Consider the following 69,059-nt stretch of genomic DNA (forward strand, 5'->3'; position numbering starts at 1 on the left):
AAAAGATCATTACACCCAATGAACAAGAGTTTTGCTCATTCATTGGATGATCGGTTACTTGTTTACATGGCAAGATAATCGTGATAAGAGAATTTTGACAACACTTGTTCACAATTTTCTTGCAGTGTAACTATTCATTGCATTCATGTTACATTTTTGTTTTGCTATTTTCTGAAAATTAGGTAAAAGTACGACAATTTAACTGCATTTTTGGAAAATCATAGAAAAAAATGCTTTTGGAACTCATTGTAGGATTTTGTCCAAAACACAAAAATACAATGGAGCTATAATGTGTATACAGGTGCTTCTCACAAAATTAGGATATCATCAAAAAGTTCATGTATTTCAGTTCTTCAATACAAAAAGTGAAGCTCATATATTACAAACAGAGTGATATATTTCAAGTGTTTATTTCTGTTAATGTTGATGATTATGGATTACAGCCAATGAAAACCCAAAAGTCATTATCTCAGTAAATTAGAATAATTAACAAAAAAAAATCTGCAAATGCTTGCTAAGCGCTTAAAAGGTCCCTTAGTCTGTTTCAATAGGCTCCACAATCATGGGGAAGACTGCTGATTTGATAGATGTCCAGAAGGCAGTCATTGACACACTCCACAAGGAGGGTAAGCAACAAAAGGTCATTGCTAAAGAAGCTAGCTATTCACAGAGTGCTTTATCCAAGCATATTAATGGAAGTCGAGAGGAAGGAAAAAATGTGGTAGAAAGAAGGTGCACAAGCTACCTGGATAACCGCAGCCTTGAAAGAATTGTTAAGAAAAGGCCATTCAAAAATTTGGGGGGAGATTCACAAGGACTGGACTGCTGCTGGAGTCATTGCTTCAAGAGCCACCACACACAGACGTATCCAGGACGTGTCACATTCCTTGTGTCAAGCCACTCATAACCAATAGACAACACTGGAAGCGTCTTACCTGGACAAAGGAGAAAAAGAACTGGACTGTTGCTCAGTGGGCCAAGGTGTTGTTTTCAGATGAAAGTAAATTTTGTATTTCATTTGGAAATCAGGGTCCCAGAGTCTGGAGGAAGAGTGGAGAGGCACACAATCCAATTTTTTTTAAATAAGCAAAAAAGTACACATACAGCTCTGGCGAAATTTAAGAGACCACTGCACAGTTTTATTAAAATCAGCTTCTCTACATGTCTGACAGTCATTCCATTCCAGTGTCAGTTGAATACCAACCAGAGTACACCTCATTCTACTTAATGTGCTTCTGATTAGGTGATCACCTGAACCAAATCTTATTTAATGAAGGAAAGTATAAAAAACACTGCTGTGGTGTTCACAATCCTCTTACAATAGGACAAGCTGGATGGCAAAACAAGTGCTAGTAATATCCCAAAAGTAATAGGAATGAAAAAATAACTTTTAACCATGCCAAAGGAGTTGAAAAGAAAAGACTTGAGTGAGGAAAAGAAGGGTGCAATTCTGGATTTACTACCAGAGGGACACAGTGAGCATCATGTTGCCTTCATCCATAAAATTTCTAAGATAGCAGTCCATTACAACTAGGTCAAGCAGCAGAAATTGGGGACAACAAAGCTACAGACCGGCATTGGGCGAAAACGACTGTCCACTGACAGGGATGGCCATCATCTTATTCGAATGTCACTCAGCAACTGCAGGATGCCATCAAGTGACCTACAAAAGGAATGGCAAATGGCAGCTGGGGTGAAGTGCACGGCAGGAACAGTTCATAACAGGCTCCTAGAGGCAGGGCTCAAGTCATGTAAAGGTAGAAAAAAGCCTTTCATCAATGAGAAGCAAAGGAGAGCCAGGCTGAAGTTTGCCAAAGACCATAAGGATTGGACCATAGAGGACTGGAGTAAGATAATCTTCTCTGATAAGTCTAATTTTCAGCTTTCCCAACACCTGGTCATCTAATGCTTAGACGGAGACCTGGAGAGGCGTACAAGCCACAGTGTCTTGCACCCACTGTGAAATTTGGTGGAGGATCGGTGATGATCTGGGGATGCTTCAGCAAGGCTGGAATTGGGCAGGTTAATCTTTGCGAAGGACATATGAATCAAGCTGCATGCAAGGTTATCCTGGATAAACAGTTGATTCCTTCTGCTCAGGCAATGTTCCCCAACTCTGAGGACTGTTTTTTCCAGCAGGACAATGCGCCATGCCACACAGCTAGGTCAATCAAGGTGTGGATGAAGGACCACCACATCAAATCCCTGTCATGGTCAGCCCAATTTCCAGACCTAAACCCCATTGAAAACCTCTGGAATGTAATAGAGAGGAAGATAGATAGTCACAAGCCATCAGACAACGAAAAACTGCTCAAATTTTTGTACCAGGAGTGGCATAAGGTCACCCAAAAGCAGTGTGAAAGACTGGTGGAAAGCATGCCAAGACGCATGAAGGCTGTGATTAAAAAACATGGTTATTCCCCAAAATATTGATTCCTGAGTTAAAACATTAGTATTGTTGTTTCTAAATGATAATGAACTTGTTTTGTTTTTGTTTTTTTGCATTATTTGAGGTCTGCAAGTAATGAATTTTTTTTGTTATTTTGACCATTTCTCATTTTCAGAAAATAAACACAAAATTTATTGCTTGGAACTTCGGAGACATGTTGTCAGTACTTTATAGAATAAAAGAACATTTTACATTTTACTGAAAAATATACCTATGAAGAGAAAAATCATACAAAATGAAAATTTTGCAGTGGTCTCTTAATTTTTGCCAGAGCTGTATTTGGTATCACGATTACAGAAAAACACATCTGTAAAAATGTCACACTCGTTAACCTCTTCAGTGAATGCTGTAAAAAAAAATGTAGCAAACTATGCTTTATCATCATACCGATGGAAAAAGTGGAATTAAACATGATTAAAAAGACAAATATAAATAAGAATGGTACCGCTTAAAACATCATCTTGTCCCACAAAAAACAAGCCACCACACAGCTCCATCAGCAGAAAAATAAAAAAGTTATAACTTTCAGAATAAAGCAATGCAAAAATAATTATTTTTTCTATAAATTTGTATTGTGTAAAAGTGCCAAAACAAAAAGCTTTATAAATGTGGTATCACTGTAATCGTACTGACCCGAAGAATAAAACTGCGTTATCAATTTTACTTCACGGTAAATGGTATAAAAAAACACAAAAAACTATTCCTGAATTGCTGTTTTTTGCTCTTTCTGTCTCGACAAAAATCGGAAGAGAAAGTGATAAAAAAAGTCATGTAACCGAAAATAGTAAAAATAAAAACGTCATCTCGTCAAACAAAAAAACAAACCCTCACATGACTGAAATATGGAAAATAATAGCTCTCAAAATATGGCGGTGCAAAAACTACCTTATGCAATAAAAAGTGTTTTTTTTAGTGTGTGCCAGCAACCAAAGAGAAAAACCTGATAACTCAAGGATCGCTGTAATCGCACCGACCTGAAGAATAAAGTCGTCTAATCACGTATACCGCACGAGGAATGGCGTAAAAAAATAAATAAAACCAATTCTCCAACTGCTGTTGATTTGTTCATTCTACCTCACAAAGATCGCATCTGGTGTCCTATAATTTGATGATGTCCGTCTTTTAGGCGTGCATAAAAGAGCGGTCCGCCACAATTTTATGTACTTTTGAAAAGAAGAACTCTGCTGAACAGAGGCCAGAAGGAGGCAAGAGTAAATCTGCTGCCCCATTATAGTGAATGGGGGTTTCATCTGAATCAAGCCACTCAGAGATTTAGATGGAAACCCCGATGTTAGTGCTCAGCCTGGAGCACATGATAAATGTGATCCAAAATGTTATGTCAAATATTCTGGATAAAGGCTTCAACTCAATCCACAAAAAGAGTCCACACTCAGGTCTGTCATCTGTTAACAGAAATATAGGGGGCTTCCATGTTGGTAGCACAATGGATCTGGAAAAGCTAAATGGCTCCTTGCCTCCCAAAAGAAATTCATTGAATTCTGCTCTCCGAAATCCAAATGCCCCCTTCCCTTCTGAGCCCCAGTGTGCATAAGCCACCTTTAGTGTTCACATGTTTGGCAGGGGTATAATATTCAAAAGGGAGTCACTTGAAGGGGTATTCTGCTCTTCTAGTACTTAGGGGATCTGTGTATGGAGTCCGCAAACTATTTAAAATCAAGGAAACTAGGAAAATCTGCGCTCCAGTAGGGAAATAGCGCTCCGTCCCTCCCCGAGTCTCGCCATGTGGCTAAGCAGTACTGTATAGCCACATGTGGGATATTTCTACATTCAGAAGTTATGACAAATTTTGGTGTTCTTTTTATCAATTTCCCCTAGCGAAAATGTAAAATCTGGGGCTAAAACAACATTTTGGTGGTAAAAAATGTAATTACATTTTCTTGCCCATTGGTATAAAATTCTGTAACACACCAGTGGTGTCAATATGATAACTGCACAATTAGATTAATTCATTGAGATCTGTAGTTTGTAAAATGGGGTCACTTATGGGGAATTCTGTTGTTCTGGCACCTTAGGCACTCTCCCAGTGGGTCATGGCACATGCAAACCATAACAGTAAAATCTGTACAATAATATGGTGCTTCTTCCATCCTGAGCCTTGGCACTGTGCCTCAAAAGTAGATCCCGAATACATTATATTTATTTATTTATTTTACTCACTTATATAGCGCCATTAATTCCACAGCCCTTTACAAACATTATTGAAACTGTCCCTATTGTGACAATCTAGAATCACTATCAGTATGTCTTTGGAAACTGGGAGGAAATTGGAGTACCCGGAGGAAACCCACTCAAGCACGAGGAGAACAAACAAACTCCTTGCAGATGTTGTCCTTGGTGGGATTTGAACCCAAGATCCCAGCGCTGCATGGTTGCAGTACTAACCACTGAGCCACCATGCAGGATATTGGCACACTCATGAGACATTGCACAACAAATTTTGGAGTCCATTTTCTCCTGTTATCCTTTTTTAAATTAAAAAAATTGAGGTTAGAAGATGATTTTTCTGGAAAATATGTTATTTTTTATTTTCATGGCGCCATGTTATAAACTTATGTGAAAGACTTGTGGTTTAAGGTGATCACCACACATGTGGTTCTGGGCTTTTTGCTCACTGTTCTTGAGATCATTTTGAACCCACAGGGTGAGATCTTGCGTGGAGCCCCAGATCAAGAGAGATTATCAGTGGTCTTGTATGTCTTCCATTTTCTCATTATTGCTCCCACTGTTGATTTCATCACACCAAGCTGCTTGCCTATTGCAGATTCAGTCTTCCCAGCTTGGTGCAGGGCTACAATTTTGTTTCTGATGTCCTTCGACAGCTCTTTGGTCTTCACCATAGTAGAGTTTATAGTGTGACTGTTTGTGGTTGTGGACAGGTGTCTTTTATACTGATAACAAGTTCAAACAGGTGCTATTACTAGAGGTAATGAGTGGAGGACAGAGGAGCCTCTTAAAGAAGAAGTTACAGATCTGTGAGAGCCAGAAATCTTGCATGTTTTTAGATGACCAAATACTTCTTTTCTACCATAATTTTCAAAATAATTCTGTCATATCAGACAAGGTGATTTTCTGGATTTGTTTTCTCAATTTTGACACTCATCATAGGTCCACCTATGTTGTCAATTACAGGCCTCTCTCATTTTAATCTCATCTTTTTTCTCAATTTTGACACTCATCATAGGTCCACCTATGTTGTCAATTACAGGCCTCTCTCATTTTAATCTCATCTTTTTAAGTGGGAGCACTTGTACAATTGGTGGCTTACTAAATACTTTCCCCCCCCCCGCTGGATATTTGCCCAAATTCTTATATTTATTTAATGCCTCCCAAGTTATGAATACTACAAGAACATTTTGCCTCTTGGAAAGTTTGTTGCGGACCCTCTAACAGGCAAGGTGGGTCCCCTTGAATTAGCTTATCTAGTTTGAAAGCACCTAAACATCATGGAGGATGTACCTTTTCTGGGGTAACTGGGGGCAATGTTTTTAGCCAGTGGGGGAGGGGGGAAAAACCATGGACCCTCTCCAGGCTATTAATATTTGCCCTCAGTCACTGGCTTTACCATTCTGGCGGAGAAAATTGCGCGGGAGCCCACGCCAATTTTTTCCACGATTTAACCCTTTAATTTAATAGCTAGAGCGCCCATATTTTGCACATACACACTACTAACATTAGTAGTGTGGAATATGCAAAAAAAAAAGGGATATGAGATGGTTTACTGTATGTAAACTGTTATGAACTGGTGATTCAGAACCACAATGGACCTGATGGTCAAGAGCACTGAAAATGACCTGATAGCTAATAATAACATAGGACGAGCTCTGAGACGTGGGAACTCTGCTGACCGCAATCCCTAATCCTATCACACCACACTAGAGGTAGCCGTGGAGCACTCCTGACCAGATCTAGGCGCCTCGGGCACAGCCTGAGAAACTAGCTAGCCCTGAAGATAGAAAAATAAGCCTACCTTGCCTCAGAGAAATTCCCCAAAGGAAAAGGCAGCCCCCCACATATAATGACTGTGAGTAAAGATGAAAATACAAACACAGAGATGAAATAGATTTTTAGCAAAGTGAGGCCCGACTTACTGAATAGACCGAGGATAGGAAAGATAGCTTTGCGGTCAGCACAAAAACCTACAAACAACCACGCAGAGGGCGCAAAAAGACCCTCCGCACCGACTAACGGTACGGAGGTGCTCCCTCTGCGTCCCAGAGCTTCCAGCAAGCAAGACAAACCAATATAGCAAGCTGGACAGAAAAAATAGCAAACAAAAGTAACACAAGCAGAACTTAGCTTATGCAGGGCAGACGGCCACAAGAACGATCCAGGAGAGAGCAAGACCAATACTGGAACATTGACTGGAGGCTAGGAACAAAGAACTAGGTGGAGTTAAATAGAGCAGCACCTAACGACTTAACCTCGTCACCTGAGGAAGGAAACTCAGAAGCCGCAGCCCCACTCACATCCACCAGAGGAAGCTCATGGACAGAACCAGCCGAAGTACCACTCATGACCACAAGAGGGAGCCTGACCACAGAATTCACAACAGTACCCCCCCCTTGAGGAGGGGTCACCGAACCCTCACCAGAGCCCCCAGGCCGACCAAGATGAGCCAAATGAAAGGCACGAACCAGATCGGCAGCATGAACATCAGAGGCAAAGACCCAGGAATTATCTTCCTGACCATAACCCTTCCACTTAACCAGGTACTTGAGTTTCCGTCTCGAAATACGAGAATCCAAAATCTTCTCCACTATATACTCCAACTCCCCCTCAACCAAAACCGAGGCAGGAGGATCAATGGATGGAACCACAGGTTCCACGTATCTCCGCAACAATGACCTATGGAATACATTATGGATGGAAAAAGAAGCAGGAAGGGTCAAACGAAAAGACACAGGATAAAGAACCTCAGAAATCCTATACGGACCAATAAAATGAGGCTTAAACTTAGGAGAGGAAACTTTCATAGGAATATAACGAGACGACAACCAAACCAAATCCCCAACACGAAGTCGGGGACCCACACAGTGCCTGCGGTTAGCGAAACGTTGAGCCTTCTCCTGGGACAATGTCAAATTGTCCACTACGTGAGTCCAAATCTGCTGCAACCTATCCACCACAGTATCCACACCAGGACAGTCCGAAGACTCAACCTGCCCTGAAGAGAAACGAGGATGGAAACCAGAATTGCAGAAAAACGGAGAAACCAAAGTAGCCGAGCTGGCCCGATTATTAAGGGCGAACTCAGCCAAAGGCAAAAAGGACACCCAATCATCCTGATCAGCAGAAACAAAACATCTCAGATATGTTTCCAAGGTCTGATTGGTTCGTTCAGTTTGGCCATTTGTCTGAGGATGGAAAGCCGAGGAAAAAGACAAATCAATGCCCATCCTAGCACAAAAGGCTCGCCAAAACCTCGAAACAAACTGGGAACCTCTGTCCGAAACGATGTTCTCCGGAATGCCATGTAAACGAACCACATGCTGGAAAAACAATGGTACCAAATCAGAGGAGGAAGGCAATTTAGACAAGGGTACCAAATAGACCATCTTAGAGAAGCGATCACAAACCACCCAAATGACCGACATCTTTTGCGAGACAGGGAGATCCGAAATAAAATCCATAGAGATATGTGTCCAGGGCCTCTTCGGGACCGGCAAGGGCAAAAGCAACCCACTGGCACGAGAACAGCAGGGCTTAGCCCGAGCACAAGTCCCACAGGACTGCACAAACGAATGCACATCCCGCGACAGAGATGGCCACCAAAAGGATCTAGCGACCAAATCTCTGGTACCAAAGATTCCAGGATGACCAGCCAACACCGAACAATGAACCTCAGAGATAACTCTACTCGTCCATTTATCAGGGACAAACAGTTTCTCCGCTGGGCAACGGTCAGGTCTATTAGCCTGAAATTATTGCAGCACCCGCTGCAAATCAGGAGAGATGGCAGACAAAATTACCCCCTCTTTGAGAATACCCGCCGGCTCAGGCAAACCCGGAGAGTCGGGCACAAAACTCCTAGACAGGGCATCCGCCTTCACATTCTTGGAGCCCGGAAGGTACGAAACCACAAAGTCAAAACAGGAGAAAAACAGCGACCAACGAGCCTGTCTAGGATTCAACCGTTTGGCAGACTCGAGATAAGTCAAGTTCTTGTGATCAGTCAAGACCACCACGCGATGCTTAGCTCCTTCAAGCCAATGACGCCACTCCTCGAATGCCCACTTCATGGCCAGCAACTCTCGATTGCCAACATCATAATTACGCTCAGCGGGCGAAAACTTCCTGGAAAAGAAGGTCACATGGTTTCATCACCGAGCCATCAGAACTTCTTTGCGACAAAACAGCCCCTGCTCCAATCTCAGAAGCATCAACCTCGACCTGGAATGGGAGCGAAACATCTGGCTGGCACAATACAGGGGCAGAAGAAAAACGACGCTTCAACTCCTGAAAAGCTTACACAGCAGCAGAAGACCAATTGACCACATCAGCACCCTTCTTGGTTAAATCGGTCAACGGTTTAGCAATACTAGAAAAGTTATTGATGAAGCGACGATAAAAATTAGCAAAGCCCAGGAACTTTTGTAGACTCTTCAGAGATGTCGGCTGAGTCCAATCATAAATGGCCTGAACTTTAACAGGATCCATCTCGATAGTAGAAGGGGAAAAAATGAACCCCAAAAATGAAACCTTCTGAACACCAAAGAGACACTTTGACCCCTTCACAAACAAAGAATTCGTACGCAGGACCTGGAACACCATTCTGACCTGCTTCACATGAGACTCCCAATCATCCGAGAAGACCAAAATATCATCCAAGTATACAATCAGGAATTTATCCAGGTACTCTCGGAAGATGTCATGCATAAAGGACTGAAATACTGATGGAGCATTGGAAAGCCCGAATGGCATAACCAGGTACTCAAAATGGCCCTAGGGCGTATTAAATGCTGTTTTCCATTCATCGCCCTGTTTAATACGCACAAGATTATACGCACCACGAAGATCTATCTTGGTGAACCAACTAGCCCCCTTAATCCGAGCAAACAAATCAGACAGCAGCGGCAAGGGGTACTGAAATTTGACAGTGATTTTATTTAGAAGGCGGTAATCAATACAAGGTCTCAACGAACCATCCTTCTTGGCCACAAAAAAGAACCCTGCTCCCAATGGCGACGACGACGGGTGAATATGACCCTTCTCCAAGGATTCCTTTACGTAACTCCGCATAGCGGCGTGTTCAGGCACAGACAAATTAAACAGTCGACCCCTAGGAAACTTACTACCAGGAATCAAATCGATAGCACAATCGCAATCCCTATGCGGAGGTAGGGCATTGGACTTGGGCTCATCAAATACATCCCGGTAATCTGACAAGAACTCTGGGACCTCAGAAGGGGTGGATGATGAAATAGACAGAAATGGAACATCACCATGTACCCCCTGACAACCCCAGCTGAACACAGACATAGATTTCCAATCCAATACTGGGTTATGGACTTGTAGCCATGGCAACCCCAACACGACCACATCATGCAGATTATGCAACACCAAAAAGCGAATATCCTCCTGATGCGCAGGAGCCATGCACATGGTCAATTGGGTCCAGTACTGGGGCTTATTCTTGGCCAAAGGCGTAGCATCAATTCCTCTCAATGGAATAGGATACTGCAAGGGCTCCAAGAAAAACCCACAGCGCCTAGCAAACTCCAAGTCCATCAAATTCAGGGCAGCGCCTGAATCCACAAATGCCATGACAGAATAGGATGACAAAGAGCAGATCAAAGTAACGGACAAAAGAAATTTCGACTGTACCGTACCAATGGTGGCAGACCTAGCGAACCGCTTAGTGCGCTTAGGACAATCGGAGATAGCATGAGTGGAATCACCACAGTAAAAACACAGCCCATTCCGACGTCTGTGTTCTTGCCGTTCAGCTCTGGTCAAAGTCCTATCACATTGCATAGGTTCAGGTTTATGCTCAGATAATACCGCCAAATGGTGCACAGTTTTACGCTCACGTAAGCGTCGATCGATCTGAATGGCCAAAGACATAGACTCATTCAGACCAGCAGGCATAGGAAATCCAACCATGACATCCTTAACCCCTTCATGACCGGGGGATTTTTCGTTTTTCCGTGTTCGTTTTTCGCTCCCCTCCTTCCCAGAGCCATAACTTTTTTATTTTTCTGTCAATTTGGCCATGTGAGGGCTTATCTTTTTGCGGGACGAGTTGTACTTTTGAACGACATCATTGGTTTTAGCATGTCGTGTACTAGAAAACGGGAAAAAAATTCCAAGTGCGGTGAAATTGCAAAAAAAGTGCAATCCCACATTGGTTTTTTGTTTGGCTTTTTTGCTAGGTTCATTAAATGTTAAAACTGACCTGCCATTATGATTCTCCAGGTCAGTACGAGTTCATAGACACCTAACATGACTAGGTTATTTTTTATCTAAGTGGTGAAAAAAAATTCCAAACTTTGCTAAAAAAAAAAAAAAAAAATTGTGCCATTTTCCGATACTCGTAGCATCTCCATTTTTCATCATCTGGGGTCGGTTGAGGGCTTATTTTTTGCGTGCCGAGATGACGTTTTTAATGATAGCATTTCGGTGCAGATACGTTCTTTTGATCGCCCGTTATTGCATTTTAATGCAATGTCGCGGCGACCAAAAAAAGTAATTCTGGCGTTTCGAATTTTTTTCCTGCTACGCTGTTTAGCGATGAGGTTAATACTTTTTTTTAATTGATAGATCGGGCGATTCTGAGCGCGGCGATACCAAATATGCGTAGATTTGATATTTTTTTTATTGATTTATTTTGATTGGGGCGAAAGGGGGGTGATTTAAACTTTTATGTTTTTTTTATTTTTTTCACATTTTTTTTAACTTTTTTTTTTAACTTTTGCCATGCTTCAATAGCCTCCATGAGAGGCTAGAAGCAGGCATAGCACGATCGGCTCTGCTACATAGCAGCGATCTGCTGATCGCTGCTATGTAGCAGAATTGCACGTGTGCTCTGAGCGCCGACCACAGGGTGGCGCTCACAGCGACGGGCAATCAGTAACCATAGAGGTCTCAAGGACCTCTATGGTTACCATTCACAAGCATCGCCGACCCCCGATCATGTGACGGGGGTCGGCGATGACGTCATTTCCGGCCGCCCGGCCGGAAGCGGTAGTTAAATGCCGCTGTCTGCGTTTGACAGCGGCATTTAACTAGTTAATAGGTGCGGGCAGATCGCGATTCTGCCCGCGCCTATTACGGGCACATGTCAGCTGTTCAAAACAGCTGACATGTCCCGGCTTTGGTGCGGGCTCACCGCGGAGCTCTGCATCAAAGCAGGGGAGCCGGCATCGGACGGTATAGTACGTCCGATGCCGGTAAGGGGTTAAGGGCTTCAGAGAGACCCTTTCTGAAAATTGCTGCCAGCGCACATTCATTCCATTGAGTGGGCACAGACCACTTCCTAAACTTCTGACAATATATCTCTACCTCATCCTGACCCTGACACAGAGCCAGTAATTTTTTCTCTGCCTGATCCACTGAATTAGGTTCATCATAAAGCAATCCGAGCGCCAGAAAAAACGCATCAATATCACATAATGCAGGATCTCCTGGCGCAAGGGAAAATGCCCAGTCTTGAGGGTCGCCACGTAATAAAGAAATAATGATCTTAACTTGTTGAACTGGGTCACCAGAGGAGCGGGGTTTCAAGGCCAGAAACAGTTTGCAATTATTTTTGAAATTCAGAAACTTAGCTCTATCTCCAGAAAATAAATCAGGAATAGGAATTCTAGGTTCTAACATAGATTTCTGAACCACAAAGTATTGAATTTGTTGTACTCTTGCAGTGAGATGATCCACACAAGAAGACAGACCTTTAATGTCCATCACTACACCTGTGTCCTGAACCACCCAAATGTCTAGGGGAAAGGAAAGACAAAACACAGTGCAGAGAAAAAAAAATGGTCTCAGAACTTCTCCTTTCCCTCTATTGAGAAGCATTAGTACTTTTGGCCTCCAGTACTGTTATGAACTGGTGATTCAGAACCACAATGGACCTGGTGGTCAAGAACACTGAAAATGACCTGTTAGGCTACGTTCACATTGGCGTTCCGCCAATGTGCGTCGCTGTTGCGCCGGCGACGCGCCGGCGACGCAGCGGCGACGCAGCGGCGACGCGCCCCTATGTTTAACATAGGGGACGCGTGCGTCGTTTTGGTGGCGTTTTTCGCCACGTGCGTCGTTTCCGACGCTAGCGTCGGACGCAAGAAAACGCTACATTGTAGCATTTTCTGTGCGTCCGATTTTCGTCAAAAACGACGCACGCGTCGCAAAACGCGTGCGTTTTTGCGCGCGTTTGCGTGCGTTTTTACGTGCGTCGCGCGTTGCGTCGCCGACGCAGGGCGGCGCAACGCTAGTGTGAACCTAGCCATAGTTACTAATAACATAGAACGAGCTCTGAGACGTGGGAACTCTGCTGACCGCAATCCCTAATCCTATCACACCACACTAGAGGTAGCCGTGGAGCGCTCCTGACCAGACCTAGGCGCCTCGGGCACAGCCTGAGAAACTAGCTAGCCCTGAAGATAGAAAAATAAGCCTACCTTGCCTCAGAGAAATTCCCCAAAGGAAAAGGCAGCCCCCCACATATAATGACTGTGAGTAAAGATGAAAATACAAACACAGAGATGAAATAGATTTTTAGCAAAGTGAGGCCCGACTTACTGAATAGACCGAGGATAGGAAAGATAGCTTTGCGGTCAGCACAAAAACCTACAAACAACCACGCAGAGGGCGCAAAAAGACCCTCCGCACCGACTAACGGTACGGAGGTGCTCCCTCTGCGTTCCAGAGCTTCCAGCAAGCAAGACAAACCAATATAGCAAGCTGGACAGAAAAAATAGCAAACAAAAGTAACACAAGCAGAACTTAGCTTATACAGGGCAGACGGCCACAAGAACGATCCAGGAGAGAGCAAGACCAATACTGGAACATTGACTGGAGGCTAGGAACAAAGAACTAGGTGGAGTTAAATAGAGCAGCACCTAACGACTTAACCTCGTCACCTGAGGAAGGAAACTCAGAAGCCGCAGCCCCACTCACATCCACCAGAGGAAGCTCATGGACAGAACCAGCCGAAGTACCACTCATGACCACAAGAGGGAGCCTGACCACAGAATTCACAACAGTAAACCATGTCTCATATCATGTCGGGTTTGAGAAGGAGATAGGAAAAGCCGGCAATTGAATTACCGGCTTTTAAGCTATCTAGCGCTGTATGAAATATAAATATATATACATATATGTGTCTCACTGACATATATATATATATATATATATATACATACATATATATATATATATATATATATATATATATATATACCCCTATACTATGTGTAGATATTTATCTTAGCTATTCTATTCTAACCTGTCAGTGTGATTTTACTGTACACCGCACTGAATTGCCGGCTTCTCTATAGAACACCGCTGCGTATGTCTCGCAAGTCACACTGTTAGTCCGTGTGTAATCCGTATTTTTCTCGCCCCCATAGACTTTCATTGGTGGATTTTTTGCGCAATACGGTGACAAACACAGCATGCTGCGATTTTCTACGGCCGTAGAAGACCGTATAATACAGATCAGTAAAATACGGCTGATAGGAGCTGGGGCATAGAGAAGCATTGTACCGTATGCAATCTGTATTTTCTGCACCTCTCATACGTCCGTAAAACTCGCTAGTGTGAGGCCGGCCTTACAGTCATCACTGATCACAAAAACTTGATGTACCTTGAAACTGCTAAACATTTTAATCACAGGCAAGCTAGATGGTCTTTGTTTTTCATCAGGTTTAATATTATGGTCACTTACCATCCTGGGATTAAAAACATCAAGGCGAATGCATTGTCTTGGGAGTTTCCCTGGGGTGAAAGTACTGATGATGCTGTTTACAAGAGGTAGTCATCTCCGCAGCGTGTTCTGAAAATGGGGATGAGGTATTGAAGGGATGCGCCTGCTGGTCCTTCAAGGAAACTGTTTGTACCTGTACATCTTCGTCTCAAAATCTTGCAGGCACATAATCACTCGGCTCTGGCTGGTCACCCAGATAGTAAGGCAACCTTGCACCACCTTTCTCATAGTTTTTGAGGGCCAAAGTTACGTAAGGATGCAATTGACTTTGTGTCCTCCTATTGTGTCTGTGTGCATTCCAAGACCCCGCATGCTCATCTGTCTGGGGCACTTTTACCATTAACCATTCCCGACCGACCATGAACTCATTTATTGATGTATTTCATTACAGATCCTCCTTCCAGGTAAATGGCGCACTTTATTGCTTTAGTTGCTCTCCCTAAAGCCAAGAGATTGGCTCAGGTGTTTGTCACTGAGATCATGAAGCTTCAAGGAGTTCCTTCCGATGTGGTGGCAGATCGGGGGACTCAATTTCTATCTAAATTTTGGAGGGCGTTTGTTCAGCGGTCTATCCTCAAACTAATGGCCAGACTGAACGCCTAAACCACAGTTTTGTGTGAGATAACCAGAAGGATTGGTCTTCTTTTCTACCACTGGCTGAGTTTGCATTAAAGAATCGTCGTAGTGAGTCCACTGGGAAGTCAAACATTTTTGGCGCTTGTCTTCCATACACAATTCTGTACCTTCAATAAAGATGAGGGACAATTTTCTTCTTCGCTCTCATCGGTATGGCAAGGGGTTCAAAATCATGGGGGACAAATCCAAACGTATGACTGATCAACGATTGTCAGGTCTGGACCTGGGGAGTTAATGATTTGTCCACCAAAAATATTAAATTACAAGTTCCTTCTTGTAAATTAGGTCCTAGGTTTATTGGTCCTTATAAGGTGGTCGCCGTAATCAACCATGTAATAATAATAATCTTTATTTTTATATAGCACTAACATATTCCACAGCGCTTTACAGTTTACAGTTTGCACACATTATCATCGCTGTCCCCAATGGGGCACACTATCTAAATATCTAAATTCCCTATTAGTATGTCTTTGGAATGTGGGAGGAAACCCACGCAAACACGGTGGGAACATACAAACTCTTTGCAGATGCTGTCCTTGGTGGGGTTTGAACCCAGGACTCGTGCTATCCACTGAGCCACCGTGCCACCCGTGTAGCATTTTGTCTCAAGCTTCCATCGTCTTTCAAGATCTATAATGTTTATCACAGGTCTTTGCTCCAAAAATTTGTTGCGCCTGTGGAACCATCACCTTTACCACCACCACCACCACCATTTATGGTTAATGGCAATTTAGAATTTCAGGTACCGAAAATTATTGATTCCCATATGGTCCGCAACCCTGTTCACTACCTGGTACATTGGAAGCCCGGAGTCACAACTAGAGAGGAATACGTACGAGTGCTATGCGAGAAAAAAATCGCATAGCACTCGGACCAATGTTAATCTATGGGGCAGCACCCATCATCAGTTTTTTTTCTCGGCTGTATTATACAGTTAAGTCCATATATATTTCGACAGAGACAATATTTTTCTAATTTTGGTTATAGACATTACCACAATGAATTTCAAACAAAACAATTCAGATGCAGTTGAAGTTCAGACTTTCATTTGAGGGTATCCACATTAAAATTGGATGAAGGGTTTAGGAGTTTCAGCTCCTTAACATGTGCCACCCTGTTTTTAAAGGGACCAAAAGTAATTGGACATATTAAATAATTTTAAATAAAATGTTCATTTCTAGTACTTGGTTGAAAACCCTTTGTTGGCAATGACTGCCTGAAGTCTTGAACTCATGGACATCACCAGAGGCTGTGTTTCCTCCTTTCTGATGCTCTGCCAGGCCTTCACTGCAGTGGTTTTCAGTTGCTGTTTGTTTGTGGGCCTTTCTGTCTGAAGTTTAGTCTTTAACAAGTGAAATGCATGCTCAATTGGGTTGAGATCAGGTGACTGACTTGGCCATTCAAGAATATTCCACTTCTGTGCTTTAACAAACTCCTGGGTTGCTTTGGCTTTATGTTTTGGGTCATTGTCCATCTGTAGTATGAAACGACGACCAATCAGTTTGGCTGCATTTGTCTGGATCTGAGCACACAGTATGTCTCTGAATACCTCAGAATTCATTCGGCTGCTTCTGTCCTGTGTCACATCATCAATAAACACTAGTGACCCAGTGCCACTGGCAGCCATGCATGCCCAAGCCATCACACTGCCTCCGCCGTGTTTTACAGATGATGTGGTATGCTTTGGATCATGAGCTGTACCACGCCTTCGCCATACTTTTCTCTTTCCATCATTCTGGTATAGGTTGATCTTGGTTTCATCTGTCCAAAGAATGTTCTTCCAGAACTGTGCTGGCTTTTTTAGATTTTTTTTAGCAAAGTCCAGTCTAGCCTTTTTATTCTTGATGCTTATGAGTGGCTTGCACCGTGCAGTGAACCCTCTGTATTTACTTTCATGCAGTCTTCTCTTTATGGTAGACATGGATATTGATACGCCTACCTTCTGGAGAGTGTTGTTCACTTGGTTGGCTGTTGTGAAGGGGTTTCTCTTCACCATGGAGATTATTCTGCGATCATCCACCACTGTTGTCTTCCGTGGGCACCCAGGTCTTTTTGCATTGATGAGTTCACCAGTGCTTTCTTTCTTTCTCAGGATGTACCAAACTGTACATTTTGCCACTCCTAATATTGTAGCAATTTTTCGGATGGGTTTTTTCTGTTTTCGCAGTTTAAGGATGACTTGCTTCACCTGCATGGAGAGCTCCTTTGACCACATGTTTACTTCACAGCAAAACCTTCCAAATGCAAGCACCACACCTCAAATCACCTCCAGGCCTTTTATCTGCTTAATTGAGAATGAAATAATGAAGGAATTGCCCACACCTGACCATAAAATAGCCTTGGAGTCAGGTATGGGACATTTTTATTTTTGATTTTTTTTAAACAGAAGAACGAGGGTTTCGCTTGCATTGAGAGTGAAATAAAGATGTTAAACCTGTGTGTTTCATTAAAAGACTTTATTCTTAATGTGTGTGTTTTTAACCCTTTCATACTATTGGATTAAGAATGGATAGGTGTCTTATTGACACCTCTCCCTTATTAACCAGGCTTAATGTCACCTTTCAATAGCAAGGTGACATTAACTCCTTATTACCCCATATGCCACTGCCAGAGGGCAATGGGAAGAGATAGGCTAAAGGTACCGTCACACTAAGCGACGCTGCAACGATACCGACAACGATGTCGATCGCTGCAGCGTCGCCGTTTGGTCGCTGGAGAGCTGTCACACAGACAGCTCTCCAGCGACCAACGATCCCAAGGTCCCCGGTAACCAGGGTAAACATCGGGTTACTAAGCGCAGGGCCGCGCTTAGTAACCCGATGTTTACCTTGGTTACCAGCGTAAACGTTAAAAAAACAAACACTACATACTTACCTTAGCTGTCTGTCCTCCGGCGCTCTGCTTTCCTCTGCACTGTAAGCGCCGTTCAGCCGGAAAGCAGAGCGGTGACGTCACCGATCTGCTTTCCGGCTGGCCGGCGCTGACACAGGATGCAGGAGGAGTGCAGAGAAGCAGAGCGCCGGGGACAGACAGCTGAAGGTAAGTATGTAGTGTTTGTTTTTTTAACGTTTACGCTCGTAACCAGGGTAAACATCGGGTTACTAAGCGTGGCCCTGCGCTTAGTAACCCGATGTTTACCAGTGAAGACATCGCTGGATCGGCGTCACACACGCCGATCCAGCGATGTCAGCGGGAGATCCAGCGACGAAATAAAGTTCTGGACTTTCCTCAGCGACCAACGATCTCCCAGCAGGGGCCTGATCGTTGGTCGCTGTCACACATAACGATTTCCTTAACGATATCGTTGCTACGTCACAAAAAGCAACTATATCGTTAACGATATCGTTCAGTGTGACGGTGCCTTAAGTGCCGGAATAGGCGCTTCCTACAGATGCGCATTTTCTGGGGTGACTGGGGGCAGATTTTAGATTTTTTTCAGCCAGGAAGCAGGGGGGGGGATGGGAAGGCAATAACCATGGTCCCGCTCTAGGCTATTAATATCTGCCCTCAGTCACTGGCTTTCCCTCTCTTGCAGAGAAAATTTTTTCCATGAATTAATCCTTTAATTTAACACCTTCGGCTCAAAAATTTTACACACACTACCAACATTATTAGTGAAAATCTAACTGATATGCAATGGCTTACTGTATGTAAACCATGTCTCATATCCTGTCGGGTTTTGTAATGATTTAGCAAAAGGTGACAAATGAATTACTGGCTATCTAGTTCTGCATGAAAAAAAAAAAAACACACACACACACACACACACACACACATACATACTGCTCAAAAATAAGGGGAACACTAAAATCCCACATCCTAGATGTCACAGAATGAAATATTCCAGTTGTCAATCTTTATTCATTACATAGTGGAATGTATTGAGAACAATAAAACCTAAAAATGGTCAACGTAAATCACAAGTAATATCCCATGGATGTCTGGAGTTGGAATGATGCTCAAAATCAAAGTGGAAAATGAAGTTACAGGCTGATCCAACTTCAGTGGAAATGCGTCAAGACAAGGAAATGATGCTCAGTAGTGTGTGTGGCCTCCACATGTCTGTATGACCTCCATACAATGCCTGGGCATGTTCCTAATGAGGCAGCGGATGGTCTGCTGAGAGATCTCCTCCCAGACCTGGACTAAAGCATCTGCCAACTTTTGGATAGTATGTGGTGCAACATGATGTTGGTGGATGGTGCGAGACATGTCCCAGATGTGTTCAAACGGATTCAGGTCTGGGGAACGGGCGGGCCAGTCCATAGCTTCAATGCCTTCATCTTGCAGGAACTGCTGAAACATTCCAGCCACATGAGGTCTGGCACTGTCCTGCTTTAGAAGGAACCCAGGGCCAACCTCACCAGCATATGGTCTCACAAGTGGTCTGAGGATCTCATCTCTGTACCTAATGACAGTCAGGCTACCTCTGGCGAGCACATGGAGGGCTGTGCGGCCCTCCAAAGAAATGCCACCCCACACCATTACTGACCCACTGCCAAAGTGCTCAGTGTGAACCTGCTTTCATCTGTGAAGAGCACAGGGCGCCAGTGGCGAATTTACAATCCTGGTGTTCTGTGGCAAATGCCAAGCATCCTGCAAGGTGTTGGGCTGTGAGCACAACCCCCATCTGTGGACATCAGGCACTCAGACCATCCTCATGGAGTCGGTTTCTAACCGTTTGTGCAGACACATACACATTTGTGGCCTGTTAAAGGTTATTTTGTAGGGCTCTGGCAGTGCTCATCCTGTTCCTCCTTGCACAAAGGCTGAGGTAGTAGTCCTGCTGCTGGGTTGTTGTCCTCCTATGGCCCCCTCCACATCTCTTGGTGTACTGGCCCGTTTCCTGGTAGCGCCTTCAGACTCTGACCACTACACTGACAGACACAGCAAACCTTGACACAGCTCGCATTGATGTGCCATCCTGGATGAGCTGCACTACCTGAGCTACTTGTGTGGGTGGTAGAGTCCATCTCATGCTACCACGAGTGTGAAAGCACAGCCAACGTTCAAAAGTGACCAAAACATCAGCTAGAAAGCATTGCTACTGAGATGTGGTCTGTGGTCCGCACCTGCAGAAACACTCCTTTATTGACTGTCTTGATAATTGCCAATAATTTCCATCTGTTGTCTATTCCATTTGCACAACAGCATGTGAAATTGATTGTCAAACAGTGTTGCTTCCTAAGTGGACAGTTTGATTTACTTGGGAGTTAAACTCTGTCGTTTAAGTGTTCCTTTTATTTTTTTTTTGAGCAGAGTGTGTATTATACACATACTGTACACTCTGTATATGTTTTCACGAATATTTGAGGCCATGAATCCATTATATGTCCATTTTGGAAGCCGACCAGAAAATCTCGCCATACGGATGTCACACGGATGCTTAGATGCGAAAAAAATCGTATCCTCGCATTGCACACTGATGACATACGAATCACTGTTCAGGGAACATTTGTGCAATTGTCAGCCGTGAAAAACGGACCGATTTTTGCATACGTTGTGTGTGATGCCGGCCGAGTGGGTATAATCTTAAGGAGAGGAAGTCAGCATCTAAGGTTAATGGCAGTAGATTGATTTGAAAGATTGTCCTTTCATTTGTTTCATCTGGATAAACCCGTCCCTAAGGGTCCTGTGGCCCCTTGTAGACAGGGGGGCGGAGGGACTGTTACGAGTGCGTCATGTCCTCTTGGGAGATCTGAGTGTTAGACGATTACTACATGTTGTGAATCAGATATTCCATTTAGCCTATGTGTTTATGTCCCATATTAATTGGATTTGGTTTCCTTTATTACTGAAGAGGCCAACGACCCCTTCTATGCTGGTCAGAAAAATGCAGCTCAATTTCAGCTGCTTTTGGTCTGGTCATTACCTTTCCCTATAAAACTTGGCCAGATCCTTCTTTTCCTTGCTAGTGAAAGCTTTGCTTCCTAGCTCATTGGAGCAGCTGTGCTGAATCGGAGATCATTGTTGCTGCTAGAGATTGTTGCTTGCATGCTTTCCTCTGTCCTATTCCCATTTGGTTGGTACATTCCTATCCTTCCCTATATACCTTTCTTCCTTTGGTGAGTGTTTGTTGCATCCTATTATTCCTGTCTTATGTGTTGATACACTAGCATTTCTGTCCTGGGTCTCCTGGGGGAGGGGACAGTTTAGCGGAGAACAGTAAGGGTGGTGGCCAAACCATCCTCACCTTTACAGGTACCTTTGGGAAAAGGGATAGCTAGGGCCCCAGTTTTAGGGACGATTCAGGGCCACTTTTCATAATCATGAACAATCACAGTGTGACACTGATGCTCCCGATTCATGAAAAGGCATACGCCTCTTCATGAATCAGGAGCATGCGACTCCAGCACACCCCGTTATCAAGGCAGGTGAGAACAAAGCATGTCTGCCCTTGTTCCAGTCCAGAGTGTATGTATATGTGTATGTGTGATGTTCGTCAAGTGGCAGGAGGACTGATTACAGCATACTCACTGTCTAAGGGTGGTTTCACACTTGCGTTTTTGTCTGCAGCGTTTTTTTCTTCAAAAAAACGCATGCGTTTTTTTCCTATATTTAACATTGAAAACGCATGCTTTTTTTGTGTACGCGTTTGGTCGCGTTTTTTGACGCATGCGTTCATTTTCTGAAATGCTACTTGTAGTATTTTTAGAAGCGTTTTTTGGACCAAAAAAAAAAAACGCATGCGTTTTCATGCTTTTTTTTGGGTCAAAAAATACATTGGAGTCAATGGGGACGCATGCGTTTTTTGGTGCATGCGTTTTTTGCGGTAAAAAACGCATGCGTTTTTTTTTATTAAAAAACCAGAAAACACACTGATATGCCACCCCCCAACATAAAGGTGATAAAGGGAACCTAACCCTACCCCTAACGGATCCTAACCCTAAGGGATCCTAACCCTAACCCTACCCCTAACCATAAAGGGATTAGGGTTAGGATCCCTTAGGGTTAGGGGTAGGGTTAGGGGTAGGATCCCTTTAGGGTTAGGATCCCTTTAGGGTTAGGGTTATGATCCCTAACCCTAACTATTTCTGTTTATAGTGGGTTTTTTACTTTATTTTGATGATTGGCAGCTGTCACACATTTCTCAGCATGCGTTTAAAAAACGCAAACGCATGTAAAAACGCATGTAAACGCGTCAAAACACCGCGTTTTTTTCACCACATGCAAAAACGCATGCGTCAAAAAAATGCAGCGTTTACATGCGTTTTTTCACCATGCGTTTTTTACCGCAAAAACGCCAATGTGAAACCAGCCTAAGCGATGACTTGTTACTTCCAGTATCCACATCAGCACTGGGGGATGTGAGAGGGTGCAGGGAATCTAGAACATTTTCTCTCTGTAGCCATAATTCCCATTAGAAAGTCACACATTTAGATTGGGGTCACACTTGTGAGTGTGGTGCGAGTTTCTCACATCACAGTCGCAAGTGTGACCCCAGCCTTAAACTGATATAGTTACCTGCCTAATACCACTATGGGCATATTGGCTACTTTTTTACTGGCAGGTTCCCTTTAAATAGATGGGTTACCTTTACCAACATGCAGATATTGGTGTTTTTCATAAAGTAGCTCTAGGGCATTTTCATTATAACCCTGCTTTAGGTGATTATTTTCCTAGAATTTGTGAAAAACAAGGGTAGGATTAATACTGAAGCTAACAAACACTCTTGCAGGCAAGTGGCAATTCCAAATATTAGTATGTTCCTTTTCTATCAGAAGTAACAACGCAACACCGATTTCCAAGAAGAAATGCTATAAAATTATTATATGATAGAGAACACAAGTGTCTACTAGAAACAACCTTGTCTGGAAAGGCGATTGAGGTCTCCCTTGAACTTGCCAGCTAGGATTGTATATAGAGAATAAATAAGACATTATGTATATATCTATGTATAGTATTGGCCATAAAATGAAGAGACAAATGAAAAGGACACAAAATTACATCTTTATATAGATAAATCAACATCTGGTACAGCTAAAGATTATACAACTTCAACCCAAACGTGAATACCCTGTAACTGCTGGCTGACAAGCCTTCATACTTGTATCTTAGGATTTCCTTAAGCATCTTACAGATGTCAAGTGCAAACAAAGGCATCTAGCCCAAACCTTGTTAAGTAGACACCATAAGCAAGTGCTCTTATTTTATGCATGGACGAGGTACAGAAAGTGTTCCCAGACTATCCATGCTGATCAAAAAATGTAACAAAGACAAGACTGATCCCACTGAACTGTAGAAGGAAAACCCAAAGTGCCACCTTTTTTTATTCTTAACTCAAACAATTTTTAGTTACTTTGTTGAACACAATTCCTGGATGACATCAATCCATATGCTTTCACAGTTCATCATGTCTGCCTGCACCAGGAGAAAGGCCTGGTTTGATGAACACACCTTCCATTGTTTTCCAGTAGTTATGGGCATTGGCACTTGTTATACCATGCACTTCTCTCTGCCCTCGGATTGGGTGGCTGTACTGCTCACCAGTAACAGTCAGGTAAACACTGGTCCCAACATGCTTGAAGCGCACTGTGTCTTCACGCTCCCACAGTGAGTCACTGCACTGCACGGTCCATGTGTCTAGGTCATCTCCTTCACCGTTGTCCCCAAAGGCACTCACTTCCTGTAGAATGATAAAATTATGTTCAATTGGATCACACTTCCAGAAGATCGTCATGTGCCCACTAATATGGCAATCATTACAACCCAAGAGGTAACATTTTCTTTAGCTCTGAGCAGCATGTCATTACAAATATACCATGGCGTAATTTTTTCTCTATCTTAAAATTACACTACAGACATCTGCTTAACAGCTTAAAGAGCATGTGATTTGTGTGCTTTTGTTCACCTCCTTTATTCCATGAGCTATAACTTTCCTTTTTTTTTCCCCCCATCGACAACTATTTGTGTTCTTTTATGATAGAAAGACCATGAATCATGATTATTCATATCAGTGTGATTACAGAGATACGAAGCTTGTAAAGATTCTCATTTAAAAGTGGAAAGAAAAAAAAAATATTGGACAATGGTAAACACAGATTAAAGAAAATTGTTAAAAAACTTTGCAGGTCTTACAAGAATTTCTAATTTTTCCATCGATTGAGCTGTGCGACTGCTTGTTTTTTGTGAGGCAAGCTGTCAGTTTTATTGATACTTACTTTGCCTTCATTTGACTTTTGCTCTGTTTAAATCGAAAAAAAATTTGGGGTGATGAGGGGGTCCTCCCTCTCGTTATGTCTTCTTATCAGGTTTATTATATCTTGATAGAACTGACTTTTACAGATGCAGCAATACGAATACATATTTTTACAGGGGATAAGGGTGGGAAATTTGATCCCCCCACTTTCTTTTAACATGCATGACTTGAACATGCAATCATACGATCGCTTATACTACATAAAGGCAATACTGCGGTACTGCAGAGTATGAGGCCCCCGGCTGACTTTGTAACTAGTAATGAGCGAACACGTTATCATAGCACGTTTGCTCATCACTATTTGGAGCCCATCACTTCCCAGCGATTGAGTCACAGGCTGATGGAAGCCAGTGCACATGAGCACCACTATGCCTCCCATTTAAACACCACTGTCAAGAGAGCGGTGTTTAAATGGTTAATAGCCACAGTTCAACTCTGAGCACAGATGATAGAGACCGATGCTGGTTATGTAATACAACCAGCATCTACATGTGGAGCCCCCTTGCTGAGCCCCCTCCACACCCAGGAACACCCACAATCTTGCACATGCATGTCATTTCCCAGGAAAGGTTAAGAAACTCAATTCAAGCTATAGTCTTTTGATGCATATTCATACCTGATTGCTTGATAGAGGGGAGGAGAAATGATGCGAGTGGAGGTTCTTCCCTGTGTTCACATGGGTAAGGCGAATCGTTTCACCACATTTTATAGGTTCCCCACGGGTACAGTCTCCATCTTTTTTGCCTCTTATCCTCCAGTAGCTGTTGGCATCATCAGATGTCTCCACACCAGTGACAGACTGTTGGCCACTTCCTAAGAGAAAAGTGACAATGCTGTAAATATCCCATGTCACATTTTATTCTTAACACTAAAAGGGATTTGAACATTTCTGGAAACATTTTATTACTTTAATAAAAGTTAGAATTAGTCTTTATTAAAAAGCATACTAAAGTATTGTATATATGTAAATCAATATATCTCCATGGTTACAGACTCTTCCCTTTGTGGATGTGGCTGTAGTCTGTAGCCATGGAGACACATTTGCATAAGATCGGTATAACCAAACTAGTAGGATTATTGACATCTAGATTATTCTGAAAGTATGTTCACGGTTTACTTTATATTCTGATGAAGAGACCTGAGTAATCTGGAAAGCTTGCCATTTGTAACCATCTTTTCAGTTACATCATTAAAAAGGTACCAACTGGCTTGAGCTAATAAGGGGGATTCTTAGGCATTGGTTCTACGCATATTTCAGGTGTAATACCTTTTAATATATTGCAATGACATCCAAAGAGACGCTTGTTAGGCTTTATCAGCAAGGTGACGACTTTTTTTTTTTATTGTTCTTTTCCCTTTCCTTTGCCCCTTCCCTCTGCTTTCTCCCATCCCCTCCTATATTATTTTTTCGTATCCAATACAGTTTTGATAATTATGCATGTCTAAAAACTATATTGAAAAATGTCAATTTTGAAGTTTTTTTTTTTTCTTATTGAGAACTCAATAGTTGTTACCTTTTTTTTTTTTTTGATACATTAGAGGAATAAAAAAAAAATTGTTTTCAAAAAGTAACATAGATGGCAGAGCTCGAGGTCACCTACACCCAGCACGTTGCAGCAGGCCTTGATGTTTTGGACAGAGTGTGCCCTCCCTGAAATATATTCACAGATTTTTTTCTAGCTGAAACAGCTACAGAAAATTCTCTTTTTTTAAAATGTCTCTTTTCCAGGAATGCTTTCGGAAGCATATTTTCTCTGATGCGATTTTGTAATATTTCGAATTGACAGCATAGTTTGGAATGGATAAAGTGGGCAAAGGAATGCTTTTTTTTTTTTTTAAAAAAAAGCTCATGGGGAGGGGGTTGGTTTGGGGAGAAGAGGTGGGTAACCCACCCACAAACTCCTTATGCTAACACCAAAATGGATTTCCCAAAGAAAAATATAGTTCTTACCGATAACGGTATTTCTCTGAGCCCATGACGGCACCACGGAGAGAGGGGATCCGCCCACCAAGGACAGGAAACCTACGGATAAGAAGGCGGTACCACTCTCCTGCATCAGTTGTTTACATAGAGAACGATGGGAGACTACTAAGGCATTTGTAAATTTTAACTGTTTAGCCTAATAAGATACCGCGTGACTTTAAACTATAAATAGATTATGAATAGACTATGGCACTCTTTTAATGTGCGCACCCATAAGTGAAGGGAGGGAATGTACGGGTGCTGTCATGGGCTCAGAGAAATACCGTTATCGGTAAGAACTATATTTTTCTCTGATCGCCCATGACGGCACCACGGAGAGAATTGCATAGATAGTACATTCAGGGAGGGACCACCGCCTCTAGAACCCTTTTACCGAAAGTAAGGTCTGAAGAGGAGATTAGGTCCAATCTATAGTGCCTATAAAATGTGGATGGTGAGGACCAGGTAGCAGCTCTACATATCTGGTCAAGGGAAGCTCCGGCCTTCTCCGCCCAGGAAGTTGCTACTGCCCTTGTTGAGTGAGCCTTAACCTCCCCGGGAGCGGACATCCCACTTGCCGTGTATGAGAGACTGATGGCGTCTGTGATCCATCTTGCTATGGTGGCTTTAGATGCTTTTTTCCCCTTCCGGGGACCCTGAAAACACACAAACAGAGAGGAATCCTCCCTACTCTCTCTAGTGACTTCTAGGTAATGTAAGAGACACCTTCTTACATCTAGTGTATGTAATGTTTGTTCCTCCTTGTTTTTAGGGTTGGGACAGAAGGAGGGGAGAGATATCTCTTGAGACCTGTGAAATTTTGAAGCCACTTTCAGGAGATATGCTGGGTCTGTTTTTAAAACGACCCTATCCTCTAGAAATTGTGTGTGAGGAGGGTTGGCTGAGAGGGCCTGTAAGTCGCTAACCCTACGGGCCGAAGTGAGGGCGACTAATAGAGCTGTTTTGAGAGATAGCGTTTTTATTGTAGATTCGTGTAATGGTTCGAATGGAGGATTAATCAGGGCTTTAAGGACCAAGTTTAAGTCCCATTGGGGAACCACTTTTACTGGCAGAGGCCTCGATCTTCCTGCCGCTCTGATGAATCTAGAGACCCACCTATTTGAAGCTAAGTCAAAATTGAATAATGCTCCCAATGCCGCCACGTGAACTTTTAGGGTACTAGTGGCTAAACCCATCTCCAAACAAACCTTTTTGTAGGAACTCTAATATGGAATTAAGGGGAATCTCTTTCCCTATTTTTGCACCTGAAGAAGACAGAAACTTTCCATATTTTGCCGTACTGTTTTGTTGTAACCGGCTTCCTACTCTTTAACAGAGTTGAGATTAACCCCGAAGAGAACCCTCTGCTTTCTAATATTTTCCTCTCAAGAGCCAAGCTGTCAAGTGCAAGTTCTTGACTCGTGGATGACAGACTGGGCCCTGTGACAACAGATCCTGGAGGTCTGGTAATACCCAAGGGTCGGATATTGACATCTTCCTCATCCATGAGAACCAAGGTCTCTTCGGCCAGAACGGGGCAATTAAGATGACCAACGCCCCGTCCTCCCGAATCTTCCTCAGCACTGCTGGAATCAGAATGAGAGGAGGAAAGGCATAGACCAGATGGTGACCCCAAGAAATCAGGAAAGCGTCCACAGCTACTGGGTTCCCCAGGGGAGATAGGGAGCAAAAGGAGGCTACTTTTTTGTTCAAATGGCTCGCAAAGAGATCTATTTTGGGAACACCCCATTTTTGTGTGATCTGGGTAAATATTACTGGATTTAGTTCCCATTCCCCCTGTTTTAGGCTGGACCGGCTGAGGAAGTCTGCCTTGTAATTGTCTACTCCCTTTATGTGCAGGCTTGTTAGGGATAGAAGGTTGCTCTCGGCTATTTGAAGGATCGAGTTGGTCACTTCCATTAGATTTTTGGAACGGGTACCCCCCTGGTGATTTAGGTAAGATACTACCACCCGATTGTCTGACATCACCCTTACATGGTGAGATTGAAGGACTCCCAAGAATTCCTGAAGGGCAAATTTTACTGCCAGGAGTTCCTTCATATTGGAGGAATTGTTTGCAAGGGACGGAGACCAAATGCCCTGGGCTACTAGGTCGCCCAGATGAGCCCCCCACCCTGAGGGGCTTGCGTCCGTAGTTAGGACCTTCGAGATCGGGATTACCCATGGGACTCCCTGGGAAAGATTTTCCTGCAACGTCCACCAAGTCAGAGAGTGATTGGTGCGAGGAGACAATGTTAACTGCCCGTCTAAATGCCCTCCTAGAAGGATTTGCTCTGACAGTAGCTGCCATTGGAGATCTCTTGAATGTAGTTGGGCCCACTGGACCGCAAGATGTCATAGAGCCTAATAGGGACATGCCCTGACGAAGTGTTATGGAGGGGAGAGATTGTACTCTTAACACTAAACCTTTTATCTTTTGTATTTTGCTCTCTGGGAGCAGACATTCCATTTTTTTGGAGTCTAGAGTGAGACCTAGGTACTCCTGAACCTGAGAAGGCACCAGTTTGGATTTTTCTAGGTTTATTAGCCAGCCCAGATCCTTTAGAGAATGAATCACTAAATCTAGTTGATTCTTGCAATGTTGCGGGGAGGAGCCCATCACCAGGAAATCGTCCAGATATGGTACGATCAGGGTGTTTTCTTCCCTGAGGTGAGCCATTACCTCCGCGACCAGCTTTGTAAAAACCCTTGGGGCTATTGCTAGGCCAAATGGTAGAGCTGAGAACTGGAAGTGGTTTAGGACTCCCTTGATGTGGACCGCCATTCTGAGGAATCTTTGGTGATCCTTGTGTATTGGGACGTAATAATATGCGTCTTTCAGGTCCAGGACCACCATGAAGCATTGAGGAAACAGCATTTTGATAGATGATTTTATCGTTTCCATCTTGAATGCTTGAACCTCTAGGTAGTTGTTTAGGTTTTTCAAATTGATAATGGTCCTGAAGGAACCATCTGGCTTCTTTCTCAGGAATAGAGGGGAATAGTACCCTTGCCCTCTTTCTTGAGGGGGAACTTCCAGGAGTACTCCATTTTTTACTAACCCGACAACCTCGTTTTCTAGTGTCAACTGCTCTTCTGCCGAGGATCTCGTGGAGGTTATCTTGAAAGAGGGATGAGGGCACCTCTTGAATGTTAACCTCAGTCCTGATTCTATGATGTTTAGTATCCATCGACTTGAGGTAATCTTTTCCCAGGCTGGGAGAAAGAGAGATAATCTCCCTCCCACCTGGGGCGAACCTTCATTGTGAAGGTTTTTTGTTGTCATTGAGGTTTTTGTTAAAGATAAACCCCTTATTTTTGTTCTTCTTATCTTCCCATTTCCCCTGGCCTCTCCCTGGGTTCTTACGGAAAAACCTCTTGTTCCGAAAGGGCTTCCTATAAGAGGGGAGACCCAGAGAGGGGAAGGACTTTTCCTTGTCCCCTGCTTTTTCCAAGATGTCATCTAAGGTGGAACCGAACAGAAATTCTCCTTCGCAGGGGATGGTACACAGTTTTGTTTTCGTTTGCAGGTCTCCTGGCCAATTCTTAAGCCAGAGGGCGCGCCTGGCCGCATTAGCAAACACTGCTGCTCTGGCGGATAGCCTGATGGAGTCGGCCGAGGCATCAGCTAGGAAAGCCGCGGCCCCCCTCATTACTGGTAATGTGTTCAGCATTGAGTCCCGGGAAGTTTTCCCCCTTTAATTGACCCTCTAGTTGGTTCAGCCAAATCATCAGGGAGCGTGAAGTACATGCTGCTGCTACTGCCGGCTTCAGGCCTCCTCCCGCTGCCTCCCAGGAGCCTTTGAGAAAGGCATCTGCCTTCTTGTCCATAGGGTCTTTTAGGACCCCCATGTCCTCAAACGGGAGGGCAAATTTTTTTGAGGCTTTAGCAATTGCTACGTCTAATTTGGGGGCCTTCTCCCAAAAGGAGCAGGATTCCTCCTCGAAGGGGTATTTCCTTTTTGGAGTTAAAAGAGTCTCTCATGGGCTTCTTCCATTCTTTCTTAATTAAGGCTGCTATTGCTTCGTTAAGAGGAAAAGCTCTTCTCTTTTTCTGTTCCAGGCCCCCAAACATGATGTCTTGTACCGATTTTTTAGGATGGGAGTCTACCAAACCCATGGTACTTCTCACAGCTTTTATGAGGCCATCGGTATCCTCTAGTGGGAAACAGTTATGTCCCCCCGAGGAAGAAGTAGACGATGAAGATGAGGTGGAGGAGTCGGAGGACACTGAACTCTCACTATCGCTTTCGGATTTTGAGACTGGAGATGGGGACCTGTGTCTGGTCTTTCTCCTTTTTTTCCACTTTTTAGTGATCTAAAGGTGTCCTCCACTTGCTCCTTAATTAGGCTTTTAAGATCTGTTGCAAACCCAGGAAGGTTTTCAGATACAGTCTGCTGAATGCAAGTATTGCATAGTCTCTTATCCCAGGTAGGTGGAAGATCCTCTCTACAGATGGCACAACTTTTGTGCTTAGTTTTACCTACGCTTTTCCTCCCCTAAAAAGAGACAAATAATCTTACTGTCTCTGACATTCACGAAGATCCACTTACCACCTCCAGGACCCATAAATACCGGTTGGGGATTCTCTGCCTCTGGCTTTTTCCCCGACGCCGTACTGGACTCCTTACTGTGTTGGGACCTTTGGCGTTCTTTGCTGGTGTCCTGGTGCCCTTTCTGCTGTCGCCTTTTTTGCTGCTGCTGCGGCGACGCTACAGGTGGAGGTGATTCGGGCAGAGGTGATGCCGGGTCGCTCATTCTGCTGCTGGTCTGCGGATGCTGCCTTGATACTCGAGCTGAGCTGGCGCTGCGGCAACTATTAGCTCTTGAGGCTCCTGCCTATTACTGCAGAGCCACTGGGAGGATGTGGATTCTTCTATTTAAACCCTCCCGCGCCCGCATGAGCCCACAGACCGCGCCAAGCGCCCTAGCGGCAACCCCGCCGGCGCCTGCGCAGACCGCGCCAAGCGCCCGAGCGGCAACCCCGCCGGCGCCTGCGCAGACCGCGCCAAGCGCCCGAGCGGCAACCCCGCCGGCGCCTGCGCAGACCGCACCAAGTGCCCGAGCGGCAACCCCGCCGGCGCCTGCGCAGACCGCGCCAAGCGCTCGAGCGGCGATCCGCCGGCGCCTGCGCGGAAGCGTCCTAACCTCGCAAGACCAGCTTAGATCCCGGGCATGCGCCAAACTTTCAAGATGGCGCCCGGGAAGCAGATATGGCGCTGCTGACCGGCACCCCCGGTCCTATGCAGTCCCTATAGCGCGTTACTCTGCACGCCCGATGGCGGTGCAGCGTGCAGACTGATGCTTGTTTTAGGGAGGGTCGCGCTGCACCTCCCGCAACCACAGAGGGACCCCCCTGGATGTTGCCGCTGCTGCATCTTACCTGGGGAGGTGACCGCGAACTCCTTGTCACCTCCCCCGCACACCCTGACGGCCCACTGGCTCCCAGCGGTGGCGCTTCGGGTCACCACCCTAGCCGAGGCAGAGGGACACCAGCTGCCCGAGTCGGACTGGTTGGCCCCGGAATTCCAACGTCGAACTGGTAAGTCCGTAGGTCTCCCATCAAGGATAGGAAACCAACTGATGCAGGAGAGTGGTACCGCCTTTTTATCCGTAGGTTTCCTGTCCTTGGTGGGCGGATCCCCTCTCTCCGTGGTGCCGTCATGGGCGATCAGAGAAATAGGAAGTTTCCAAGGCATTTTAGATGCAAATTAGCAAAAAAAATAAAAGCCATACATCCATGAATATAGCCTCACAGATTATATGCTGTCATTGCCATTGAGCAAGGCATCTAAAGGACACACGCACTGCGAATGGCCAAGTACGACGCTAGTGTGAAAGTAGCCTTAGAAGGAATCAGCTAGTCAGTTTTTAATCATGTGATGTCATAGACCTAATGGAAAACAGAAGAATTAACTGGGAAGAAAGGCAAAAGGAGCAATTTTACGTACACAGGGCTATATAATGATTGCAATACATTAACCCCTTCCCGACCTTTGACACCCACCGTGTATGTGTCATGAAAACCTGTGTCAATCCGTCCTGTGACGCAGCATATGCGTCATGGTCGGATCGCGCTCCTGCAGGCCGGGTGAAAGGGTTAACTAATTTCACCCGACCTGCAGGGACAGGGGGATTTGTACTTGAGCCCAGGGGGGGGGGGGGCTGAAGTACAAATCCACTACAATCCAGCCATGGCCGATGCTGCAATAGCATCAGCCATGGCTGGAAATCGCGATCTGCCCCCCTCACCGCCACCGATCTCCTCCCCTCCGTCTGGTCATTAGCTGTCCTCCGCCCCCCTCCATCCTACTGTCCGATTCCTCCCCCCCCACATCATACTTACCGACCTCCCATGTCCCTCCCGGTGACCGTCCAGCTGCTCCATGGGCACTGCCATCTTGCAAAATGGCGGGCCAATGCGAGGTGCGCTCGCCGAATTCAGATTCGTTACAAGTACATTTTGATCGCTGTGGTAGAACCTATCACAGCGATCAAAATAGAAAAAATAATAAATAAACCCCCCCCATAGGTAGGGACAAAAATAAAATAAAGAAAATATATTTTTTTCCCCCACTAGGGTTAGGGTTAGAATTAGGCTATGTGCACATGGTGCTGATTTGGCTGCGGATCCGCAGCGGATTCGTAGCAGTTTTCCATCAGGTATACAGTACCACGTAAACCTATGGAAAACCAAATTCGCTGTGCCCATGGTGCGGAAAATACAGCGCGGAAACGCTGTGTTGTATTTTCCGCAGCATGTCAATTCTTTGTGCGAATTCCGCAGCGTTTTACACCTGTTCCTCAATAGGAATCCGCAAGTGAAATCCGCACAAAAAACACTGGAAATCCACGGTAAATCCGCAGGTAAAAAGCAGTGCCTTTTACCTGCGGATTTTTCAAAAATAGTGCGGAAAAACCTCACACGAATCCGCAACGTGGGTACATAGCCTTAGGGTTGGAATTAGGGCTAGGGTTGGAAATAGGGTTAAGATTAGACTGTGGTTAGGGTTATGGGTGTGTTGGGGTTAGGGTTGGGATTAGGGTTATGGCTAGAGTTAGGATTAGGGTTAGGAGTGTGTGTGTTGGGGTTAGTGTTGGAGTTAGAATTGAGGGGTTTCCACTGTTTAGGCACATCAAGGGTCTCCAAACGCAACATGGCGCCACCATTGATTACAGCCAATCTTGCATTCAAAAAGTCAAATGGTGCTCCCTCCCGAGCCCTGACGTGCGCCCAGTGGTTTACCCCCACATATGGGGTACCAGCATACTCAGGACAAACTGGGCAACAATTACTGGGGTCCAATTTCTCCTGTTACCCTTGTGAAAATAAAAAATTGCTTGCTAAAACATCATTTGAGGAAAGAAAAATTATTTTTTATTATCACGGCTCTGCGTTATAAACTTCTGTGAAGCACTTGAGGGTTCAAAGTGCTCACCATATATCTAGATAAGTTCCCTGGGGGGGGGGGGGGGGTCTAGTTTCCAAAATGGGGTCACTTGTGGGGTGTTTCTACTGTTTAGGCACATCAAGGGCTCTGCAAATGCAACGTGACGCCTGCAGACCATTCCATCAAAGTCTGCATTTCAAAAGTCACTACTTCCCTTCCGAGCCCCGACGTGTGCCTAAACAGTGGTTTACCCCCACATATGGGGTATCAGTGTACTCAGGACAAACTGAGCAACAACTATTGGTGTCCAATTTCTCCTGCTACCCTTGTGAAAATAAAAAAATTTCTTGCTGAAATATCATTTTTGAGGAAAGAAAAATTATTTTTTATTTTCACGGCTCTGCGTTATAAACTTCTGTGAAGCACTTGAGGGTTTGAAGTGGTCACCGCACATCTAGATTAGTTCCATGGGAGGTCTAGTTTCCAAAATGGGGTCACATGTGGGGGAGCTCCAATGTTTAGGCACACAGGGGCTCTCCAAACGCGACATGGTGTCCGCTAACGATTAGAGCTAATTTTTCATTCAAAAAGTCAAATGGCAATCCTTCCCTTCCGAGCCCTGCCGTGTGCCCAAACAGTGGTTTACCCCCACATGTGAGGCATCAGTGCCCAATAAATTTTAGGATCCATTTTATCCTGTTGCCCATGTGAAAATGAACAAATTGAGGCTAAAAGAAATTTTTTGTGAAAAAGTACTTTTTCATTTTTACAGATCAATTTGAGAAGCACCTGGGGGTTTAAAGTGCTCACTATGCATCTAGATAAGCTCCTTGGGGGGTCTAGTTTCCATCCAAAATGGGGTCATTTGTGGGGGAGCTCCAATATTTAGGCACACAGGGGCTCTCCAAATGCAACATGGTGTCTGCTAAAGATTGAAGCCAATTTTTAATTGAAAAAGTCAAATGGCACTCCTTCCCTTCCGAGCCCTGTCATGCGCCCAAACAGTGGTTCCCCCCGCCACAAATGGGGTATCGGCGTACTCCGGACAAATTGTACAATAACTTTCGGGGTCCAGTTTCCCTTTTTACCTTTGGGAAAATAAAAAAAATTGTTGCTAAAACATAATTTTTGTGACTAAAAAGTTAAATGTTCATTTTTTCCTTCCATGTTGCTTCTGCTGCTGTGAAGCACCTGAAGGGTTAATAAACGTCTTGAATGTGGTTTTGAGTACCTTGAGGGGTGCAGTTTTTAGAATGGTGTCACTTTTGGGTATTTTCAGCCATATAGACCCCTCAAACTGACTTCAAATGTGAAAAAAATGGTTTTGTAAATTTCGTTGTAAAAATGAGAAATCGCTGGTCAAATTTTAACCCTTATAACTTCCTAGCAAAAAAAAATTTTGTTTCCAAAATTGTGCTGATGTAAAGTAGACATGTGGGAAATGTTATTTGTTACCTATTTTGTGTCACATAACTCGTTTAACCCCTTTCTGCCAGCTGACGGAATGGTACGTCAGCTGGCAGATCCCCTGCTTTGAGGTGGGCTCCGGCGGTGAGCCCACCTCAAAGCCGCAACATATCAGCTGTTTTGTACAGCTGACATGTGCATGCAATGAGCGTGAGCGGAATCGCGATCAGCTCGCGCCCATTAACTAGTTAAATGCCGCCGTCAAGCGCTGACAGCGGCATTTAACTAGCGCTCCCGGCCGGAAGTACTCGCACCGCTGACCCCCGTCACATGATCGGGGGTCAGCAGTGCATTGCCATAACAACCAGAGGTCTCCTTGAGACCTCTATGGTTGTTGATGGCCGATTGCTTTGATCGCCACCCTGTGGTTGGCGTTCAAAGTACACCTGCCTTTCTGCTACATAGAGGTGATCTGTACTTCACCTCTATCTAGCAGAGCCGATCGTGTAGTGCATGCTTCTAGCCTCCTATGGAGGCTATTGAAGCATGCCAAAATTTAAAAAAAAAAGTGTTTAAAAATATAAAAAAATATATATAAAAGTTCAAATCACCCCCCTTTCGCCCCAATCAAAATAAAATAAAAAAAAAATACACATATTTGGTGTCGCCGCGTTCAGAATCGCCCGATCTAATCAATAAAAACAAAGGATTAACTTGACCGCTAAATGGCGTAGCGAAAAAAAAATCAAAACGCCAAAATTATGTTTTTTTGGTCACCGCAACATTGCATTAAAATGCAATAACGGGCGATCAAAAGAACGTATCTGCACCAAATGGTATAATTAAAAACGTCAGCTCGGCATGTAAAAAATAAGCCCTCACCTGACCCCAGATCACGAAAATTGGAGACGCTACGGGCATCAGAAAATCACGCAAATTTTTTTTTTTTTTTTTTTTTTAAAGCAAACTTTGGAATTTTCTTTCACCACTTAGATAAAAAAAATAACCTAGACATGTTAGGTGTCTATGAACTCGTAATGACCTGGAGAATCATAGTGGCATGTCAATTTTAGCATTTGGTGAACCTAGCAAAAAAGCCAAACAAAAAACAAGTGTGATATTGCACTTTTTTTTGCAATTTCATCACACTTGGAATTTTTTTCCCGTTTTCTGTTACACGGCATGGTAAAACCAATGATGTCGTTCAAAAGTACATCTCGTCCCGCAAAAAATAAGCCCTCACATGGCCATATTGACGGAAAAATAAAAAATGTTATGGCTCTGGGAAGGAGGGGGAGCAAAAAACGAAGCTCCGGGGGTGAAGGGATTAACAGAATAAAAATTCAAAATTTGAAAATTGTGAAATTTTCAAAATTTTAGCCAAATTTCCATTTTTTTCACAAATAAACGCAAAAATTATCTACCTAAATTTACCACTAATATGAAGCCCAATATGTCACGAAAAAAAACAATCTCGGAACCGCTAGGATTCGTTGAAGCGTTCCTGAGTTATTACCTCATAAAGGGACACTGGTCAGAATTGCAAAAAAACGGCCAGGTCATGAAGGTCAAAATAGGCTGGGTCATGAAGGGGTTAAGGGGTAATGAAGGGGTTAAGGGGTAAAAATAACATTAATGGGCATAAGTGTATAAACCATCCACCCTTCAATAATTGGATAAAAACTAACTATTGGCTCACATCTCCATGTGCCCAACAGGTTACAAATTTACTGGGGAAGAGAGAATCCAGCCTTAGGCTATGTGCACACGTTGCAGATTATTTGCGTTTTTTTAGCCTTTTTGCGCTATAAAAACGCTATAAAACAGCAAATAATCTGCATACATTAAGCATCCCATCATTTTAATGGAATACGCAATTTCTGTGCACATGATGTGCATTTTTCCGCATGAAAAACGCATTGCGGAAAAATAATGGACCTGTTCATTAATTTAGCGTTTTTTTCGTGGATTTCCCACTGTCTAATGCATTGTGAAATGTCCGTGAAAAAACACGAAAAAAACGCATGCGGATTTCATGTGGAAATCTGGCAGAAATGTCCGGATTTCCACAGGAATTTTCTGCATGAATTCCTGAACGTGTGCACAAAGCCTTAAGAGCTCATTTAGATGGCCTTTTTTGCTTTAATATATGAGAAAAACAGTACTAGTTTGATCAGTGATTGTGTTTAGAGTTTTGCCAGATTTTCTTGGAGAAAAATAAATAAATAAAAAATCTTCACCTTGTGCCTATAATTACAGTCAGTGAAAAGCAACATCCAAGTGCTGTACAATTCTTATGTTGTGGCCCATATACATACAGGAAATAAGGGGCCATATAATCAGAAACTGAGGTTCAGGGGGACAATGGCATTTAGACCCTTACACTTTAGACCCCACTTTGCAGAGTGGGGTCGGATTGTCTGATCACACAACCCCTGTTGCCATTTGAAATGACTTTAGTTTTGTGCCATGTGTGTGATCTGCTTTTTTTCTACAAAATTAAACAACTGAATGAACATTATCCAAGGTCGGTAATTACGTAATTTTTGCCAGGCGTTGTATATGATACTAATTACCCATCTTCAGGATAGGTCATCAATATCACATCAGTGGTGGTCTGACACCCGGTGACCCAATGATCAGCTTTCATTTGCTCCTTCAACGGCCATATGTAACTTACAAAGGAGCTGTGATGAATGTGTAGCAACCACTGCCGAGCACTGCAGATCAGAGAATGCCATGAGCGCTGTGCTATGCATTCAAACCAGAGGTCCACAACACAGTTCCAGGTCACAGGTTGTGCCTCATTCAGGTCGTTGTTAGTTGTCAATGTAGTCACTGCAAAGTTTTATTTATTGCTGTCAACATCCAAAAACAGGATTAGGGGAAAGGGATGATGTTGAAGTTGGTTTCTTATTAGTCAATTTTTTTTTCTGTTTAAAGGTTTAAAAAGGGAATGTCACCCCACAAAAATGGCCTATAAACTAAGGCCACCGCCATCAGTGACTTATCTACAGCATTCTGTAATGCTGTAGATAAGCCCCTGATGTATCCTGAAAGATAAAAAGAAACAAACAGATTATACTCAACCAGGGGTGGTCCCGCTGCGGTCCGGTCGGCGTCGCGGTCCGGGTCCTCCCATCTTCATACGATGACTTCCTCTTCTTGCCTTCCTGCCGTGGCTCCTGCTCAGGCGCACTTTTGTCTGCCCTGTTGAGGGAAGAGCAGAGTACTGCAGAGCGCAGGGCCTCTCTGACCTTTCCCAGCGCCTGCGCACTGCAGTATTTGCTCTGCCCTTAACCCCTTCACCCCAAAGTATGTTTTCACCTAAGTGACAGGGCCAATTTTTACAATTCTGACCACTGTCACTTTATGAGGTAAGAACTCTGAAACGCTTCAACGGATCCTGGTGATTCTGAGAATGTTTTCTCGTGACATATTGTACTTCATGATAGTGGTAAAACTTCGATATGACTTGTATTTATTTGTGAAAAAAAAATGGAAATTTGGCGAAAATTGTGAAAATTTTGCAATTTTCAAACTTTTATAGTTTTTATGCCCTTAAATTATTGAGTTATATCACATAATATAGTTAATAAACAACATCTCCCACATGTCTGCTTTACATCAGCACAATTTTGGAAACAATTTTTTTTTGTTAGGGAGTTAGGGTTAAAAGTTGACCAGCGATTTCTCACTTTAACAAAATTTGCAAAACCATTTTTTTTTTTAAGGGACCACCTCACACTTGAAGTGAATTTGAGGGGCCTATATGACAGAAAATGCCCAAAAGTGACAATTCTAAAAACTGCACCCCTTAAGGTGATCAAAACCACATTCAAGAAGATTATTAACCCTTCAGGTTCTTCACAGGAATTTTTGGATTAACCCCTTAAGCCCCGAGGGTGGTTTGCACGTTAATGACCGGGCCAATTTTTACAATTCTGACCACTGTCCCTTTATGAGGTTATAACTCTGGAACGCTTCAACGGATCTTGGCGATTCTGACATTGTTTTCTCGTGACATATTGTACTTCATTTTAGTAGTAACATTTATTCGATATAACTTGCGTTTATTTGTGAAAAAAACGGAAATTTGGCGAAAATTTAGAAAGTTTCGCAATTTTCCAACTTTAAATTTTTATGCCCTTAAATCACAGAGATATCTCACGCAAAATACTTAATAAGTAACATTTCCCACATGTCTACTTTACATCAGCACAATTTTGGAACCAAAATTTTTTTTTGTTAGGGAGTTATAAGGGTTAAAAGTTGACCAGCAATTTCTCATTTTTACAACACCATTTTTTTTTAGGGACCACATCTCATTTGATGTCATTTTGAGGGGTCTATATGATAGAAAATACCCAAGTGTGAGACCATTCTAAAAACTGCACCCCTCAAGGTGCTCAAAACCACATTCAAGAAGTTTATTAACCCTTCAGGGGTTTCACAGGAATTTTTGGAATGTTTAAATAAGAATGAATATTTAACTTTTTTTCACACAAAATTTATTTCAGCTCCAATTTGTTTTATTTTACCAAGGGTAACAGGATAAAATGGATGCCAAACATTGTTGTACAATCTGTACTGAGTACGCTGATAGCCCATATGTGGGAGTAAACCACTGTTTGGGCGCATGGCAGAGCTCGGAAGGGAAGGAGCGCCATTTGACTTTTAAATGCAAAATTGACAGGAATTGAGATGGGACACCATGTTGCGTTTGGAGAGCCACTGATGTGCCTAAACATTGAAACCCCCCCACAAGTGACACCATTTTGGAAAGTAGACACCCTAAGGAACTTATCTAGATGTGTGGTGACCACTTTGACCCACCAATTGCTTCACAGAAGTTTATAATGCAGAGCCGTAAAAATAAAAAATCATATTTTTTCACAAAAATGATCTTTTCGCCCCCAATTTTTTATTTTCCCAAGAGTAAGAGAAGAAATTGGACCTCAAAAATTGTTGGCCAATTTGTCCTGAGTACGCTGATACCCCATATATGGGTGTAAACCATTGTTTGGGCGTATGGCAGAGCTCGGAAGGGAAGGAGCGCCATTTGACTTTTCAATGCAAAATTGACTGGAATTGAGATGGGACGCCATGTTGCGTTTGGAGAGCCCCTGATGTGCCTAAACATTGGAACCCCTCACAAGTGACACCATTTTGAAAAGTAGACCCCTTAAGGAACTTATCTAGATGTGTGGTGAGCACTTTGACCCAACAAGTGCTTCACAGAAGTTTATAATGCAGAGCCGTAAAAATAAAAAATCTTATTTTTTCACAAAAATGATCTTTTCGCCCCCAATTTTTTATTTTCCCAAGGGTAAGAGAAGAAATTAGACCACAAAAGTTGTTGTGCAATTTGTCCTGAGTGCGACGATACCCCATATGTGGGGGTAAACCACTTTTTGGGTGCATAGCAGAGCTCGGAAGGGAAGGAGCGCCATTTGACTTTTCAATGCAAAATTGACTGGAATTAAGTTGGGACGCCATGTTGGTTTGGAGAGCCCCTGATGTGCCTAAACATTAAAACCCCCCACAAGTGACACCATTTTGGAAACTAGACCCCATAAGGAACTTATCTAGATGTGTTTTGAGAGCTTTGAACCCCCAAATGTTTCACTACAGTTTATAACGCAGAGCCGTTAAAATAATTTTTTTTTTTTTTCGCAAAAATTATTTTTTAGCCCCCAGTTTTGTATTTTCACAAGGGTAACATAATAAATTGGACCCCAAAAGTTGTTGTCCAATTTGTCCTGAGTACGCTGATACCCCATATGTGGGGGGGAACCACTGTTTGGGCGCATGGCAGAGCTCGGAAGGGAAGGAGCGCCATTTGGAATGCAGACTTAGATGGATTGGTCTGCAGGAGTCACGTTGCATTTGCAGAGCCCCTGATGTACCCAAACAGTACAAACCCCCCACAAGTGACCCCATATTAGAAACTAGACCTCCCAAGGAACTTATCTAGATGTGTTGTGAGAACTTTGAACCCCTAAGTGTTTCACTACAGTTTATAACGCAGAGCCGTGAAAATAAAAATTCTTTTTTTTTTTCACAAAAATGATTTTTTAGCCCCCAGCTTTGTATTTTTACAAGGGTAACAGAATAAATTGGACCCCAAAAGTTGTTGTTCAATTTGTCCTGAGTACGCTGATACCCCGTATGTGGGGGGGAACCACTGTTTGGGCGCATGGCAGAGCTCGGAAGGGAAGGAGCGCCATTTGGAATGCAGACTTAGATGGATTGGTCTGCAGGCGTCACGTTGCATTTGCAGAGCCCCTGATGTACCCAAACAGTAGAAACCACCCACAAGTGACCCCATATTGAAACTAGACCTCCCATGGAACTTATCTAGATGTGTTGTGAAAACTTTGAACCCCCAAGTGTTTCACTACAGTTTACAACGCAGAGCCGTGAAAATAAAAAATCCTTTTTTTTCCCACAAAAATGATTTTTAGCCCCCCAAATTTTTATTTTCCCAAGGATAACAAGAGAACTTGGACCCAAAAAGTTGTTGTCCAATTTGTCTCGAGTACGATGATACCCCATATGTTGGGGTAAACCCCTGTTTGGGCGCACGGGAGAGCTCGGAAGTGAAGGAGCACTGTTTTACTTTTTCAATGCAGAATTGGCTGGAATTGAGATCGGACGCCATGTCGCGTTTGGAGAGCCCCTGATGTGTCTAAACAGTGGAAACCCCCAATTATAACTGAAACCCTAATCCAAACGCACCCCTAACCCTAATCCCAACTGTAACCCTAACCACACACCTAACCCTGACACACCCCTAATTCTAATCCCAACCCTAATCCCAACCGTAAATGTAATACAAACCCTAACCCTAACCCTAGCCCTAACCCTAACCCTAATGGGAAAATGGAAATAAATACATTTTTTTTAATTTTATTATTTTTCCCTAAGGCTAGGTTCACATTGCATTAGGGAAATCCGTTTAGCACTAGCGGATTGCGCTAACGCAATGTCTTTTTAGGTGTCGTGTTTAGTGGTCGCGTTAACGTCCCCGCTCTGGAAGATCGGGGATCGGACCTCGGGCGCGCCGCGGACGCTGCAAGCAGCGTCTGAGGCGCGCCACAAAAGAACGGCACCTTGCTAGCGCGAGCCGAAAATGGCACGCTCTAGCGATGCGCTACACCCGAAAATCACATTGCTGTCAATGGTTGTGCTAACGGACCCGTTGCACGGCGTTAATTGTGACATTTTCGCCGTGCAACGCTGTCCTTTAGCGTTAACCCATTAACGCAATGTGAACCTAGCCTAACTAAGGGGGTGATGAAGGGGGGTTTGATTTACTTTTATAGCGAGTTTTTTATATCGGATTTTTATGATTGGCAGCCGTCACACACTAAAAGACGCTTTTTATAGCAAAAAAGTTTTTGCGTCTCCACATTTTGAGACCTATAATTTTTCCATATTTTGGTCCACAGAGTCATGTGAGGTCTTGTTTTTTGCGGGACGAGTTGACGTTTTTATCGGTTACATTTTCGGACATGTGACAGTTTTTGATCGCTTTTTATTCCGATTTTTTTGTGAGGCAGAATGACCAAAAACCAGCTATTCATGAATTTCTTTTGGGGGAGGCGTTTATACCGTTCCGCGTTTGGTAAAATTGATGAAGCAGTTTTATTCTTCGGGTCAGTACGATTACAGCGATACCTCATTTATATCATTTTTTTTATGTTTTGGCGCTTTTATACGATAAAAGCTATTTTATAGAAAAAATAATTATTTTGGCATCGCTTTATTCTCAGGACTATAACTTTTTTATTTTTTTGGTTATGATGCTATATGGCGGCTCGTTTTTTGCGGGACAAGATGACGTTTTCAGAGGTACCATGGTTATTTATATCCGTCTTTTTGATCGCGTGTTATTCCACTTTTTGTTCAGCGTTATGATAATAAAGCGTTGTTTTTTGGCTCGTTTTTTTTTTTTTCTTACGGTGTTCACTGAAGGGGTTAACTAGTGGGCCAGTTTTATAGGTCGGGTCGTTACGGACGCGGCGATACTAAATATGTGTACTTTTATTGTTTTTTTTTGTTTTTTTTTTATGTAAAGAAATGTATTTATGGGAATAATATTTTTTTTTTTCTGCTTTATTTAGGAATTTTTTTTTTATTTTTTTTTACAAGTGTGGAAATTTTTTTTTTTACTTTTTCACTTTGTCCCAGGGGGGGACATCACAGATCACCGATCTGACAGTGTGCACAGCACTCTGTAAGATCGGCGATCTCATTCATCGCTGCAGCGTTACCAAGTGCCTGCAGGCGACCCGGAAGTGCTCCCTGCAGGACCCGGATGCAGCCCGGCGGCCATTTTGGATCCGGGGACTGCAGGGAGAAGACGCTCGGTACACGGTGAGCACATCACCGTGTACCGATCGTCTCAGGGAAGCCCGCAGGGAGCCCTCTCCCTGCGCGATGCTTCCCTGCACCGCCGGCACACCGCGATCATCTTTGATCGCGGTGTGCCGGGGGTTAATGTGCCGGGAGCGGTCCGTGACCGCTCCTGGCACATAGTGCCGGATGTCAGCTGCGATAGGCAGCTGACACCCGGCCGCGATCGGCCGCGCTCCCCCCGTGAGCGCGGCCGATCGCATATGACGTACTATCCCGTCCATGGGAATTAAGTCCCAGGTCACCTGGACGGGATAGTACGTCATATGGGATTAAGGGGTTAAAAAAAAATAAATAAAAAAAAATTAACATTTAACTTTTTTTTCACAAAAAATTTACTTCAGATCTATTTTTTATTTTACCAAGGGTATCAGGTGAAATTGGACCCAAAAATTTGTTGTGCAATGTGTCCTGAGTACGGTGATACCCCATATGTGGGGGTAAACCACTGTTTGGGTGTATGGCAGAGCTCGGAAGGGAAGGAGCGCCGTTTGACTTTTCAATGCAAAATTGGCTGGAATTGAGATAGGACACCATGTCGTGTTTGGAGAGCCCCTGATGTGCCTAAACAGTGGAAACCCCCCACAAGTGACACCATTTTGGAAAGTAGACCCCCTAAGGAAATTATCTAGATCTGTGGTGAGCACTTTGACCCACCAAGTGCTTCACAGAAGTTTATAATGTAGAGCCGTAAAAATAAAAAAGCATTAAGCTACTTACTGGTAGCAGCATTTTTCGGAGGCCCATGACAGCACTACGAGAGAGGGGATCCGCCCTTCAGGAACAGGAAACCTACAGATACAAAAGGGCGGCACCTCTCCCCCTGCATCAGTTGTATATTAGAGCCTGAGAGGACTACCGCGGTTAGTAGCACACAAACATACATTATATACAGTTTATGTACAAAAATAATCCATCATATTGAACTATATACCACACGTGAGATCTATCTATCTCATTATATACATTATAGGAAGTGCAACCCCCACGTGAATAGGGAGGGAACTAAGGGTGCTGTCATGGGCCTCCGAAAAATGCTGCTACCAGTAAGTAGCTTAATGCTTTATTCGGACTCCCATGACAGCACTACGAGAGAATTACAGAGATGTAAACTACCTTAGGGAGGGACTATAGCCTGTAGCACCCTTAACCCGAAGGTGAGATCAGAAGAGAACCCCAAGTCCAACCTATAGTGCTTGAAAAAGGTGGAAGGGGATGACCACGTAGCCGCCTTACATATCTGGTCGATGGAAACTCCAGATCTTTCAGCCCAGGATGTAGCCATGGCCCGGGTGGAATGTGCCCTCAGATTCTGCGGAACAGGACCTCCACCTGCAGTATAAGCCAGAGAGATAGCCTCCCTAATCCACTTCGCTAACGTGCACTTTGACACTCTAAGACCTTTCCTGGGACCTTGGAAGGATAGAAACAACGCCTCCTCTCTCTTCCAAGCATCAGTGACTGAAATATATTCTAAGAGACATCTCCTAACATCTAACGTATGGAGTAACTGTTCTTTGGAATTAGAAGGATTAGGGAGAAATGATGGTAGAACTATCTCCTGAGATCTATGAAAATCTGAGACCACTTTAGGTAAATAAGCTGGATCTGGTCTGAGGACTACTCTGTCCTGTAGAAACTCTGTATAGGGGGACAGCCTAGAAAGAGCCTGTATGTCTCCTACCCTACGAGCAGATGTAATTGCCACCAAAAATGCTGTTTTGAGGGATAGTAATTTAAGTGAGGCTGAATGTAAAGGCTCAAACGGTTCTTTAGTCAAAGCAGAGAGGACTAGATTGAGATCCCAAGGCATTGACCTATTCCTGTGTATAGGTCTGGACCTACTAGCTGCTTTGATGAACCTTGATACCCAATAATTACCAGCAATGTTACAAGAAAATAGGGCCCCTAGGGCTGAGACTTGTACTTTTAGCGTACTCGTGGATAGATTTAGCTCTAGCCCTCTCTGCAGGAATTCTAGAATCTGGTTAATTGGTAAACCCTCTTCGATATTAAAATTTGAAGAGGCCAGAAACTTCCTCCAAGTTCTAGAGTAGATCTTAGTTGTTATGAGTTTTCTACTCTTCATAAGGGTATCAATGAGATTTGGAGAAAATCCTCTGTTTTTTAACAGTGACCTCTCAAAGACCATGCCGTCAAATGGAGACCCTTCACTTGTGGATGGTTGATCGGACCTTGATGAAGTAGGTCCGGGATGTCCGGCAGTACCCAGGGGTCTTCCACCGACATGGTCCTGAGCCAGGAGAACCAAGCTCTTCGGGGCCAGAACGGAGCGATCAGTATGATTCTCGCTTGATCCTCCCTTATCTTTCTGACCACCAGAGGCAACAGGTTTAGCGGGGGGAACGCATATGCCAATCGGAAATCCCATCTGATCAGGAAGGCATCCACTGCCAGCGGATATTCCCTGGGATTCAAGGAACAGAATATTTTCGTTTTTCTGTTGTCCTTGCTGGCAAATAAGTCCACCTCTGGATGACCCCACCTGCGGACAATTTGGTTGAAGATTTTTGAGTTCAGAGACCATTCTCCTTGTCTTAAGGTGTTTCGACTTAGAAAGTCCGCCCTTATATTTTCCTTCCCTTTTATATGCACTGCTGTTAAAGATAGAAAATGGTCTTCCGCTATCCGGAGCAGGCGGTCCGCTATTTCCATCAGGAACTCGGAGCGTGTTCCACCTTGGTGATTCACGTAGGCCACTGCCACCTGGTTGTCGGAGAGGATTTTGACATGGTGACCCTGTAGATACACGAGGAGTTCCTTAATTGAGAATTCAATTGCAATCAACTCCTTCTGATTGGAAGAGGCTGACATTTGGGGGTCCCATAGACCCTGGACTACCACGTCACCCATGTGTGCCCCCCACCCCGTGGGGCTGGCGTCTGTTGTGATTACCCGAGTCACCTGAATCACCCAGGGAACTCCTGCTGACAGATTGTCTTCCTCTAGCCACCATCTAAGAGATGTAAGAACCCCTGGACTCAATGTCATCTGACCCTGCAAGGAACCCTGTAAGATCCTATCATAATGTAGTACGTCAAACTGTAAAGGCCTGGAGTGGAACTGGGCCCAACGGACGGCGGGGATACAGGAAGTTAGGGAACCTAACAAAGACATAGCCTGTCTAAGGGTCATGGATGGTTTATTAATTGCTTTTAACACCTGTTGTTGGATATGAAGCAATTTATCAGGTGGAAGACAGCATTGTTGGGACTCGGAATTTAACAGCAGCCCTAGGAACCTCTGGGTCTTTAGGGGTTGCAATCGGGATTTATCATAATTTATGATCCAGCCCAGATTTTCCAGTTTAAATATAGCTGTTTTAACCTGAGCCAGGCAATGGACTACTGAGTTCCCCACTATTAGGAAATCATCCAGATAAGGAACAATGAGAATATCGGATTCACGTAAGTGCGCCATAACCTCCGCAACTACTTTAGTAAATACCCGGGGAGACGTTGAGAGGCCGAAGGGAAGGGCTCTAAATTGAAAATGGCGAACAATACCTCCCATAGACACCGCCACACGTAGAAACTTCTGGAAGTTTTCGTGGATAGGAACATGATAGTATGCATCCTTTAAGTCCACAACTACCATGAAGCAGTGTTTAAACAACATCTTTATTGCAGAACTGATTGACTCCATTTTAAACGTGTTATTAACCAGGTATTCATTAAGGGATTTAAGATTGATAATAGTCCTGAACGACTTGTCTGGTTTTTGAATCAAAAAAAGAGGAGAGTAGAATCCTCTTCCTCTCTCTGACTCCGGAACCTCAATCAGTACATTTTTACGGCATAAAGTCATGACCTCTGACTCTAAGGCCGTCTGCTCAATAGTGGAGGAACGCAAGGGGGTTAACATAAACTTATCACGAGGCCAATGAATAAATTCCAATTTTAAGCCTTCCGATACAATACCTCGGACCCAGACACTATTCGTGATGTTAGTCCAAGCGGAAGAGAAGGTTGACAATCTCCCTCCCACAGGGATTGCTAGTCATTGGTCTGGTTTCTTACGTTCTTTTGAGTAACGGCGAAACATGTAACCCGTACCTCTCCTGCGTCTATCCTCCCATCTAAAATTTTCTCTAGAGGGTGAGGATGCGCGCTTCCTTCCACGACCAAATCTCCTTCTGTTAAATGGACGCCGGTAAGAAGCTGATGACAAATTAGGAAATTTCTTCTTATCATCTCCAGCCTTTTCGAGCAGCTCATCCAAGGTTGGCCCAAAGAGATATTCCCCTTTACATGGGATAGCGCATAATTTGGATCTTGACTGGATATCCCCCGACCAACACTTCAACCATAAGGCTCTACGAGCCGCGTTGGAGAGTCCTGCTGCTCTGGCCGCCATTCTGACCGAGTCCACAGACGCGTCCGACAAGAAAGCCGCAGCATCCTGAATCACTGGAAGCGCACCTAGAATAGAATTCCTGGAGGCGCCTTCTTTAAGCTGGGATTCCAACTGTTCCAACCAGACCATTAGGGATCTGGCTGTACAAGTCGCAGCCACTGCTGGCCTCAAGGATCCGGCTGCCATCTCCCACGTACCCTTAAGGAAGATCTCCGCCTTCCTGTCAAGAGGGTCTTTAAGGGACCCCATGTCCTCGAAAGGTAAAGCTGCTTTCTTAGATGCCTTCGCCACCGCCGCATCTAATTTAGGGGCCTTGTCCCAGGTATCCACATCCGTATCTTCAAAGGGATACCTGCGCTTTAAAGCCGGTGGCAAAGAACCTTTCTTCTCCGGTTTTTTCCATTCCCGGAGAATCAGGTCTTGAATCTTATCAATCACCGGGAAGGATCTGCGTTTCTTGTGTTCCAAGCCGCTGAACATTAGCTCCTGACGGGAAAGCTGAGTCTTAGGCTCTTCTAGGCCCATCGTACCTCTGACCGACTTGACTAACTTATCCACCCGGTCCAGAGGCAGACAGAATCGGCCAGATTCCTCTTCTGATGACGAGGAAGAGAGATTTGAGCGATAAGAACCTTCCTCTTTATCTTCCTCTGACGAATCAGAGATCACCGAGGCTCTCTGTTTTGAACTTCCCGCCTGGGACATAGACCGCAGGGATTCCCTTACTTCTGTACGGATCATCTCACGCAGATTAGCCGTAGAAGCAGATTCTTCCGCTACCTAGGGGAGGACAATAAGGGAGATACCATCTATCTAGCCTGATGTCACTCAACCCTTCCACTCCTGTAAACCTCACCGTCTGTTGTATACAGGAGGCACACAATTTTTTAGGGTAGGAATCTGGTAAGGGAACTTCACATAGGGCACACTCCTTATGTTTCGACTTTGCACTTCTCTTCCCCTAGAATGACAAAGTATAAGGGGCCCGCGTCACTGAGTGAACATTCACGTAGATCACTTACCAGTGTACGTGAAAGAGAAAGGTACCGGAACACGAGGGGGCTCCTTGCCAGTCGAAGCTCTAGATCCTTGCCTGGACGAGCTTTTACGGCTGGACTGGTCACTTCTGATATCCTTTCCCACGGCTTCCTGCCGTACTTTATCCAGAAGTTGAGGCTGCTGCTCACCATCATCTGCCATGATGAAGCTGTGGCCAAAAGCAGGGTTCTATCGCCAACACCTGCTTATATCCCCCTGTATTCCGGTCAGCAGGCCATCTGGCGTGTCCCCATTGGTTCCTGATGATCAGGCTGCAGCTGGGAGGTTAGCGGTGGTAGTACAGAAGAACCGGCGACCGGACCATGGGCGCCGCCATCTTGGAAAGACCGCGCATGCGCAGTCAACCCGCAAACCGGAAGCGCCTGCCGGCTCCACCCCCGGCGCCCCAGCGTTCCGGAAACGCTCAGTGAGCGATGCAGGACGCCGGGAATGCTCAGCAGTGCTCCGGACGGCGCCCACTTCCGACGCCGCAACCACACCACCGCACCTCACTGCCGCCGTCTGCTCAGGGGGGGGAATGAAGCTTACCAACGCCGGCTTCCGGAGACAAGGAATCCTCCGGACCCTGCTCCCTGCTGCCAACGCCACTGACGTGCAGTCCAGCCTGGACCACCGTGGCGTCTCCAGGACTTTCCGCACCGGTCGAGGTAGGAGACCCCCCCGCTACCAGATTCGACCGGCCGGCCTGGGCTCCTTACGAGATGAAATCTGTAGGATCCTGTCCCTCCAGGAACAGGAAACCAACTGATGCAGGGGGAGAGGTGCCGCCCTTTTGTATCTGTAGGTTTCCTGTTCCTGAAGGGCGGATCCCCTCTCTCGTAGTGCTGTCATGGGAGTCCGAATAAATCATTATTTTCACAAAAATGATCTTTTCGCTCAAAATTTTTTATTTTCCCAAGGGTAACAGGAGAAATCGGACCCCAAAAGTTGTTTTGCATTTTGTCCTGAGTATGCTGATAGCCCATATGTGGGGGGCAACCACCGTTTGGGCACATGGCACAGCTCGGATGGAAAGGAGCACGATTTTTGAATGCAGACTTTGATGGTGCGTCACGTTGCGTTTGCAGAGCCCCTGATGTACCTAAACAGTAGAAACCCCCAAGTGACCCCATATTGGAAATTAGACCCCCCAAGGAACTTATCTAGATGTGTTGTGAGAAGTTTGAACCCCCAAGTGTTTCACTACAGTTTATAACGCAGAGCCGTGAAAATAAAAAATCTTTCTTTTTTTCCACAAAAATGATTTTTAGCCCCCCAATTTTTATTTTCACAAGGGTAACAGGATAAATTGGACCAAAAAAGTTGTTGTGCAATTTTTCCTGAGTACTCTGATACCCCATATGTGGGGGTAAACCACTGTTTTGGTCACACGGGAGAGCTGGGAAGGGAAGGAGCGCCGTTTTACTTTTCCAACGCAGAATTGGCTGGAATTGAGATCGGACGCCATGTCGCTTTTGGAGAGCCACTGATGTGCCTAAACAGTGGAAACCTCCCAATTCTAACTCCAACCCTAACCCCAACACACCCCTAAACTCAACCCTAACCACACCCCTAACCCTAATCCCAACTGTAAACGTAATCCAAACCCTATCCCCAACTTTAGCCCCCACCCTAACGGGAAAATGGAAATAAATACATTTCTTAATTTTATTATTTTCCCCTAACTAAGGGGGTGATAAAGGGGGGTTTGATTTACTATTTATAACGGGTTTTTATGTTTGGCTGCTGTCACACACTAAGGCTGGTTTCACATAATATAATAATAATTTTTATTTATATAGCGCCAACATATTCCGCAGCGCTTTACAAATTATAGAGGGGACTTGTACAGACAATAGACATTACAGCATAACAGAAATACAGTTCAAAACAGATACCAGGAGGAATGAGGGCCCTGCTCGCAAGCTTACAAACTATGAGGAAAAGGGGAGACACGAGAGGTGGATGGTAACAATTGCTTTAGTTATTCGGACCGGCCATAGTGTAAGGCTCGGGTGTTCATGTAAAGCTGCATGAACCAGTTAACTGCCTAAGTATGTAGCAGTACAGACACAGTGGGCTATTAACTGCATAAAGTGAATGAGAACATGATGCGAGGAACCTGATAGTTTTTTTTTTTATAAATAGGCCACACAGGGATCGTTAGGTTAATGCATTGAGGCGGTAGGCCAGTCTGAACAAATGAGTTTTTAGGGTACGCTTAAAACTGTGGGGATTGGGGATTAATCGTATTAACCTAGGTAGTGCATTCCAAAGAATCGGCGCAGCACGTGTAAAGTCTTGGAGACGGGAGTGGGAGGTTCTGATTATTGAGGATGCTAACCTGAGGTCATTAGCGGAGCGGAGGGCACGGGTAGGGTGGTAGACTGATACCAGGGAGGAGATGTAGGGTGGTGCTGAGCCATGGAGTGCTTTGTGGATGAGGGTAGTAGTTTTGTACTGGATTCTGGAGTGGATGGGTAGCCAGTGTAATGACTGGCACAAGGTAGAGGCATCGGTGTAACGGTTGGTGAGGAATATGATCCTGGCAGCAGCATTCAGGACAGATTGGAGTGGGGAAAGTTTGGTAAGAGGGAGGCCGATTAGTAGAGAGTTACAATAGTCCAGACGAGAATGAATAAGTGAAACAGTAAGAATTTTTGCAGAGTCGAAAGTAAGAAAAGGGCGAATTCTAGAAATGTTTTTGAGATGCAGGTAAGAAGAGCGAGCCAGTGATCGGATGTGGGGGGTGAATGAAAGGTCAGAATCAAGGATGACCCCAAGGCAGCGGGCATGTTGCTTTGGAGTAATGGTGGAACCGCACACGGAGATGGCAATGTCAGGCAAAGGTAGGTTAGTAGAGGGAGAGAACACGAGGAGTTCAGTTTTTGACAGGTTAAGTTTCAGATAGAGGGAGGACATGATGTTAGAGACAGCGGTAAGACAATCACTGGTGTTTTCTAAAAAGGTCGGTGTGATATCAGGAGAAGAAGTGTATAATTGGGTGTCGTCAGCATAGAGATGGTACTGGAAACCAAATCTACTGATTGTTTGTCCAATAGGGGCAGTATACAACGAGAAGAGGAGGGGGCCTAGGACTGATCCTTGAGGAACCCCAACAATAAGGGGAAGGTGAGAGGAGGAGGAACCAGCAAAACATACAGTGAAGGATCGGTCAGAGAGATAGGAGAACCAGGCGAGAACGGTGTCCTTGAGGCCGATGGAGTGGAGCATAGTGAGGAGGAGCTGATGATCCACAGTATCGAAAGCTGCGGAGAGATCCAAGAGAATTAGCATGGAGTAGTGACCATTAGATTTAGCTGTTAGTAGGTCATTAGAGACTTTAGTGAGGGCAGTTTCAGTAGAGTGTAAAGAGCGGAAGCCAGATTGAAGAGGGTCGAGAAGAGAGTTATCTGAGAGATAGCGGGTAAGACGGGAGTGGACCAGGCGTTCGAGGAGTTTAGAGATGAAGGGAAGATTAGAGACAGGTCTATAATTAGCGGCACAGTTTTGATCGAGGGATGGTTTTTTAAGTAATGGATGTATGATGGCATGCTTAAATGAGGAGGGAAAAATACCGGAAGTGAGGGAAAGGTTGAATATTTTTGTTAGGTGAGAGGTGACAGCCGGGGAAAGGGACTGGAGGAGATGTGACGGAATGGGGTCACTGGTGCAAGTGGTCGGGCGAGAAGATGCAAGGAGCCTGCTTACTTCTTCTTCTGTAACTGCTTCAAAGTCAGAGAGTGAACTAGATGCAGTGGGGGAGGGAGGACAGTGCATGGTATGAAGAGATTGGGAGATGATTTCCTGTCGAATGTGGTCAATTTTTTCTTTGAAGTAATTGGCCAGATCGTCCGTCAGCACGGAGATCCGTGGTTGGGGCCTGCTCTTTTGGGTTGAGTAGGGACTGGAACGTGTCAAAGAGACGTTTAGGGTTATTGGACAGGGAGGTGATGAGGGTGTTGAAGTAGGTTTGTTTGGAGAGGTGAAGGGCAGAATTGTATGTCTTTAGCATGAACTTATAATGGATGAAGTCTTCGGGTAGATTAGATTTTCTCCACAGACGTTCTGCGCACCTGGAGCACCGCTGCAGGAAACGTGTTTGCAGCGTGTGCCACGGTTGTTGCCGTCTGTGCCGAGTTGTTTTATGTATAGAAGGAGCAGCTTCATCCAGAGCACTTTGCAGGGTTTCATTGTAATGCTTCAGAGCAGAGTCAGGACATGAGATGGAGGAGATTGGGGCCAATGAGGACTGCAAGTTCTTCATAAGTTTCTGGGTGTTAATGGCCTGTATGTTTCTATAAGTGTGGAAAGTGGGGGTGACCTGAGCGGGATGGCAGTTCTTGATAGAGAATGAAAGAATGTTGTGGTCAGAGAGCGGGAGAGGGGAGTTTGTGAAATCATCCACTGAGCAAACCCGGGAGAAGACCAAGTCAAGGGAGTTTCCATCTTCATGTGTTGGAGAGTTAGTATGCTGCGAGAGGCCGAAAGAGGAGGATAGCGATAAAAGGTGAGAAGCAGATGGGGAGAGGGGAGAGCATCTGTGTGCGCAGCGTACGATCCGCATGACGAATGCGTACCTATCTTTAACATGGTGTACGCATGGATATGCGTTCGCATGCTTTTGCGTACGCATGCATTTTTTCACATTGTGCAGCTGGGCGCGGCAAACGCACCATGTTGCATTTTTGGAGGCGTCAAAAATCTGTCAAATATGCGCAGACATGTGCATGTGGATGACTGTGTCAAAAAAATGCATTACTGTCTATAGGAACGCTTGTGTACGCATGCGTTCAATGCGCTTGTGTACTTCGGACTACGCATGTCCAGGAACTGTTTTGAGACACGCCCAGCTGGAAATATCGAACGCATGCGCATAAAAAGCGCAACCGCATGCAAACGCTGCATTATTTTGCTGTCATGCACGGATAAACGCTGCATTAGCATGCGTTTTTGCATGCGTTTGATACACTGCACACAGAAGCATATGTGAAACTAGCCTAAAAGACGCTTTTTATTGCAAAAAATTGTTTTTGCATCACCACATTTTGAGAGCTATAATTTTTCCAGATTTTGACCCACAGTGTTATGTGAGGTCTTATTTTTTGCGGGACGAAGTGACGTTTTTATTGGCACCATTTTCGGGCACATGACATTTTTTGATCGTTTTTTATTCTGATTTTTGGGAAGCAGAATAAACAAAAACCAGCAATTCAGGAATTGCTTTTTTTTTTTTTTACTGTTCCACGTGTGGTAAAATTGATAAGGCAGCTTTATTCTTCGGGTCAGTACGATTACAGCGATACCTCACATATCTTTTTTTTTTCATGTTTTGGCGCTTTTACACAATAAAAACTATTTTATAGAAAAAATAATTATTTTTGCATCGCTTTATTCTGAGAGCTATAACTTTTTTATTTTTCTGCTGATGGAGCTGTATGGTGGCTTGTTTTTTGCGGGACAAGATGACGTTTTCAGCGGTACCATTTTTATTTACATCAGTGTTTTTGATAGCGTTTTATTGCACTTTTTGTTCGGTGGTATGATGATAAAGCATTGTTTTTTGCCTTCTTTACGGTGTTCACTGAAGGGGTTAACTAGTGAGAGTTTTATAGAGCGAGTCGTTACGGACGCGGCGATACCAAATGTGTACTTTTATTGTTTTTTTTTAATTACATAAATAAATGGATTTATTGGAAAAATATATTTTTTTATTATTTGGGGATTTTTAAAAAAAAATATTTTTACACTTTTTTTTACTTGAGAATATTGTCCCAGGGTGGGACATCACTGTATCATGTCAGATCGCAGATCTGACACTTTGCATAGCACGTGTCAGATCAGCGATCTGACACAGTGCAGGAAGCTTGCCGACGCCTACTCTATGCAGGCGTTTGCAAGCCACCTCACTGAAAGACCCCCGCGGCCATTTTGGATCCGGGGGGGGTCTCCATGGAGACCATGAGAATAACGCGATCATATCGCGTTATTCTCATGGGAGCACGCAGGGAGCCCGTCCCTGCGCGATCCCCCTCTATGCCGCTGTCACTACTGACAGCGGCATCAGAGGGGTTAAATGCCCGCGATCGGTGCTAGCACCGATCGTGGGCATTGCGGCGGGGTGTCAGCTGTCACATACAGCTGACACCCGCACCCCGCGGCACTCAGCGCGAGACCGCGGTGATCAGTGCGCCGTACTAGTACTGCGGCTGGCACAATTGCAGTTGCCGCAGCCGCATACTAGTACGGCATATGGCACGAAGGGGTCAACAGGGCAGACAAAAGGGCGCCTGCGCAGGAGCGGCGGCAGGAAGACAAAAAGAGGAAGTCATCGTATGAAGATGGGAGGCGCTGGACCCGGACTGCGACGCCCATCGGACCGGACCGCAGCGGGGCCGCCCCTGGGTGAGTATAATACAATCTCTTTTTCTCATCTTTCAGGTTACCTGATGGTGGTGGCCTTAGTTTATAAGCCATTTTTGGGGTGACAGATTCCCTTTAAAGACGAAAACAAAATAAAACTCACACAAAAATGGGCATCAGTGGGCACTGAAGGGTGTTATTGAATGGGTTAAATGACTTTGGGCCACTGATCTCTCCCCATCATTATATACATGGTGATGGCCCACATCAGATTCAGGTCACTCCATCCTAGCCCAAAAGTGTTTTGAGTATCAGAACTTGCATCAAAATGGGCAAATAGCCTATTTTCATGGATTTTGGCCAAGCTGGATTGACCTGAATTTGATGTGGGCATCACTCTGTGTAGTGGTGGTGTGAGATCAGTGGCCCAAAGTCATTTAACCCTTTCAATAACACTTCAGTGCCTACTTTGGATGCCCATTTTTGTGTTTTTTTGTAGCAGTTTTTAAGGCTACGTTCCCACGGTCAGTAATTGCCAGCAAATGTCCGCTGCGTCCAAAGTGCTGCTGGTTTTTGAGAGCAGGTGATTCCGCATGTGATCATTGAAACGTGCGGATTCACTGTGTCCAATACCTTGTATGGGTGAAGTTTATCTTGTAGAGGCTCGCGTCTCAGCAAGATAAGTTGACATGCTGGAGACGCACCGCATATGGTCTCCGCGGGCATCGGTAAAAACGCATAGTGGGCATGGGATTTCTTAAAATCTCATCCACTATGCTGTAACATCTGGACGCTGAGGATGTACGCAGCATTTACTGAGCGTGGGAATGCGTGCCCTAAGAGTATTCACATCAGGGCATCTCGCTGCATTGTATCTGATTAGTGTCATTTTTTATTTTTGTCATTAAAGGGAACCTATCAGCAGTTTTGGCCGATATAAGATGTGGTCATCACCTTTCAAGGCTTATGCACACATTGCAGAAAGGTGTGTGGATTTCTCCGCACTGATTTTGGTAAATCCGCAGTGCGGATTTACCACGGTTTGTGTGTGGATTCCACCTGCGGTTTTACACCTGCGGATTCCTACTATGGAGCAGGTGTAAACTGCTGCAGAATCCGCACAAAATTGACATGCTGCGGAATAAACCCTGCGTTTCTGCGCCTTTTTTTCCACAGCATGTGCACTGCGGATTTTGTTTTCCATAGGATTACATGGTACTGTACAACGCATAAAAAACTGCTGCGGAGAAAAGTACTGCAGTGCGCAGGTGCCAGAATAGGTCAAAGAGGCCTGACGCCTGCGCACTGCAGTACTTTGCTCTGCCCTCAACAGGACACATAAGTACGCCTGCGCCGGAGCACGATACCGAGGAGCCTGTGTGGATGATGCAGGGTCTCGTCATCCGCAAGAAGCAAGAGGACGGCGATCATAAGAAGATGGGAGGTGCCGGACCAAGACCAGACCGCCCCGCAGGGGAGTATAATAAAACATATTTTTCAGTTCTTCCAGGTTGGATCGGGGCTTATGTACAGCATTATACTGTACAATGCTGTAGATAAGCCCTGAAAGGGGATGCCCGTATCTTATATCGGCCAAACCTGGTGACAGGATCCCTTTAAAATGCAGAATAAGAAACCAACTTCTGTCCTCTTCCCACGAAGCTGAAGTAGTGGATGTGATCTGCAGCAGGCTGACAGACAAGGTGATCCGCCATCATCCTGCACATTAGTAGCAGCCAGGACACGCTGGGAGTTGTAGTCACGGTCCCTGGCAGCGCCCCCTGGGGTATTAGTGGCCGGGCTCAGCACCCGCCGCGGGCAGACACCGTCCTCCAGGCACCGGCTCCCGTACAGCGGGGATCAGGAGCCCGCCTCTCGGTCACTGTAGCCGGCGGCTGTGTTCGGGATGCCGGCACACGCTGCACTCGCCGCCCCTGACACGTGGCTGCAGCCATTACCTGCGGGCGGCACAGCACTCACCTGAGCCGTACTTCACATCGTGGGAGTGGAGTCTGACATTATGGCGGGTATTCAGCAGCTTCACCACAGACCCGCACGTCACGTACTCCGCGTCCTCACTCCCCAGCGCCGGGCACCAGGCGCAGCAAAGACCGAACAGAAAGAGCCGGAATCCCGTCCGCAGCATCGCTCCACCGGCGCCTCAGCCCGGCTCCTCTACTACTTCCCTCAACATGTGAAGGGAGCCAATGGAAGAACGCCAGCAGGCCGGGGCGGGGCACATCGAGGGTTCAGCCAATCATTCAAATGAACGGCATTATGGGCGGAGCCTAAAAGAGCATCCTGATTGGTAGCTGTCTACTCCTGTGGGATGAGAACAAGTTGTAGACACGAGGGAGCACGGGATTGGTCCACGCCATGGCCCATTTAGGTGCCGCCGCCGCCGCCCGCCCGCCAGTTATCAGGAAGCCTCAGCAGCAGCAGAGCGGTCCGCGAGAGCTGTCGTATAATTCCGCCGGGTACCTGTGGGGGCACTGTGGTGACCCCAGAATGCCTGACTGACATCTCATGAGAGTGGCGTGGACCCCAAGTTCCCCAACACAGTGACTGGGATCAGAGGAAATCCCTTCAGGCTCCAGTGCCGGTGCTCGGGGTCCCTGCCGGTCATTGCAGCTAGAACATCAGAAGAGAACCGCAGCCAAAGACAGGCAGAGGCCATGGGAGCTAGTGCCCCGTCAATGTATCATCTCCAGGATCATTTTAATTGCATTGTCAGAAGACCCCTTACTGCTGTGAGCCCACCATGAGGTTTATGTGCCCATCATGAGGTATAGGTGACCACCATCTACTATAGAATTGTCTAAGGGTCACTTCCTTCTTTCTGTCTGTCCTGTCTGTCACGGATATTCTCTGTCTGTCATCTGCCTCTGTCTTTCATGGAATCCAAGTCGCTGATTGGTCTCGCCAGCTGCCTGTCGTGGCTGCCGCGACCAATCAGCGACGGCCACAGTCTGATTAGTCCCTCCCTACTCCCCTCCAGTCCAGCCGCAGTCACCACTCACACAGGGTTAATGCCAGCGGTAACGGACCGCGTTATGCCACGGGTAACTCACTCCGTTACCACCGTTATTAACCCTGTGTGACCAAGTTTTTACTATTGATGCTGCCTATGCAGCGTCAATAGTAAAAAGATCTAATGTTAAAAACAATTAAAAAAAAAAAAAAAAATCATCATATACTCACCCTCCGGCGCCTTTCCCGCTCCTCGCGACGCTCCGGTGCTAAGGATGGAATGCGACAAGGACCTTCCATGATGTCACGGTCATGTGACCGCGACATCATCACAGGTCCTAGTAACCAGAGCGGGGGCACCACATAGGGACCGGGGATCCAACCAGGTCTATAAGATACTGAACCACAAAAACAAGACAAGAGATAGACCATAAACGGGGATCACCCAAGGCAATGGATTGAGTATGAAAAAAAGCAATCTTTATTAACAATAATTATGGACATACAAAAATCCACATAGAGCACACAAATTAAAAACATTTAAAAATGGTCACACATAGGACCTATATACATAGACACTCGGCTCACAATAGAGCCCTCCCCCTCGTACGGCACCTCCCACACACTCTCTATAATTGTTGACTCTTAATATATAAAGCGTGGGACGTCTGCATGAACAGCACCAAAAAACAGGGGAAATCCTATATCATAGGGCGATAATATTGCCCAAAAATATATATATATTATTATTATTATTATTATTTATTGTTATAGCGCCATTTATTCCATGGCGCTTTACATGTGAGGAGGGGTATACATAATAAAACAAGTACAATAATCTTGAAAAATACAAGTCACAACTGGTACAGGAGGAGAGAGGACCCTGCCCGCGAGGGCTCACAATCTACAAGGGATGGGCCAGTATATGCGCCAGTAAACAGATTACTTACTTAAACAGGCTAACTATGACATACATGAACAGATGTGTGTGGTGAAAACCCTGCTTACAATATGAAAACAATATGGGCGACAACCATATCACATCAATATATATGCATGAAAAGTAAGACAGGTTCTAAACCAGTCACAACTGGTACAGGAGGAGAGAGGACCCTGCCCGCGAGGGCTCACAATCGACAAGGGATGGGTGAGGATACAGTAGGTAAGGATAGAGCTGGGGTGCGAGAGTGTTCGAGGGGAGGCCACAGAGCAGGAGGTTACAGTAGTCGAGGTGGGAGATGATGAGGGCATGGACTAGGGTTTTTGCAGATTCTTGGTTTAGGAATGTATGGATCCGTGAAATATTTTTGAGTTGAAGGCGGCAGGAAGTGGAAAGGGCTTGGATATGCAGTTTGAAGGAGAGATCAGTGTCAAGGATTACCATTAGGTATCATGAGGTATATGAGCCCACCATGAGGTATATGTGCTCACCATGAGGTATATGTGCCCACCATGAAGTGTATGAGTCCACCATGAGATATATGAGCCCACCATGAGCTATATGTGCCCACAATGAGGTATATGAGCCCACCATGAGGTTTATGTGCCCACCATGAACTATATGAGCCCACCATGAAGTATATGAGTCCACTATGAGATATATGAGCCAACCATGAGGTTTATGAGTCCACCATGAGGTATATGAGTCCACCATGAGGTTTATGTGCCCACCTTGAAGTATATGTGCCCACCATGTGGCATATGAGCCCACCATGAGGTATGTAAGCCCACCATGAGGTTTGTGAGCCAACCATGATGCTTATGAGCCCACCATGAGGTTTATGTGCCCACCATGAGGTAAATGTGTCCACCATGAGGTATACAGTGGGGCAAAAAAGTATTTAGTCAGTCAGCAATAGTGCAAGTTCCACCACTTAAAAAGATGAGAGGCGTCTGTAATTTACATCATAGGTAGACCTCAACTATGGGAGACAAACTGAGAAAAAAAAATCCAGAAAATCACATTGTCTGTTTTTTTAACATTTTATTTGCATATTATGGTGGAAAATAAGTATTTGGTCAGAAACAAAATATCATCTCAATACTTTGTAATATATCCTTTGTTGGCAATGACAGAGGTCAAACGTTTTCTGTAAGTCTTCACAAGGTTGCCACACACTGTGTTGGCCCATTACTCCATGCAGATCTCCTCTAGAGCAGTGATGTTTTTGGCTTTTCGCTTGGCAACACGGACTTTCAACTCCCTCCAAAGGTTTTCTATAGGGTTGAGATCTGGAGACTGGCTAGGCCACTCCAGGACCTTGAAATGCTTCTTACAAAGCCACTCCTTCGTTGCCCTGGCGGTGTGCTTTGGATCATTGTCATGTTGAAAGACACAGCCACTTTTCATCTTCAATGCCCTTGCTGATGGAAGGAGGTTTGCACTCAAAATCTCACGATACATGGCCCCATTCATTCTTTCATGTACCCGGATCAGTCATCCTGGCCCCTTTGCAGAGAAACAGCCCCAAAGCATGATGTTTCCACCACCATGCTTTACAGTAGGTATGGTGTTTGATGGATGCAACTCAGTATTCTTTTTCCTCCAAACACGACAAGTTGTGTTTCTACCAAACAGTTCCAGTTTGGTTTCATCAGACCATAGGACATTCTCCCAAAACTCCTCTGGATCATCCAAATGCTCTCTAGCAAACTTCAGACGGGCCCGGACATGTACTGGCTTAAGCAGTGGGACATGTCTGGCACTGCAGGATCTGAGACCATGGTGGCGTAGTGTGTTACTTATGGTAGGCCTTGTTACATTGGTCCCAGCTCTCTGCAGTTCATTCACTAGGTCCCCCCGCGTGGTTCTGGGATTTTTGCTCACCGTTCTTGTGATCATTCTGACCCCACGGGGTGGGATTTTGCGTGGAGCCCCAGATCGAGGGAGATTATCAGTGGTCTTGTATGTCTTCCATTTTCTAATTATTGCTCCCACTGTTGATTTCTTCACTCCAAGCTGGTTGGCTATTGCAGATTCAGTCTTCCCAGCCTGGTGCAGGGCTACAATTTTGTTTCTGGTGTCCTTTGACAGCTCTTTGGTCTTCACCATAGTGGAGTTTGGAGTCAGACTGTTTGAGGGTGTGCACAGGTGTCTTTTTATACTGATAACAAGTTTAAACAGGTGCCATTACTACAGGTAATGAGTGCAGGAAAGAGGAGACTCTTAAAGAAGAAGTTACAGGTCTGTGAGAGCCAGAAATCTTGATTGTTTGTTTCTGACCAAATACTTATTTTCCACCATAATATGCAAATAAAATGTTAAAAAAACAGACAATGTGATTTTCTGGATTTTTTTTTCTCAGTTTGTCTCCCATAGTTGAGGTCTACCTATGATGTAAATTACAGACGCCTCTCATCTTTTTAAGTGGTGGAACTTGCACTATTGTTGACTGACTAAATACTTTTTTGCCCCACTGTATGTTCCAACCATGAGGTATATGAGCCCACCATGAGGTTTATGTGCCCACCATGAGGTATACAGTTAGGTCCATATATATTTGGACAGAGACAACATTTTTCTAATTTTAGTTATATACATTACCACAATGAATTTTAAACAAAATAATTCAGATGCAGTTAAAGTTCAGAATTTCAGCTTTCATTTGAGGGTATCCACATTAAAATTGGATGAAGGGTTTAGGAGTTTCAGCTCCTTAACATGTGCCACCCTGGTTTTAAAAGGACCAAAAGTAATTGGACTATTGACTCCAAGGCTATTTCATGGACAGGTGTGGGCAATCCCTTCGTTATGTCATTCTCAATTAAGCAGATAAGAGGCCTGGAGGTGATTTGAGGTGTGGTGCTTGCATTTGGAAGGTTTTGCTGTGAAGTAAACATGCGGTCAAAGGAGCTCTCCATGCAGGTGAAACAAGCAATCGCTAAGCTGCGAAAACAGAAAAAACCCATCCGAGAAATTGCTACAATATTAGGAGTGGCAAAATCTGCAGTTTGGTACATCCTGAGAAAGAAAGAAAGCACTGGTGAACTCATCAATGCAAAAAGACCTGGGCGCCCACGGAAGACAACAGTGGTGGATGATCGAAGAATAATCTTCATGGTGAAGATAAACCCCTTCACAACAGCCAACCAAGTGAACAACACTCTCCAGGAGGTCGGCGAATCAAAATCCAAATCTACCATAATGAGAAGACTGCATGAAAGTAAATACAGAGGGTTCACTGCACGTGCAAGCTACTCATAAGCATCAAGAATAAAAAGACTAGACTAGACTTTGCTAAAAAAAACATCTAAAAAAGCCAGCACAGTTCTGGAAGAACATTCTTTGGACAGATGAAACCAAGATCAACCTCTACCAGAATGATGGAAAGAGAAAAGTATGGTGAAAGCGTGGTACAGCTCATGATCCAAAGCATACCACATCATTTGTAAAACGCGGCAGAGGCAGTGTGATGGCTTGAGCATGCATGGCTGCCAGTGGCACTGGTCACTAGTGTTTATTGATGATGTGACACAGGACAGAAGCAGCTGAATGAATTCTGAGGTATTCAGAGACATACTGTGTGCTCAGATCCAGCCAAATGCAGCCAAACTGATTGGTCGTCGTTTCATATTACAGATGGACAATGACCCAAAACATAAATCCAAAGCAACCCAGGAGTTTATTAAAGCAAAGAAGTGGAATATTCTTGAATGGCCAAGTCAGTCACCTGATCTCAACCCAATTGAGCATGCATTTCACTTGTTAAAGACTAAACTTCAGACAGAAAGGCCCACAAACAAACAGCAACTGAAAACCACCGCAGTGAAGGCCTGGCAGAGCATCAAAAAGGAGGAAGCACAGCGTCTTTTGATGTCCATGAGTTCAAGACTTCAGGCAGTCATTGCCAACAAAGGGTTTTCAGCCAAGTAGTAAAAATGAACATTTTATTTAAAATTATTTAATCTGTCCAATTTCTTTTGGTCCCTTTAAAAACAGGGTGGCACATGTTAAGGAGCTGAAACTCCTAAACCCTTCATCCAATTTTAATGTGGATACCCTCAAATGAAAGCTGAAAGTCTGAACTTCAACTGCATCTGAATTGTTTTGATTAAAATTCATTGCGGTAATATCTATAACCAAAATTAGAAAAATGTTGCCTCTGTCCAAATATATATGGACCTAACTGTATGTGCCCACCATGAGGTATATGAGCCTGCCATGAGGTTTATTTGCTCACCATGAAGTGTATGAGCCCACCATAAAGTATACGAGCCCACCATGAGGTACATGAGCCCACCATCAGATTTATGTACCCACAATGAGGTAGATGAGCCCACTGTGAGGTTTATGTGACCACCATGAGGTATATGAGCCTGCCAGGAGTTTGTATGTTCTCCCCGTGTTTGCGTGGGTATCCTCCGGGTTCTCCGGTTTCCTCCCACATTCCAAAGACATACTGATAGGGAATTTAGATTGTGAGCCCCAACAGGGACAGCGATGATAATGTGTGCAAAGTGTAAAGCACTGCAGAATATGTTATGTATATATAAAAATAAAGATTATTTATTATTATTATTGCCATGATGTATATGAGCTCACCATGAGTTTTATGTGCCTACTATGAGGTATATGTGCACACCATGAGGTATATGAGCCCACCATGAGGTATATGAGTCAACCATGAGGTTTATGTGTCCACCATGAGGTATATAAGCCCACCATGAGGTATTTGAGCCCACCATGAGGTATGTGAGCCCACCATGAGGTTTGTGAGCAAACCATGAGGCATATGTGCCCACCATGAGGTATATGAGTCCAACATGCGGTTTATGTACCCACTATGAGGTATATGAGCCCACCTTGAGGTTTGTGAGCCCACCATGAGGTATATGTTCCCACCATGAGGTATATGTGCGGATTTCCACATAGACTTGCATTAGATGCAGAAGATCCGCAAGTAAAAATGCCTATGATCAGTGCTGTTGCCAAACTGATCATAGGCTGGACATTACTGTTTCTACCTTGCAGTGAATGGGGAATTACTATACCGCGTGACTCAGCTGATAGGGGAGGTAATTGAGCAGTTACTGGTGCCAAGGCCATACAGACGCAGGGTGTTTGACATGGCCCATATACATACGTTAGGTGGTCACCTAGGCATAGAAAAAAAACAGGAACGGATCTTCCAGAGGTTCTATTGGCCCAGTTGTCACCGAGAAATCCTAAACTATTGTAGATCATGTCCCAGCTGACCTCCCCAGTGGCCCGCTTTTATAGCCCCTTAGTGCCGTTGTCTATTATTGAGGTGCCATTTGATCATATAGCCATGGATCTAGTAGGGTCCCTGATCAAGTTCGCCAGAAGGCATCAGTATATCTTGGTGTTACTAGACTATACTACGCAATACCCGGAGGCCATTCCACTACGTAACTCCTCCACCAAGTGTGTCGCCTGAGAGTTGGTCCATATCTTCTCTAGAACGGATTGCCTAAAGAGATCCCGATGGACCAAGTGACTCCCTTTATGTCAAAGATGATAAAGGAGTTGTGCAAAAACCTGCACAACTCCAGACCTTAGTCTACCATCCACAGACGGATGTTTGGTAGAAAGGTTCAATAAAACCTTGAAGGCCATGTTAAAGAAGGTCATAGAGAAGGACGGCTAGTAGTGGGACTGTCTACTACAATACCTTCTAGAAACCCCCAAAAAATGGACATTCGAGCTAAAAAAATAACAATTTTATTGAGAGAACTATATTAAAAGTACATAAATAATACACATAGAAACTAGAATAAATGGATGCAATGAAAAAACAGAAAGGAGACACTAGTGCCACACACGGACGTAATACTAAACTGAAGAGCAGGAAAATCAATTGTACTCCTACCACGGGTGTATATATATCTACATATAAGTAGCATACATCATAGATTAGAACAATGCAAAATGCGTATAAAAAATTATTATTATTGTATTAAATAACCGGGCAGATGGTAACAGTAATCACAAACCGGAAGCTCTCAGATACTGAACAGGTGCAGGGAGATACTGAGTACAAGTCAAAGTACAAATAAAGTGCCTAGTGCAGACTTAGTATGGCAAGGTACCCCATATAGCTATGCTACCATCAACACATGAGTAGAAATATAAAGGGAAAAATCTCCTATACGTAGATGGGTAGAACCTGACTAATGCCTACATAGCAGTGAAGAGGGGCACACAAGAGAAGTACCAACCTGCAGCCGTGCGTGGAAAGAGGGGCCCCGACGCGCGTTTCGCAAATGCTGCTTCCTACGCATAGGAGATTTCCCCTTTATATTTGTACTCATGTGTTGATGGTAGCATAGCTACTAGTTTCTATGTGTATTATTTATGTACTTTTAATATAGTTCTCTCAATAAAATTGTTATTTTTTTAGCTCGAGTGTCCATTTTTTTTGGGTTTCTATGATATTTGTGATGGCGGAGCATTTACCTCCGGTGCCCTCTCTATAGGTTTACAATACCTACTATTCTCCATCAGAGAAATCCCACAGGCCTCTACTGGGTTCTCCCCTTTGAACTTTTGTATAGCCAACACCCCTGTGGGCTCCCCGACCTAGCAAAAGAGACATGGGAGGCAAAGTTTACACCCTACCAGAGTGTAATCGAGCATGTGGCCCAGATGCAAGAATGGATTGCCAAAGTGATGCCCATTGTGAGAACACCTGTTCAGAGCACAAGAGGCACACTCGAGGGTGTAGAATAGATCGTAGAGGGTGAGACACGTCGACCCTGGGCATTAAGTACTGGTGCTGGTACCTATGGCAGAGAGCAAATTCCTGGCCAAGTGGCAGTGTCCCTACGAAATAGTTGAAAAGGTTGGGAATGTCATCTATAAAGTCCACCAACCAAGGAGAAGGAAGCCCTACCAGGTATACCACGTCAACCTGATTAAGCCATGGTGAGATAGGAAGCCCGTGGAAGCCCCATGTTTGGTGGCCAAGCCTGAAGCTGACGTTGAAGAAGTTAATCTGACAGAGACACTGTCACGTGCCCAAAAGCAACAGTGCCGAGAGTTGCTGCAGTAGAAAAGAGACTTGTTCTCGGAACTGCCAGGTTGTACAAAGGTCATAGAGCATGAAATCCTGACAGAGCCTCATGTCCGGGTCAACTTGAAGCCATATTGGATTCCCGAAGCCCGTTGAGAGGTGATATCGAAAGAGGTAAAGTGGATGCTGAGCCTGGGAGTCATTAACCCCTTCCCAACCCATGACGCCACGTAGGCGTCATGAAAGTCGGTGCCAATTCGACCCATGACGCCTATGTGGCGTCATGGAAAGATCGCGTCCCTGCAGATCGGGTGAAAGGGTTAACTCCAATTTCACCCAATCTGCAGGGACAGGAGGAGTGGTACTTTAGCCCCCCCTACCCCGTGGCTACGATCGCTCTGATTGGCTGTTGAAAGTGAAACTGCCAATCAGAGCGATTTGTAATATTTCACCTAAAAAACTGGTGAAATATTACAATCCAGCCATGGCCGATGCTGCAATATCATCAGCCATGGCTGAAAACACTGGTGTACCGCCCCCAACCGATCTCCTCCCCGGTCCTCCGTTCTGTGGTCCGCTCCCCGCCGCCGTCCTGTCTGCTCCCCCGTCCTCCTGCCCGCTCCCCCCGTACTCCGATACCACCCTTCCCGTCCTCCGATCCACCCCCCATGCTCAGATCTTCCCCCTTATACTTACCGGGGCTCCTGGTGTCCGTCCGTCTTCTCCCTGGGCGCCGCCATCTTCCAAAATGGGGGGCGCATACGCAGTGCGCCCGCCGAATCTGCCAGCCGGCAGATTCGTTCCAGGTATATTTTGATCACTGTGATATAACCTATCACAGTGACCAAAATAAAAAAAAATAGTAAATGATCCCCCCCTTATCACCCCCATAGGTAGGGCCAATAATAAAATAAAGAAAATATATTTTTTTCTTTTTCCACTAGGGTTAGGGTTAGGGTTAGAACTAGGGTTAGGTTTAGGGTATTTGCACACGGTGCGGATTGGCCGCGGATCCGCAGTGGATTGGCCGGGAATCCGCAGCGGATTGGCCGCTGCGAATTCGTAGCAGTTTTCCATCAGGTTTACAGTACCATGTAAACCTATGGAAAACCAAATCCGCTGTGCCCATGGTGCGGAAAATACCGTGCGGAAACGCTACGTTGTATTTTCCGCAGCATGTCAATTTTGTGCGGATTCCGCAGCGTTTTACACCTGTTCCTCAATAGGAATCCGCAGGTGAAATCCACACAAAAAAACACTAAATCCACAGGTAAAACGCAGTGCCTTTTACCTGCGGATTTTTCAAAAATGGTGCGGAAAAATCTCACACGAATCCGCAACGTCGGCACATAGCCTTAGGGTTAGGGTTGGAATTAGATTTAGGGTTGGAATTAGGGCTAGGGTTGGAAATAGGGTTAAGATTAGGCTTGTGGTTAGGGTTATGGATAGGGTTAGGGGTGTGTTGAGGTTAAAGTTTTGGTTAGGGTTGGGATTGGGATTAGGGTTACGGGTGTGTTGGGGTTAATGTTGTGGTTAGGGGTGTGTTGGGGTTAGGGTTGTGATTAAGGTTATGGCTACAGTTGGGATAAGGGTTAGGGGTGTATTGGGGTTAGTGTTGAAGTTAGAATTGAGGGGTTTCCACTGTTTAGACACATCAGGGGTCTCCAAACGCAACATGGCGCCACCATTGATTCCAGCCAATCTTACGTTCAAAAAGTCAAATGGTGCTCCCTTCCGAGCCCTGACGTGCGCCCAAACAGTGGTTTACCCCCACATATGGGGTACCAGCGTACTCAGGACAAACTGGGCAACAATTATTGGGGTCCAATTTCTCCTGTTACCCTTGTGAAAATAAAAAATTGCTTGCTAGAACATAATTTTTGAGGAAAGAAAAATTATTTTTTATTTTTACGGCTCTGCGTTATAAATTTCTGTGAAGCACTTGGGGGTTGAAAGTGCTCATCACATATCTAGATAAGTTCCTTGGGGGGTCTAGTTTCCAAAATGGGGTCACTTGTGGGGGGTTTCTACTGTTTAAGCACATCAGGGGCTCTGCAAATGCAACGTGACGCCCGCAGACCATTCCATCAAAGTCTGCATTTCAAAAGTCACTACTTCACTTCCGAGCCCCGACGTGTGCCCAAACAGTAGTTTACCCCCACATATGGGGTATCAGTGTACTCAGGACAAACTGGGCAACAACTATTGGGGTCTAATTTGTCCTGTTCCCCTTGTGAAAATAAAAAATTGCTTGCTAAAACATCTTTTTTGAGGAAAGAAAAATGATTTTTTATTTTCACGGCTCTGCGTTGTAAACTTCTGTGAAGCACTTGGGGGTTCAAAGTGCTCACCACATATCTAGATAAGTTCCTTGGGGGGTCTAGTTTCCAAAATATGGTCACTTGTAGGGGGTTTCTACTGTTTAGGCACATCAGGGGCTCTGCAAACACAATGTGACGCCCGCAGACCATTCCATCAAAGTCTGCATTTCAAAAGTCACTACTTCCCTTCTGAGCCCCGAAGTGTGCCCAAATAGTGGTTCTCCCCCACATATGGGGCATCAGCATACTCAGGACAAACTGGAAAACAACTTTTGGGGTCCAATTTCTCCTGTTACTCTTGTGAAAATAAAAAATTGCAGGCTAAAAATAATTTTTGAGGAAAGAAAAATGATTTTTTATTTTCACGGCTCTGCGTTGTAAACTTCTATGAAGCACTTGGGGGTTTAAAGTGGTCACCGCACATCTAGATTAGTTCCATGGGAGGTCTAGTAAACCATGTCTCATATCCTGTCAGGTTCGGTATGGATTTAGCAAAAGCCGGCAATTGAATTACCGGCTTTTCTGCTATCTAGCTCTGTATTAAATATGAAGCAGTAGCGTAGCTACAGGGGGGGCAGAGGGGGCCATCGCCCCGGGCCCCGTGCT

The 69,059-nt window shown here is 44.7% G+C and overlaps 1 protein-coding gene across 1 annotated transcript; it reads right to left on the minus strand.

Moving 5' to 3' along the window:
• Positions 1–22,958: 22,958 nt before the first annotated feature.
• On the minus strand, positions 22,959–57,400 carry SDF2L1 (stromal cell derived factor 2 like 1). The gene is made up of 3 exons (XM_069756671.1): positions 57,170–57,400; positions 24,845–25,041; positions 22,959–23,655 (listed from the first exon to the last, which is right to left on the minus strand). The coding sequence occupies exons 1-3, from the start codon at positions 57,333–57,335 to the stop codon at positions 23,371–23,373; spliced, it is 648 nt and encodes a 215-aa protein (XP_069612772.1). The 5' UTR covers positions 57,336–57,400; the 3' UTR covers positions 22,959–23,370.
• Between the last annotated feature and the right edge of the window lie 11,659 nt (positions 57,401–69,059).

This window comes from Ranitomeya imitator, chromosome 1 (genome assembly GCF_032444005.1).
Source record: "Ranitomeya imitator isolate aRanImi1 chromosome 1, aRanImi1.pri, whole genome shotgun sequence".
NCBI classification, from domain to species: domain Eukaryota; kingdom Metazoa; phylum Chordata; class Amphibia; order Anura; family Dendrobatidae; genus Ranitomeya; species Ranitomeya imitator.

What these genes read in the sequence shown, in the direction of transcription:
- SDF2L1 (XM_069756671.1), bottom strand. Translation starts at nt 57,335, where the DNA reads ATGCTGCGGACGGGATTCCGGCTCTTTCTGTTCGGTCTTTGCTGCGCC. An exon ending in CGATGTGAAGTACGGCTCAG is followed by an intron (nt 25,042 to 57,169) that starts GTGAGTGCTGTG and finishes CTTTTCTCTTAG; the next exon opens with GAAGTGGCCAACAGTCTGTC. An exon ending in CCCCTCTATCAAGCAATCAG is followed by an intron (nt 23,656 to 24,844) that starts GTATGAATATGC and finishes ATCATTCTACAG; the next exon opens with GAAGTGAGTGCCTTTGGGGA.